The sequence below is a fragment of the Crinia signifera genome, chromosome 11 (assembly GCF_055691185.1).
Source record: "Crinia signifera chromosome 11, ASM5569118v1, whole genome shotgun sequence".
NCBI classification, from domain to species: domain Eukaryota; kingdom Metazoa; phylum Chordata; class Amphibia; order Anura; family Myobatrachidae; genus Crinia; species Crinia signifera.
The window spans coordinates 105,676,837-105,748,925 of NC_139227.1; the positions used below are offsets into that span (position 1 = coordinate 105,676,837).

Genomic DNA, 72,089 nt, shown 5'->3' on the forward strand with positions numbered 1-72,089 from the left:
ATATATATATATATATTGTCTCTTTCTGTGACTATGTTATCGTATGCCAGTTTTGTCTCCTTGTAGTTGGATCTATTCGAAGTGGAGGTGTTGGCTAGCATTCTAGAATAGGCTAGTGAGGCCTCAGATGATGTTTTGATTAGTAAGGCTTGATGTTTCTTCTTTTGAGATGCAGTATAGGCCATTACATATCCCTGCATCACCGGCTTGGAGGCTTGCCAAAATAGATTTATATCCTCCTCATGTATCCTATTAGCTGCCGAATAATTATGATACATTTGTATTAGATATTTCTTAAATTCTAATGAATTATTTAGGATATTCTGGGAATCCCCAGTTAAATGATTGTTTAATATTTCTATCTAAACACACTTTTATTAAGATCAGGGCATGGTCAGATATTAATATATCCAGTATTTCTGTTTTTTTCTATCTTGTGGATCATGGTGTCTTCCACCAACCAGTAGTCTAGCCTGGAGAGCGACCCATGTGGGTGAGAGAAAAACCTATACTCTATGGCATCAGGGTTTTCGAACCACCAAGGGTCCATTAGGTGTAGTGTCTCTAGGAGCATAACCAGGGTTATAGGTGTCTGACTCCCGCCCATGTTCCTTTTCCCTGCTGCTTTCACATCTAGTTGATTGTCCAATATAGCATTGAAATCTCCTCCGATGATCAATGCACCCTCCTTCCACCCCTGGAGCTTCGTATACAGATCTGAGAAGAATTGTGCATTGCTTCCCGGAGGGGCATAAATACTTGCCAAGGTGTATAATGTATTTTCTATATTAACCTTTAGAAACAGAAACCTCCCTTCTGGTTCTGCCCATTCTGACCTTATTGTATAATTTAAATCTTTCCTAAAAGTTATCATTATTCCCCGCGATTTAGTCATATAGGCTGCAGACCTACTTTCCCCCACCCAGGTGTCTCTCAAAACATTTGAATCTGATGCGCGCCAATGGGACTCTTGGGAGGAACATAACATCTGGTTTATATTTTAAGTGGGTTAGCACTTTTTTCTTTTGAGAGGTGTATTTACGTTCCAGGATATCAGGGTGATATTGTTCCTCACCCGGGTATTCTGTATCCTGGGGGTTTTAGGTGTCATGCCCTTCTGATATCTGGGGGGTTTTAATTGCATTTCCCCTATTTTCTCCTCCTATCTCCCTATACATGATGGCTGCCGGCCTTGTTGTTAATATCCTCTCAGATTTTCACTCTAGCAGGGAGATACTTTCCATCACATAAATTCATGTCTTCCCAAACAACAATAAAGAAAAAAAGGAAAAAAAAGGAAGAGAAAAAAAAAGAAAAGAAAACAAGCAACATAAATATTATTTTATATTGGACTCTCTGTTGTAGTGTCCTGTTCCTTTTCCTAAGTTGTAGAATACCAGTTTTTGTATATTGTATTACATATTTAGCCTTTTGCCTATCATTATTCCCATATCTACTTAACCTATGCGTTTTTATCATCCCAGGTAAGTCCTCCTTTTTCCTATCTTTCTGTTTTTTTTTATTATACCCACTAAACCTTTTGGGCCTTTTGGATATTTTGACCCTTTCAAGTGTGACATTCAGGTTCATTTTTCATAATTTGTCGCATTTTTCTTGTTGAATATCCTTCGGATTATTTAGTGTTGTTCATCTCTCTTGGTCCGTGGGCATTGGTTTTCAGCGAATATAGGAAGTTCTTGGCCGCTTCTGGAGTCTCCAGAAAAAGTACCTTTCCGTCATAATTCACTCGTAATTTTGCTGGGAAAAGAAGTGCAAATCGGATATTATTTGCGAAGAGCTCTTTACATATTTCTGAGTATTCCCGTCTTTTGATGGACACTTGGTACGAAAAATCCTGGAACAGGAGCAGCCGATAGGACTCATATTTTATTACTTATGGTATGCGTTTTAATTTTATCCAGGTAATTAAGCAGTTTGAAGATCAATGGTCTAGGTCGTTGTGCGTTTTGACGTTCCGGGCCTATTCTGTGTATTCGTTCGATCACGATAGTTTCGTTGTTTGGCAGTCCAAGTTTGTCCAATAGCCATTCTGAGGCAAACGCCATTAGATCTCGATTTTTGCAACCCCACCTTTGTATGTTCAATGTTATTTTCTTTTTAATATTTTCGCAGCCTTTTAGAATGTATTAATAAAGGTTACATTTTATTTATTTCTTCTGAGGTGCACCCACATTAGGACACTCCTTTCCTTTCTCTTTTTCTGTGCTCAAATTGCCGTGTCCTGTGGTAGCACACCCCTGTTCCTACAATTTATAAGACATAAAGGATTTATTTAGGGGTCCATTTACAAACCAATTGAGTCTTGTGCGACTGACAAAAACCTCCCCCTTTCCCTGCAGCATCCATTCACCTCCCGGATGAGCGCTGGGGGGATGGTCACCGGGCCAACAGGTCAGACACCCTAGGGGCCGAAGCAATTGCCTACAGGATAACTTTTCCAGGTAAGCCAACAAAGGTCCACGACCTTAACAGGGGAGCCAACAAAGGTCCACGACCTTAACATCCTTCTCTCTGGGCTACCTCTCACCCGCCTCGCACCTCTCCAAACCATTCTTAATGCTGCTGCTAGGCTCATCTTCCTCTCCCGCCGCTCTACCTCTGCCTCCCCCCTCTGTCTATCTCTTCACTGGCTCCCCATTCCTTTCCGAGTTCTCTTTAAACTCCTCACCACCACCTACAAGGCTCTCTCCTCCTCCACCGCTCCTTACCTCTCTTCACTGATCTCTATCCACACTCCCTCCCGTCCTCTCACCTAATCACCTCCCCCCACTCCCGTGTCCAAGACTTCTCTCGCGCTGCCCCCCTGCACTGGAACAACCTCCCGCCACCCATCAGGCTTTCTGATTCCCTTACCTCCTTCAAGCGCTCCCTCAAAACCCACTTTTTTCGACTAGCCTATCCCTCCTCCTAACCTCTTTTGATCCTCCTATCCTGCCTCCGTTCCCCTCCATTCCTACTTATCCGGTTGTTTTTCGTTCGTCCACCCACCTATTTTTAGTATGTTAACTCTTATGAGTAGGGTCCTCCTGCCTCACGTACTCACCCTACCTCTTTACCTCACCTGTCCTCCTGTCCTGTTCTTCCCTTCCTCTACTTCATCTTCAGTCTCCTCGACAATTTTGACACCTACTTCTGAACTGATGCTGATTTTATTTCTACCAGCTATACCCCTATTTATACTGTATATTTTAACACACCCTGTACGTTACCTTGTCATTTGTTTTTTGTTTGCTATGTACGGCGCTGCGGACACTTTGCGGCGCCTTATAAATAAACGTACTACTACTACTACTACTACTACTACTAGGGGGGGGGGGGGGGGGTGTTTCCTCTGAAGAGCCCAGAGAACCAGGGAAAGATCCCATGGAGAAACCGGGGGAACAAAGGGAGGTTGGATACAAAGGACACCCTGCATGAAAGTGCAGACTTCCTACAATAATGCCAACCTCCTGCGAAACAGAAATGACAGAAACCTGGGCAAACGGTAAATCCTGGGATTGAAACGGCGAGTGTGACTCCAGGAAAAGTAAGCCCTACAGATGTGATAAGCACCAGCCAAAGAAGGCTTGTGGGTCTAGAGCAGTGGTAGCCAACCCTAGCCCTCGAGAGCTACCAACAGTTCACATTTTCCAGACAACCTAGCTGCTGCACAGCTGCACTCATTAATCACTGACACATTTTAAAAGATCCACAGGTGGAGCTAATTAGCTCACTTGTGATTCTGTGAGGAGACCTGCAAAACATGTACTGTTGGTAGCTCTCGAGGACTAGGGTTGGCTACCCCAGGTCTAGAGCATAGTTGAGATGACCCTTGAGTTAAAGCTTTTGGCTTTTAACAAGGAGGTCTCAACAGCCACCCCGTCAAAGCCAGATGCTGCAAGGTATGTAGACATGGACCTTGAGTGAGAGGCAGACGGATCAGAGGGACCATTGATGGCGCCTGCAGATCCCAGAACCAGATATGTCTGGGCCAATGTGGAGCCACCAGGATCAAGGGGAACCCCCCCCCCTTCTGCCTTCAACCTGCAGATTACTCTTAGAAGAGAGATCAGGGGAAAGGCATATATCAGAGCAAATGGCCACAAGGCTGACAGGGCATCTACCATGCAAGCCCCTGGGTCGCGAGACCTGGACCTGTATAGGGTGACCTTGTGGTTGTGGTTGTGGTTGTGGTGTGATGCCATCAGGTGCACCTTGGGTCTGCCCAAATGTCTGGAACACCTCCGGATGGAGGGCCCATTCGCTGGCATCCAGAGTCTGAAGGCTCAGAAAGTCCTCCTCCCAATTGAGCCCCCCCCTCCCCCCCCTCCCCCCCTCCCCCCCCGGGATAAAGAACGCTGAGATAGCAGGGATCTTCCCCTCTGACCATTGAAAGATGTGGGAGGTCGCTGCCATAGCCGTCCAACTCAGAGTGCCCCCTGGTGGTTGATATAAGCCATTGTCCGACTGGACCTGGACAGGGAGATCTGAACGGCTGGTGACAAGACAGGGTGGGACAGAATATTGGAGTAGGATCCTGATCACTTGGTGAGGATCTCCCGTTGTAGAGGGCGCGAATGGAACTGTGCATACTGCGCCATGTCGAAGGCCGATACCACTGAGCCCAAGACACTCATGCAGGCATGAATGAATATCCGCCTGAGGGAGAGGAGACGCCGGGCACGGGACTGCAGAGTCTTGCAACATTCCTATGGCAGATATATTCGCTGACGAACAGTATCCAGCTGGGCCCCCAGATGGATCATGGATTGTGCTGGAAGCATGGAGGACGTTCCAGGACTGTCACCACCATGGCCAAATGAGCCTAGAGAACCTCCGGCGATTGAGCCAGGATCAACAGGTCTTCCTGATACGGCAGTATCCGGATACCCTGATTTCGCAGTCTGCTGTCCATCACTGCCATGACCCTCATAAACACCTGAGGTGCTTTGGACATGCCAAAGGGCAGAGCCTGAAACTGGTAATGGCGGTCCTGCAGTGCAAACTGCAGAATCCGTCGATGTTCCAGTTTGAAGGGGATTCCATGTAGTCTCCTGGTTGTAAGGCCAGAATTATGGATCACAAGGTCTCCATCCTGATCTTTGGGACTCGGATGAATTTGTGGAATAGTTTTAAATTAAGGATAGGGTCAGAATGACCCGTTGGGCTTCCGGACCAAGGAGAGGCAAGTGTAGAAACCTGTGCCTCTCTGAGGCGCAGGGACTGGAGCTATGAACCCGGACAACAGGAGCTTCTGGATGGCCTGCTCCAGAGCTCTGCACTTTTCCAAGTCTTGGAGAACTTATGGAAAAGAACAAGCTTGGTGGATGCCACCAAAAGGTTATGGAGTACCTCAGGAGACCACGTCCTGAACCCATGTGTCTGTTGTGGGTTCCATCTAAATGTCTGAAAACCGCAGCAGGCGACTCCCCACCCTGGGATTCCCCCAGATGGAGCGCCACCCTGTCATACTGAGGGCTTATCCTCTGGCTTAGAGTCAGGTCACCTGGTGGCCCAGGAGCCCTTGGCGGGCTGGGTTCTTGTAAAAGAATGTCCCCTACCCCGGAAGTGAAAGAATTGGAAGGCCACACAGGGTCGTGGAGTAGGAATGGATGGTGGGAACCTGCCTTGGATGCAGCCACTGTAGCCACAATTTTGTCTATTTCCAACCCAAAGAAGAGGGAACCCTCAAAGGGAAGTGCTTCTAGGGTTTTCTTAGAGTCAGAGTCCGCCTTCCAGGAATGTAGCCACAGAGACCGCTGTGCTGCCACAGCTGAAGCGGACACGTGGGAGGTTAGGGTAGCTGCATCAAGTGCAGCTTCTCCCAAATAGAGTGCGGCCTGATGCATGTCAATAGTAGGCAACAGGTCATCTGCACTCCCCCCCCCCCTTCTGCATCTGTAGCCACGAGGGTGGTAGTCCAGTTCACCATGGCCTTAGCTACCCAAGCCGAAGCCAGGGCAGGCCTAGCCACTGCCCAGGAAGTGGTACAAATGAGTTTTAAGAAGTTCTCAAACTTCCAATCCGGTGAGTCCTTAAGGGACACGGTTGGAATGGGGAAAGTAGAGGATCACACAATCTTAGCTACATGTACATCCACCATGGGGGCTGTTTCCCAGCAAACCCTGTCTTACTGGGGGAGGCAAACTGTATTGGAAGTGTAAACTTCCTATTGGGTATCCTCAACCAGCCCCTGGAGGAGGAGTCATCATCATCATCCGCCTTGTCATCTACCAGTTGCCCCTCCTCCTCCGCATCAGTATCCTGATAGAGGAGGGGCAAAAAGGAAGGGGCAGCCCTGACTGGAGCCTTCAGTCTTACCCTGTAAGGTTTTCTGGATACCTTGGACAAAGGGAGATAAAGCCAGCACCCAAGGGAGCTCCACCACATGGGGGCCAATGCCAGGGATGAGAATGGCCTCCCAGGCTGCAGGGACGGTGTAGAGGAGAGCTTATCTACTAGCTGCGCCATCATCTGAGTAAGGGACTTTGCCCAAGTACAGTAGGCTCATTAATCGGATGCCATAGCTGTGGGCTGTGCCTAAGTACATAGTCAAGTGGCAATAGGCCCGCATTACAGGATATACAAGATATCAATACAGGTGCCCCAGTTTCACTAATACTGCTATCCCTAAAAGACATCTAAGCCTTTTTGCTGAGACAGGCAGCTTAATTGGAGACAGTGATAGTGTTAAAACTGTGCACAATATAGAGAAAGCACACAAGGCAAACAATACAAAGAAAAAAATGGCACTCCACTCCTTTTCCAGCTATGGCTGACCAGAGCATAAAACTCTAGCCTGTGTCCTTGGAGGAGAGGTACAGGGGAGACATGCCCGTGTCCTGGAAGTGAAGGAGTAGAACCCCGGATGGCTGTGAGCTCTCCATGTCCCTCCACACGTGCAGCAGGTAGGCAGGGATCAGTGGTGAGAACCTACTGTCTTCGGGGGGAGGGGTTGTGTGAGGGGAGCCCACTCCCCCTGCTAACAGATGGCCACCAGGGAAGATGACCTCATGCAGTGCCGGTAAAGTGGCCGAAGATCCAGCTCGCGCCAGGAGGGCATTTACCGGCGCCGCTGCCCACACACTATCCCGGTGTTCCAACAGGAGCGGGTGTTGTACCAGCCGTCTGCTTGGTAGCGCATCCCGGCGGTCCAAGGACGCAGCATGTTACCTGATCTTTGGTGCCCCGTTGCAGCTGGTGCCGTGAAACTACACAAGTACCAAAATAAAAAAATAGAGAAAGCAAGGATTATACTCACGATAATACTTTTTCTTCGGAATACTTCATGGCAGCCATTACATTGGGTTCATCCCTCTCTCCTCTCCAATTAGACAGGTAGTTTTTTCCCCAGGATCCAGCCCCTCCTCTATATAATCTGGCACCTCCCCATAGACCATAGTCTTTGACTGTCTCCGTCCTGATCCTAGGGAAAAACACAAATAGGGAGGACCAACAAATTTTTGGGCTGCCATGAAGTATTCCGAAGAAAAGGTATTATCGTGAGTATAATCCTTGCTTTCTCCTTCATACTTCATGGCAGCCATTACATTGGGATGTACCAAAGCAGTAGGGTGGGTTTATACTATACCTCAAGCCAAGACTTGCTTAAGAATTTCACTACCGAAATTAGGACTTGCGACATCCAACGCATAATGCCTGGAGAAGGTATGCAAGGAAGACCAGGTGGCTGCTTGACAAATCTCTTTAGCCGAAACTTTGGCCTCTCTTGCCCATGAAACCGCCATTGCCCTTGTTGAGTGAGCCTTAATACCCTCTGGAACTTCACGACCAACTTTCTTGTAAGTGAATGCAATTACTTCTTTTAGCCACCTTGACATTGATTGCTTTGATGGAGCCAATCCTTTCTTCGCCCCCTGGGGAATCACGAATAATGCTTCTGACTTCCTGAACCCCGTCGTCCTGTGCAGATATATCTTGATAGCCCTCAAGACATCTAATGTATGCAACTTTTCCTCTTTCTTCGTCAGAGGATTTTGGAAAAAACACGGCAAAATAATTTCTTGACTTAAATTAAATGAGGAAACCACCTTGGGTAGGAAGGACGGTCTGGTCCTCAGTACTACCCGATCTGGAAAAATCTTCAAATACTGTTCTTTGATACACAGTGCATGAATCTCTCCCACTCTCTTCGCTGACGTTATCGCTACTAAAAACAACATTTTCCACGTCAGGAATTTTAACTTAGCTCTGTCCAATGGCTCAAACGGAGCCTCCATAAGTCCATTCAGGACTAAATTAAGATCCCACTGGGGGACTATTGACCTAACCCTAGGTCGAATTTTCTTAATAGCTTGACAAAATCTTTTAATCAAACTATGCTCTGCCAGTTTCTTGTCCAGTAGAACACTCAGTGCCGAGATCTGAACCTTGAGTGTAGACACCGAAAGCCCTTTATTAAGACCGTCACAAAGAAACTGTAACACTTGGGGTATGCTCGCTTTAGGGATATCGAATTTGCCTCCTGACCATGCTGCGAATACCCGCCATATTCTATAGTAAACTTCTGATGACACCTTCTTCCTTGCTTGGAGAAGTACCTCGATAACCTCTGAAGATACATTTTTGTCTTTCAACTGTCGCCTCTCAATTTCCAGGCCGCTAAATTCAATTTGTGAGGTTCTTGACAATTGACTGGGCCCTGCCTGAGCAAATCCTGAGTCACCGGAAGAAATACTGGGCCTGCAATCGCCATGCTTTCTAACATGGGGAACCAAGCCCTCCTCGGCCAGTAGGGCAGTACTGCTATGACTTGGACCCCCTCCGTTCTAATCTTCCATAATGTCCTGTGAATGAGAGAAATTGGAGGAAACACGTACCCCAGGTGAAACTCCCATCTCTGAGACAGGGCATCCACTCCACTTGACCCCCAAGTCGGGTACCGAGAGTAAAATTGTGGAAGCTTCTTGTTGACTGCTAAAGCCATGAGATCCACTTCTGGCTGGCCGAACTGCTCCACTATCTCCTGGAAAACTGAATCCTTCAGTTCCCATTCGCCTGGAACCACGCTTGTGCGACTCAGATAGTCCGCAAGCTGATTGTCCTCCCCCAGTACATGCAACGCTGACACTGACAGCAGATTTTCCTCGGCCCAACACATGATATTTCGCACTTCTTCTAAGAGCACATGACTCCGTGTACCTCCTTGTCTGTTGACGTAAGAGACGGTTGTAGCGTTGTCCGAAAAAATGCGCAGGTGCGCACCCTTGATATCTTCGCTGAAGAATCTCATTGCTTTCCACACAGCTCTTAGTTCTTTGTGATTGGAGGAAAACTCTGACTCGCGGGGAGACCATAGACCCTGACACGTTTTGCCCAGACCGTGAGCCCCCCAACCCACAGCACTGGCGTCTGTGGTGATCACCTTGTATAGGGGACTTGCCAGTGAAGACTTTCTTGGTCTTAGCTGATTGGCTTCCCACCAAACTAGGGAGTCTTTCACTGAATCTGAAATTTTTATTCTTCTTTCCAGAGGCACTAGCCTTTTTGTGTAACCCAGAAGAAACCACTGCAGAGGCCTCATCCTCCATCTGGCCCATGGGACTATGTCCACCGTCGAGGCCATCATACCCAAAAGGCTCATTGCTGACCTTAGTGGTATGCGATCTTCCTCGTATATCATAGAGATTAGTTGCTGGATCTTTTCGCACCTCTTTATGGACAGGGACATTTGAAACTGAACTGTGTCCACCAGTACCCCCAAAAACTGAAGATTTTGTGTTGGCTTCAAACAGCTTTTCTCCCAATTCACCAGCCACCCGTGCTCTTGGAGAAACTGAATGGTGTAATCTCTTGCTGTTATAACCTCTTCCTCTGATGGTGCCACAATCAAAAGATCGTCGAGATATGCCCATATCATGACCTTCTTTCTCAGTTCTTCTACCAATACCACTAGCACCTTGGTAAAGACTCGCGGTGACGAGGTGAGGCCGAAGGGCAGGCAAGTGAACTGGTAATGATCGTGACCTATGCAGAATCTCAGATATTTTCTGTCGTCTGGAAATATGGGAATATGGAAGTAGGCGTCTCTTAAATCGATGGAGACCATATAATCGTTCCTTCTTATTCCCATCAGAATAGACCTTGTGGTCTCCATATGAAACTTTTCTCTTTTTTATGCGTAAATTTAATTTTCTTAAATCTAATATAGTTCTGTAACCTCCAGAACTTTTGCTGACGATGAAGAGACGGGAATAAAAACCGGACCTTCTTTCTCCGTCTGGGACTTTCACTACTGCTCCTGATGTGATGAGTCCTTTTAAACTTAAATTTAGAGCTTCCCTTTCTATCCTCGAAACTGGGAGCTCTGAAACACAAAATTTTGCTTCTCTTGGCTTTGACATGAATTCCAGATGATAGCCCGTCTTGACCACCTCCAGAACCCATCTGTCTCGGACGGTTTGTTCCCAGATGCGAGCAAAACCCAACAGCCTTCCTGCTACCGGGGCTTGCTCCACCACGGGACCACCGTCACTGCTTCTGTGTGGTTCCAGAGTTTTCACCTTTTTTCTTGATGTACTGTCGAAAAAAGGCTCTGGATGTCCCTTGGGCGTATCTGTCCCAGACCGATCTGCCTGGTCTATATGACTTGGCCTGTCTATAAGCCTGTCTAGAAGAAAACGAGGAAAACCTCCCTCTTCTATCCTGTGGTAATCTTACCGATTTACCACCTGACATTCTTTGAATCATCTGATCCAAGCGACTGCCGAAAAGGAAGGCACCCTCATAAGGCAACGTCGCCAGTTTGTTCTTTGAATGGGAATCTGCCGCCCATGATTTAAGCCATAAGGCCCTACGGGCCACCACCCCTGAAGACAGAGATTTCGCTGCAAAATCTAGACCATCTAGAGAGGCCTCACACATGTAGTCCACCGCAAGCTGAATCTGGGTAAGACTTTTACAGATTTGATCACGGGAAACCTTTTCCTGTAGGTCTTCCTGTAAGGCAGAACACCAGATCCTGAGTGCCCGGGAGAGCGAGGCCAAGGCCACTCCTGATTTTAGCGAAACTGAGGAGGAAATATGCAATCTCTTCAAAGCACTTACCATTTTTTTATCCATTGCGTCCTTTACTGACGCTCCATCCTCAAGGGGAATAGTAGTACGGGTCGTCACTTCCGACACTGCCGCGTCAACTTTAGGTATATTACACCATTTAATAAATTCTTCATCCTCAATAGGAAACATTTTTTGAATTCTCTTTGTCGACCCTACTCTTTTATCGACACCCTGCCATTCTTTGGTTAGGATGTCCTTCACCACTTTATGCACCGGAAACGACCTCCCCTTTTTTGATCGATCCTCAAATAATGCATCAAACTCAGACTTTACAGGTTGCTTATAATTAAGTGTCCTATAAAGATTTTTCAGAACTGCCTCTACTAGTTCCACATTAAACAGGCGTTAGTCCTCCAACACTTCGCCTGATTCTGCTGACGATCCACCGGACGCCTCCTTGTCCACATCATCATGCACAGACACATCCTCATCATCTTTATCAAGGCTAGTCTGTGACCTGGACCTCTTATTCCCTGTATATTCCTCTTTAGAAATAAAATTCTTCTTCATCCAATCTCTCATTTCTGCCAACTGTGCTGATATATTCATTCCAACATCTTTTTTTGAAGGACATTCCAAACAAAGAACTGTCTCTCCAACAAAAGCTCTATCACATCCTGGACAGACTTTAGTATTCTTAGTTTTAGCCACTTTCTTTCTGGGCACTGAAGGCACACTACAAAGAAAGAGAGAGATGCTAACTATCTGGCTAAAAGGTAAATAAAAACCTGTCCTCAAAAAGAGGACTTACCTGGGAGGCGGTGTAACATTTTTTTGAGAGGCATCCTCCATGTTTAAACCCCTGGTAAGTAACAGCCCAGCGCCTGTAACACCGACCAGGCGCTTTTAAATGGTTGCCGCACGAGCAGACCGGCGTCTCCCCTCCCTGCCGGAAGTATCAATAGCCGGCGCGTACTTCCGGCTATCTGGAACGCACGCGGCCGTGACCCGCACGCCGCGTGCATCCGCCGGAAGTGACACCAACTATCATGCGCAGCCTGAGTGCCGGAGCCGCCGGGGGAGCCTGAAACAGCGTGACTCTAAGGCACACGCCGACGCCACCACCTACCGGACCACCGGGAGCCAGCAGTAACATGACGCCCAGGTAAAGAATACATAACGCACGCGCCGACCACCATAGCGGGAGGGGAGGAGGCCGTGGGCTACCAGGTTTCGAGTCCTTGCCACCGGCCCTGGACATATAAGGCTAAGGCACCGCCAGCCTGGCCACCCAGGTCCCCGGCAGCATAACCAGCCTACCGGGCCTAGCTAAAAATAAAGATAAAACTGACTAACTACCTGTCACAGACAGAAGGAGACAGGAAAAAGACTATGGTCTATGGGGAGGTGCCAGATTATATAGAGGAGGGGCTGGATCCTGGGGAAAAAAACTACCTGTCTAATTGGAGAGGAGAGAGGGATGAACCCAATGTAATGGCTGCCATGAAGTATGAAGGAGAAAATAAAGATTTGAAAAGAAGTAAGGCTGCATAATGCCCTCTCTAAGGAGCATGTTGGCTCCTGCCAGCACGGAAAAAAACTGAGTTGCCTGGCCTGGAGGCGGGGTAGGGAAGGGGAGGAGTCTGGCTGCCTGGGAGGCAGCAAGAAGTTTAACCTTTCTGGTGCTGGAATGCACTCACACCACTCCAACTACCAGCGTAAGCACTGTGGCCCCGGAAGCATCCGAAGAATAAATTACCGCCTGTCGGTACAAGTCAGCAAATAAAAAACATGTTAAAATCTCATGTCGACCCTTTGACTGTAGACCTTCCCATTGTCAACCTAATGCTTGTGTCGACCTTACCAACCTAAAAAGGCACACACACTGGGCGAAAATACAGCAGATTTAAACGGCTTTCAGCTCAAAGCCACCCAGTGCACTGCTGCGTGCTCGCGCAACATCACCGGGAAAGCCGTTCATCTGCTGGTTATACCAGCAGATGAGCGGCTTTCAGGACGGCTTTGCATAGCACTGCGCTATGCAACACCACGTCTCCCCCCCCCCCCCCCCTCCATCGGCGCCAGGCAGGGGGAAAGCCGATCAGTGTGTATGCAAGGTTCTATTGCCATATAGAGTTAAATTCTTGTTACCTATACCCATTGGTGTACTGGGGAAGACAAAGCCTGATCCTATTACATAAACCTTAGGACTAGAATGGTTGGTACATACATATTGCACACATCATTTATTTTAAATGGCCAATAAGATTACAGTCCACAGCTGCTTTTTGCTAAAGCTATTATTTTCTACCATTTACAGGTCTATGGGGGTATTCAATATGTGATTCCTACTGTTGGAACAGGCCGACAGTTGGAATCCCGGGCAGTTATTGTCTGATCCATCCGTAACTCTAAAGTCGAAATTCGATTTTCTGGCTGTTGAATGTCCATGGATCGGCAAAAACGGCCATTGATTGTCGAAAAACAACCATGAATTCAACAATCTGCATTAGTTTCTGAGAAAACTAATCCGATAGCAGCATTGAATAGGTGAATGTCGATATTTCCCCTGTCGGGAAAACATATTGCAGCCGTTTCGGAAACACATTTAAAACGATTGGTCGTGATATCAATAAACTACATATCCCAGAATGCCCTGCCAACCACAGTTGTATGCATCTATTCATAATAAAATATCCTTTGATTAGAATACACATTTATAAACAAAACTAATTTTCAGACTATATTTATTACATGAAAAGCAGACATTTGCACAATCGTACAGAAATCATACGGTTCTCCCTGTAAGTTCCTGGACAGACAGAACGGTCAGTGTCTGCTGTGTCCAGAGTTGGAAATACAAGCGGAACACTGGAAAGAAAAATACATAAGTAGGATCTGATCCAAAGTAGTCTGTTTTCAAAAAAAAAAATTAAATGAAAAGTCACCGTTTAACTAGGTGAATTATGCAGAGTACTTTAATAGTTTTGTATACTTGCTCAGAAAACATATCTCTTATAAAAAATAAAAAAAAAAAAGGACAGAAACAGCATCTTCAGATTGCAGATGACATCTCTACAAACAATCCATGTGCCTATTGTAGTGTTCACCAAAACTGGGGGCAGATGTATTAAGCCTGGTGAACTGATAAAGTGGAAAGTGAAGTGATAAAGTTGCATAGCCTGTAACTTGAGTTAGGAGCTGATTGGCTGGTGCTTGATCACCCTGATCCTCATAGCTCACTTACAGTCCAGGTTTAAAAGGATAACCAGGCTTCAGTACATATGTTTAATAAGTAGCCAAATCATTAGATTCAGTCACATACGCTCAAATGTGGATAGCCTTACAACCAGTAAGGGGGCTAAGCAGAACAGCAGCCATATGTAATACAGCTATAGTTGCGGGATGCCGGACAATTTTTTTTTGTAAAGAGTCAATCATTTAAAAACAAAAATCCCAGTGTACAGCCGGCATCCCGCACCTCTTGCAAATTCTGACAATTACACGCCGCCGCATGTTTGGTATATTCAAGCCTATTGTATTTTACACATGGTGATCTAGGAGGCAGTAACACTGGCCTATTGTACAGCTCTGTTATAGCAGAATACAAAACCTGTATGTTTCAATAAAATCATAAGCAAATGAAAATCTCTGACAAAGTACCAAAATGCACAGCCCTCTCTAGCCAAATTCGCACATGTACTATTGGGATCTTGATGAAGCGTGACATCCGGCTATGCCTAAATGCCTGGGGATACTAAAAAGCAGTTCTATCATCCTGCAGGAAAACATTTCTAGGAACAAAGATAATAAAATTCCATTTGTTCTCCCAAAAGAAATAAATATTTACAATAAATTACACCCGTATGCGAGATTCCCATCTAATCAGAATCATCCGATCCACGGTCCGACTTGTCATTGGCAGATGCTTCCTGCTCCGAATCATTCCCGGAGCCCCTGGCAGAAGCCTCGTTGCCAGATCCCCGGTCAGATTCAGGACTGCGTGACGCAGCTCGGGACTCATTGTCTGACCCTCCGGAAACACTTTTCCTTGACTGGGCAGATCCATTGTCAGATCCAGAGACAGATCTCTGCCTCTTTCTTGCCCGAACCCAAGTGTTCTCATCGGATTCATCCCCAGACTGCTGCACGGATCTCTGCGGGCTTCCGCCATCACTTCCAGACTTGTTTGCATTATCAGAGTCGCTATCGGACATAATGCGCTTCTTAGCTGGTCTGGCATCTTCATCAGAGTCGCTGTTGCTGTTCCTGGCATTGCTACATATGAGAAAATATAGGTTTATTGTTATGTGAACGGAATATACAGGTCTGTTACTCAATATTTATACTCAATAAAACAGGAGCACCATAGAAACCTGTATGTATATAGGATATGATCGCATTAGGACACAATATACATAGCTTGTTTATTTTGCTACACCCTGATGAAGTCGGGTTGGTTCATTAGACAAAACGCGGCATGCATGGTTGGAATCAGTGTTACATTATGCAGTGGAGGACCGGAAGACATCACATCATATCCTAATTGAAGGGGACCGTGATGAATATCACAGCTTGGAAGAGTTATAAAGTTTACTGTAGATAGAATATTTATTTTCTATAATAAAATATATTGAGGTATTTTTGACCCCCAATTACAGCTGGGCCACAGCCTAACGTAGTCTGGGGGAGATATCACAAGGGGCCTATTCCGCGTCGACTGATTGCCATGATTCTCTATTATGCTATGGTTAGATTAGAGAATCTGACTAATCGTGCTAGATTTACAGGGCTCATTGAATCTAAACCCCCAAAAATATAGTTGGAAGTTTTGATCGCCTGTTGGAGTCAAGGAATTTTACATGTTCTATTTCTACTTAGCAGTTTTGATCACAGAATGCCTACCCTACAAGGTCTGAATGTCAACATTCAAAATAATGAAGTTTATGTCTTACCGGTTAAATCTTTCTTAATCAGTGGCCACAGGAATAACAGTGGATAAAGAGTGGGTAAAGAGTGGGTAAAGAGTGGGTCATGAACCAATTCCAGCACTAGAAAGGTTAAACTTCTGGCTTCTCCCCTCCTCTACCTCACCTCCTAGGCTAGCTACTCAGTTTTTACCAAGCCAGGCAGTAGACAAGGAGGAGGAGAAACCCATCCAGAAACACATCCAACAAATGTGTGTGGTTCCTCAGCAGAGAAACCTTAACTGTAACATGTATAAGTAACCTCAAAAGAGGAACTATTAACGAAGTTCACTTAACGGAGGAACTATGAACGTCAATACCAATGAAGCAGGCGCGGCAGAGAGGGATGCCTGTGGCCCCTGACGTCCTCGAAGAAAGATTTAACAGGCAAGACATAAATCTTGTTTTCTTCTGTGGCAGACATTAGAGGCCACAACGATAACAGTGGAACGTCCTAAAGCAGCCACCTAAGGGTGGGGACGTGTCTGGGCCACAGCCAGTACTCTGGCCAAATGCCGAGTCCTGTGAGGCAAACGTGTCAAACGCATAGAAGCGTAAGAAAGTATTAGCAGGTGACCAAGTTATCGCCTTGCAAAGTTGCTCGCCAGCATCCAGAGTCTGATGGCTCAAAGTCCACTTCCCAATTGAGGACCCCCAGAATAAAGATTGCAGACAAGGCTCTGATCCAGAAACCACCAGGACAAAGAGATCCGTACTGCCGGTGACAAGACAATCTGGAGTGATCGTAGAATGGAGTACAACCCCGACTATTTCTTGAGGATTTCCCGTTGTAGGGGGCGAGAGTGGAAGTGTGCATACTCCATCATGTCGAAGGCCGACATCATGGAGCCCAGGACCCTCATGCAGCCATGGATTGAGACACACCTGAGGGAGAGGAAACCCAAACACAGGACTGCAGAGCCCTGCGGCATACCTCTGGCAAGTAGATCCACTGATGGATTGGGCGGGAAGCATGGAAGACTTGGGCCAATTGATAACCCAGCCGTGGCATTCCAGGACCTCTACCAACTTGGTCAAGTGTGCCTGGAGAACCTCGGGCAACTGTGCCAGGATCAACAGGTCATCCAGATATGGAAGAATCTGGATACCCTGGTTGTGAAGTGTACTGCCCATTACCGCCATGACCTTCGTAAACATCCTGGGTGCCGTGGAGAGGCCGAAAGGCAGAGCCTGAAACTGAAAATGATGGTCCTGCAGTGCAAACCGCTGGTGTTCCTATTTGTTCAGGATATGCAGATATGCATCCTGGATGTCTAGGGATGCCATGTAGTCCCCCGGTTGTATCGATAGAACAATGGACCGCAAGGTTTCCATCCTAAACTTTGGGACCCTGACAAATTTGTTGAGTCGATTTAGAATGTGACGGAAAGATCTGTTGAGCTTCCGAACCAAGAAGAGGCTGGCGGAAAAACCTTAGCCTCGCTAAGACTCAGGAACGGGAGATGTGACCCCTGCCGAAAGTAGCTTCCAGATGGCCTGCTCCAGAGCTCTGCGCTTTTCCGAGTCCCTGTTAGAACTTTTGGAAAAAAACGAGCTTGGTGGACGATGGCGAAAGGTTATGGCGTAGCCTTGTGAGACCACATCCCAAACCCCCTGTTGTGGATTCCAGTCAAATGCCTGAAAGGCATAGAAGACGACCACCCAACCTGGGATCCCTCAAGTGGAGCACCACCCCGTCATGCTGAGGGCTTATCCTCTGGGCTTGGAGTCAGGGCATCTGATGGCCCAGGGACATTTTCCCTTTGCGGGCTGAGGCTGAGCTCTTGTGAACGACTACGCCCTACCCCTGCCCTGAAAACGAAAGGACTGGAACACAGGGCGGGGACGTGGAGTAGGAGTGGATGGCAGAAAAGCTGCCTTGGGAGCAGCCACCATGGCAACGATTTTGTCTAATTCCGATCCAGACAAGAGGAAACCCGTAAAAGGGGAGAGCCTCAAGTGTTTGCTTGGTATCTGAATCCGCTTTCCAGGAGCGTAGCCACAGGGACCATCGCGCTGCCACAGCCAAGACAGACACTCGGGAGGTAAGGGTGGCTGCCTCTAATGCAGCATCCCCCAAATAGAGTGCAGAGTGATGCATGGTGTGAATAATAAGCAACATGTCATCTGCACTACTCCCCTCTGCAATGACATTGGCGAGGGCAGAAGTCCGTTCCACCATGGCCTTAGCCACTCAGGCAGACTCCAGGGTAGGCTGCGCAACCGCCCTGGAGATTGTAAAGATGAGCTTAACAAAGTTTTCCGTCTCTCTGTCAGCAGGATCCTTAAGGGAGGTGTGGTTGGAATGGGGAGAGTAGAGTGCACAATCTTAGCGATGTGTGGGTCAACCTTGGGAGCTGTCTCCCAGCGGACCCTATCCTCTGGAGGGTAAAAAGTAGTAAACCGCTTGGGGAGCCTCACTGAGGATGTCCTCTAGGTCAGTAGAGTTAGTTAAAACAGTCAGAGTTCGTTTGGGACCCTTGAAGGATGGGCCTGAGGACTGAGTGGGTTCAGAGGTGTTATGTAAATTTAAGAAGTCTCTGAAAGCAGTTACCAGTGCCCCCACATCGATGCGTGCTGTGGTGTTGCCCTTTGGGGTTTCATCAGCATCATCATCATCCCTGTCATCAATCAGTCTTCCCTCCTTCTCATCAGTGTCATCTGTATCAGTGTCCTGATGGAGGAGGGGTTTGGGGGAAGGAGAAATATCCTAAAAATCTGGCACCGGGCTCTGCAAAGAATTAGGCCCGCAGGAGCGTAAATTACTGTAACCTGTTATCCTTATAAGAGAGGTACAGGGGGGAATTGGAAAGATGGCCCAGCAGTGAAAAGATGGAGATCCCCCTCGCCAGGCTGTTCAGCTGCCAGTCGTGTGCGCGAGTTACCTTGTGTCCCGGTGCACGGCTGCGGTCCCCTAGTGCCCGGTGCCAGCCGGATACACCTCCATCTGTGGTCAGCCAACTTGAGTGGTGTGCGGCTGCCGGGCCTCGGTGATGGGGCGGCAGCGCAGGGGTCTAACAGATCCCCAGCGTTGCTTCCCGGTCACTGACACCTGTCAGTGTAAAAATCAGGAATGAAAAAAAAAGTTTAAAAATAAGGAGTAAGGCTACATAAGGAAGCCCTTCTACAGTGCGTGTTTACTCCTGCCAGCACAACTAAAACTGGGTAGCTAGCCTAGGATGCTGGTAGAGCAAAACCTTTTTGGTGCCGGAATGGTTCGTGGCCCACTCTCTACCCACTGTATCCCTGGGGCCCCTGACGTATGCCGCAGAAGAAAAAATATCGACATGCACACAGTGTCAAGAGTGGGATTGTGAACGCTGGCAGGTAGAATGTTGACAAGGGTTTTAGGGTTAGGCTAGTGTTAGAGCAAATGGGGAAAAAAAAATAAAAATCGATTGTTGACATGTCAACTATAGACATTCTGTACATGCTGACCTCAGGGTTAGCAATTTACTTCGAAGAGGAAGAAATAGATCCTGTTTCTAAGTTACAATTTAATGGAGCATTGTAACCCTCAATCTTAATTCCTCACCCTTCATCGGCGATCTTCAGTTTATCTTCATCCGAGGAGTCATCGCTGGAGGAGATTGTGGCTTTCGATTTGATTTTACCTCTCATGGAAGCCGGAGTTCGCTCAACTTTAACCGGCTAAAAATAAAAACAGACAATTAATTTTTTCAGAGTTTAAAAAAACAAACAAATCAGATTATGACGTTCAAATAACAGATTATTCAACAATAACAGCTAAGTAAAAGTAGCAGCCAATCTGTATAACTCAGGCAGTCACCTGATCTTTTGCTTTATGAGATTTGCAGGTACAAAAATGGCAAACACTTGTAGTGCTTGAAGGTTTTCACACAAAAAAAAAATACAGTATAGCGAATGTGTGTACTGATCATGAATACTTCCAGCACATTTTCACCAGAGTACAGATAAAAAAACAGCAACTTTAATACAATTGCATTACAACTAAAAACCTGCAAAAGATCAAAAACCTCAAAACGCGCCAAATGGATGTTGGGACAACCACTCTACACTATGGGGTCTGATCAGATAAGGAACAACCGAACCGCTCTCCATTTTTGGGCTATGTACTCACAGTTCTCAGTAGACGAGCCCAGAATGTTGTCTTTCCATGTTATTGATATTTTATCATGTTTTTAGAGAGATACTTGGCATTGGTATTGCCCGGTTATTGCTAAAAGTTTACATCTTGGTTATAGCTTGCTATAGATTAAGGAACTAAAGCAATAAATGCAATTCAGAAGAGGGAAGAAGGTAGAACAACATATATACCTTCTTCGGTGGTCTCTTCTTAGGTCGTGGACGTTGGTCATCGTCGTCATCTGATCCAGCGCCAGTACTTTGCGGTCTAACAAAATACAGTGTTACAGATACCTGGTTCCTGCACCCCAATATAGCTCAGTGTATAATATACACACATTCCCTACACCAAGGCGTGTTACCCACAGACGATCACCTGATCCCTGCACCCCAATACAGCTCAGTGTATAATATGCACACATTCACTGCACCCCCTACACCCCGAATGGTTACCTCGACACTAACCTAGCCCTGCACCCCAATACAGCCCATTATATAATACACACACATTCCCCGCACACCAGAGTGTTACCCACAGACAATCGCCTGATCCATGCACCCCATAACAGCTCATTGTATAATATACACATATTCACTGCACCCCTTACACCCTGAAGTGTTACCCTCTGAAACTAAACTGGTCCCTGCACCCCAATACAGCTCAGTGTATTATTACTACTAGTAATATAGATCTTGTGAAAGTAAGGGGAATGGGTGGCTACCTCCTTCTCCTCTTTTGCTTCTTCTTCTTTTCTCCGTCATTGCCGCCTTCTCCCCCGTCTTGCTCTCCGCCACTGCTGCTCCCAGCTTTCCTCCTCCTCTTCTTCTTGGGAGCTAAGTCGTCATCAGAGTCGTCATTCACAAACTCCTCAAACTCCCCAGTTTTCTTTGATCTCTGTAGGAATCAGAAGATATCCAGTTACTCCCAAGTTTTGGGACAACTTATGAAAAGGCGTCTTAGACCGTCCGTCTCCAGTGATGCCCCACACCTGACTCGCTCATTCAGACATTGCACAGCTGCTAATGATCGGCACCTACCCGGCCACCACCGCCTGATCTCTTCTTCTCTTTGGTGACCTCTTTTTCCCCAGTGAACTGCAGGATGTTCTTGGTTTTCTCCACATACTGAGCTCTCTGCTCCAGGAGTTTCTTCTGCTCCTCAATTTCCTTAAGCCGTTTATCTGCCTGGAAGGAAGATGGCTCAATTACTAACCAGGTACACACGGACCGCGTATTGTTCATTCATAGAAACATAGAATTTGACGGCAGATAAGAACCACTTGGCCCATCTACATATTTGATCCTTATTTTTATGTAAGGATATCAATATGCCTATCCCAAGCATGTTTAAATTGTTCTACTGTATTTGCCTCTACCACCTCTGATGGGAGGCTATTCCACTTATCTACTACTCTTTCTGTGAAGTAATTCTTCCTCAGATTTCCCCTGAATCTTCCTCCCTAGTGTCAGTGCATGTCCTCGTGTTCTGTTGCTCCTCTTCCTGTGAAGAATGCCTCCCACCTGTACCTTGTTAAAACCCTTGAAATATTTGAAAGTTTCTATCACGTCCCCCCTTTCCCTTCTCTGCTCTAAACTATACATATTAAGATCTTTTAGTCTTTCCTGGTACGTTTTGTGATGTAGGCCATGCACCATTTTAGTTGCTCTTCTTTGTACAGTCTCTAATGTATTTATATCCTTCTGGAGATATGGCCTCCAGAACTGAACACAATACTCTAGGTGAGGTCGTACCAATGACCTATACAGTGGCATTATTACTTCTTTCTTTCTACTGCTGATACCTCTCCCTATGCAACCAAGCATCTGACTTGCGTTCTTCATTGCTTTGTTACATAACTACCTGCCTTTAAGTCACCTGAAATAGTGACACCTAGATCCCGCTCTTCCTCAGTAGTTTCCATTATAGTGCCATTTATACTATATTTAGTCTTTGGATTTCTGAGACCCAAGTGCATGATTTTGCATTTTTTGTCATTAAACTGTAGTTGCCATGCTCTTGACCATTCCTCTAATCTACCTAGATCATCAATCATTTGTTTTACCCCTCCTGGTGTGTCTACCCTGTTGCATACCTTTGTGTCATCTGCAAAAAGGCACATTTTACCCTTAATTCCATTTGCAATATCACCAATAAAGACGGAAGAGAAGAACCATTTGGCCCATCTAGCCTGGTCCGTTTTTTTTTTACCATATTGTTACCTCAAACCCTTATTTCTGTGTAAGGGTGTTCTTATGTATATCCCATGCATGGATACATTATTCTACTGTCTTAGCCTCTACCACCTCTGATGGGAGGCTATTCCACTACCCCTTTTGAGGTATAATTTCCTCAGATTTCCCCTGAGCCTTCCCCAGTGTCAGTGCATGTCCTCGTGTTCTAATACTTCTCATCAGATGAAGAATGTTTCCCTCCTGGACCTTGTTATATGTGACAGTCTATCATGTCCCCCCTTTCCTGTCTCTGCTCCAAACTATACATATTGAGATTTTTTTTTTTTGTCTTTCCGGCTAAGTTATGTGATATAGGACATGTAACCTTTCAGTTGCCCTTCTTTGTACCGTCTCTGTAATGTATTTGGTACTTATGTATTTTGATGGCACCCCCAAATTGCAGTGCGATGTGATTTCCTTAGTTAATTTTTAGTTCACCCCTGCCCGCGGATCGCATGCAATTTGAGATGCTTCATTTTCTAAGCACCCATGTGATGAGATATGATCCTAGTTCATTGTAAAAGCACCCATGCAATGTTATTCGATGCTATGCGATTTTGCACACCCCCACTATCCACGTCACCCCGAATCATTGCAAGCGCATTGAGCCCCGCGAGGGGACGCGATTACGCGTCCTGCCGACCTTTTCATACCCCCAGTATCCACGGCGGCATTGATTTTATAAAGTGTGGCGACCGCAGCGAGCCCAAAGCGTGGTGAGCGCAGCGAGGGGCCGCGGAATACAGGTCAAGTAATCCGCGGGGCTTGCTGCACTCACCACGCTTCAGGCTCGTTTCACGCGGCCGCTCGCCACACTTAATAAAATCAACTCCAAGCCGACGTGGATAGTGGGGGTATGAAAAGGTCGGGAGGATGCGTAACCGCGTGCACTCGCCATGCTTCGGGGTGACGTGGATAGTGGGAGTGTGCAGAATTGCATAGCATTGAACAACATCACATGGGTGCTTTTTAAATGTACTAGGATCACATCTCATCGCATGGGTGCTTAGAAAATGAAGCATCACATCGTAAAGTGCATGCTATGAGCGGGCAGGGGTGCACTAAAAATGAACTAAGGAAATCGCATCGCACCGCAAATTTCATGCAATGCGATTTCAGTACACTGGCATACGTATGCTAATTGGACGCCGTGAAACTACACAAGTACCATGTATTTATATCCTTCTGGAGATATGGCCTCAGTAACTGAACACAGTACTCTAGATAAGGCCGCACCAATGACCTATAGAGAACTGGGTGCAGTATCTAGATAAGGTCGTACCAATGACCTATACAGTGACATTATTACTTCTTTCTTATTGATTTCCCTCCCTATGCACCCAAGCATCTGACTTGCCTCCTCATTGCTTTGTTACATTGCGTACCTGTCTTTAAGTCACCTGAAATTGTGACTCCTTGATCTCTCTTCCTCAGTAGTTTCCATTATAGTTCAGTTAATGCTATATTTAAATCTTTGCTTTTAAGACCCAAGCTCATTCTGCAACCTCATCTTCATGCTGGAGAATTGTAGCACTACTAGTTTGGGATTTTAAAGTTCTAAAGGGCTCCACCATGAACCCTGGTCTGGTTAGTGAATGATCTACAATGAATCACCATCCAGGTTCTAGTTTTGTGGTACATGTACTATTAGTCGTTATTGGGGCACAATAACGAGTCAGTGGTCACAATCGCACCTGTTCTTTCTGGAGTTTCTCGCGTAACAGTTCCTTCTCTTGTTCTTGCTTTGCGCGCAGTTCCTTCTCCTCCTCGTCCTGCTTGCGTGCGCGAGCCACGTGATACTGTGCCTGACTCAGGAGATCAGTGCACTGCCTGGAATGTGGGAAATTGGTTGGATTTACAAGTGGGCAGTGTAGCGGCTGCTCGTTCCAAATGTGCACCGGAACAGCCAGAACATTTGCATAGGTAGTCACGCTCATCATAGCTGCGCCTGCGACTCATTTGGTGTATTTTTGCAACTGTGCATGTGCATTCGTGATGAACAAAAACACAATCTCCAAATGATGACTTATACAAATAATGACATTTAATCACCTTTACACTTAGGGCTCAATAACCAGTGCTGCATAATTAACTTTGAGCCCGATTCAGAGCTGCAAGCCGAGCTCCCTTCCCCCGCCCCTGTGGAACAATCGCTCACCAACTAATGATTTTCCCCCTGCTAAAAGCGCTAAGTACGTCTAGACTTACGCAGCACTCTGAAGGCCGTGGGGTGGGGGAGAAGGCGGCTGCTGATGTCAGGGGCCCTCCCTCCTAACGGCCAGGGAAAACCTGCGTTTTCGGGACACTACCCAAAAATGCTGGAATTACACCAATGCCCAGCACCTGTCAATCAACTTGCGAATGGCTAGCGACGGCTAACTGTCACATGATTCGTTCGCAAGGGGACTCTGCGCATGGCAATAGCGTACCGTGCGCCTGAACAGTCTTTTGATAAAACGCCAGCGCTGTGAATTTGCAGCCCTGCGAATGGGTCTGAATCGGACCCCATGCGCTTAACAAAGGAGATAATGACTTACCTGGCTTCCGAAGCAGCGAGGGCCAAATCAAACCTCATCTTGTCGCCAACTTTGCTTAAGTAATTGAAATATCTACAAAATAAAGTGATGATATACACAATGAGATCCATTGGCAGCGATCGTCATTTCTCTTAGTTCTAATTAAGCACATTGCTCACAAGTCCATGACTAACGGGGGTTTGCTAAACTTAACACATCAAACTGCAATATACTCTACTAGCCTGTAGGTGGCGATATGTGCTTCAACATAGACTGCATTCGGTCATCACTGTTTCTGTGTAAGGCGTCATAATCGCACACAGATAAGACAAGTACAGGTTTGAATGACAAAGGAGGTCGAAATCTAAGGAGAGCATTTATCCAATGTTATTCGCTACCTACAGGCTGCTGTAAACTGGGAAATGATGCAATAGTTCATCAATGGCGATATGCAGCTGTATGTGTATGCAGACCCTTCTTACCGGTGGGCCAGTTCCAGTTCTTTCACAGCGTTAAGTACTTCCTTCAGGTTACTCTTCTCATCCTTCAGCACGGATGTGGCAAGTCTCTGCAGCACGAGGGCCACATTGAACATCAGAACGGTGTCATTGGGAGCCACGTGCCGAGCCTGCAAGTTATGATACTAGAGGTAAGACTGTACTAGGTGTACGACTCCCAAAGAGTGGAGATTATCCCATTAACCCCCCCCCCCTCCCCCCCCGGAACATTGCACCTGGCACCAGCAGCCCAATCACCAACGCCTGAAAGCATACTCGATAGAGTCCTAGAGAATAAAAAGTCAACAATCTCATGAACATTCCACAAAAGGGTGCCTTCTCCACTAAGATTTCATGTTACTTCACCCTATCAGTCATTGGTGCGTTATTCTTATTACATCTTACTACATTATTCTTATTGCATTTCTATTTAGAAAGATAAAGAGATGAATGGTGACTTACCTTCAGTAAAATCTGTTTGCATTCGTGCAGTTTCCCACATTTGAAGAGCGCGCGAGCCAAGAACAGAAGGACCTCGGTGTTCTGGTGTTTGTAGAACTTACGCAGACAGTTCTCATACTAAAGAGGGAGAAGATGATCACACCAATGGCTGTGGGGCTATGCTTTGTACATCATATGCAATAACGCCATAGTTACCAACAGTCACCGCCACATAGGAGGAACGAGTTGATGTGGTTCGGCTTATTGCAGTGATTACTAAATGTTTTTGGACCGATGCACCATAGAGAACCAGACTTTTTCTCAGCACCCCTAGACCCAAAAAGTTTTTCACTGGGAAATTTCGTAAAAATATTAAGTAAATTGTGTTCATATCCTTAAATCCAATTATGTGGCGGGAGACTGGATTCGGTTCTGTTTGAACACATTTTATGATTGGCACTGATTTTGTGTATCACATCGACCACAAATGATTTGAATAGATCTTGAACCACCAACCTAGGGCACCCCATGGCACAAAGTTTGGGAAACACTGTCTTATGGTGCAATAAAGCTTTGCCTTTGTAGAGAACGTTTATTTTTACAATTATGTGGATTTTGGCTGAATTTTCAATAAATTCTAAGACGTTCTCTTGTCTGAAGAGGTTAGAGAACAGTTGATGAGATTCTGAGCGAAGCATACAACAAAAATATCTTCTAGTAATAGGGTATGTGTGCACAAGCCCAGGCAGTCCGCTGTATATTCATGAAAATTTCAGATGTTGCCCATTTTGCTTGCTTTTCAACTCTTCCTTCATTTGTATGATGTAAATATTAAGGATTAACCCTTTGAGTGCCTATGGACTTTGTCAAAATAGGTGCGATAATTGCCAATCAAACATTTTTTATTCATCATTAGGACCAGTATAGAAACTTTATTTACAGAACATGTTTTATTTTAATTTATATAACAAATAAGAGCAACACTGGCATTTTTAGAAGATATTTCGCGCATCTCTCACAGAGGTTGTCACTCAAAGGGTTAAGGGACTATCTAGATTCTAGACATTGTGCTAGACAGATTGGAGAGCTCACCGTTCAGTACAGTGCCATGATTTGCATTCTCTTTCCTACATAAGGTAAGACTCATGAGACAACATGGAAGTGTAACTGTGGGGTAGGTTTATGAAGCAGTGACAAGGGAGGAGAAGTGATAAAGTGCCTGGTACTTCATTACTGGCCAATCAGCTCCTAACTCTCCCTTTTAAAACCCAGCCTGTAACTTAACTGTCAGGAGCTGATTGGTCGGTGATAAAGTACCAGACACTTTATCACTGCTCTACACATCTACCCCTGAATTAAGGGCCCCATACATCAGCAATTAATTGTGACAATTTTCAGATATGGAGATGATTGCCACAATTAATTTTAGATGTGTGGGCTCCCCCTTTTGGCAATCCCAATCACAATCGCCAATCGATTGCTTAATCAGGTTTTTAAACATGTTTAATAATCTGGTATTATCTGCAGATCTTTTTTAGATGTGTGGGCATTCCCAATTAGTTTTCTTCATCTATTTACATTATGAACAGCTGAAATGACAATCGATTGGGGCAATTTCCAGATATGAAGATGCAATCTTTAGATGGAAAAATCTGCCGATCACTGAAAAAATCTGTAATGTGTGGGCAAAGTCGGATAGATCTGAAAATCCATTTATCTGGCCAAAATATCCCAATATCTGAAAATCCATAAATTGTGATTGCTGATGTATGGGGCCCATTACAAGTGAGATCTGTGCTATCACTGCAGGGGCCTGGGCCAGACATGAGCAGGTGAGAGGTGTTGGACATAACTGCCAGTAACTGCCGACACAGGTGGTCAAAATAATACGATGACTCAGTTACGTTTCCCTCCACGTTAGCCACAATCAGCATTTATGTAACGGTTCCTGCATTTCCCTTCATTCATACCATCTGCACAGCGCTAATGTACTGTTTCTGCTCCACGTAGATATGAGCCAGGTTCAGCCAGACATCGCTGATTTCAGCAGTCGCCTCTCTGACCTGGGCAAAGACGTCACGGGCCTCCCGGACATACCCCTTGTGCGCCAACACAGCCCCTTGGGTAGCAGAAAGGAGAAAACACTAAATAAAGGCTCACACAGAATACATCCTTGTAATGTACCCGGTTATTATGCTTACCGATGCCGTTGGCTGCATACAGATTCTTGGAGTCGTTTCTCAGCACCTGTTTGTAAATTGCCAGCGCTCGATCCTGATGCCGTTTTTCCTGCGGGAAGACAAATGTTCACCAAGTGCCAACATCACTAAAGATGAGAACTGTCACATAGCACAAAGAAATCTGCTTATGAATTTACCTTCTCCCGGTCACGGGTCGGTTGGTGGAGAGTCTGCAGCCACACATTGCCCAGTGCCAACATAGAGTACGTGTCGTTCTGGGTGGATGGCTGCTTCAAGATTCTCTCAAATTTCTTTTGCCCAGGTCCCCATTCCTGCTTTGCCAAATGAAGGTTCCCGATCAATGACCAGGCATCTGGGTGATCCTGATTTGAAGAACATGGTTATGTTAGAGGTCAAGCATGGTTCTCTACATGGCAGGGAGAATTGGGGACATATCAGCCAACCTGGTTAATCTGAAGCGCTTCCTTAAACCAATCGGAGGCCTCGTAGAAATTGCCTTTGTCTCTTGCCATGGCTCCCAGACGTAGGTAGCCTGAATAGCAGTAAAGGATCAAAATTAGCAATCAAATAAGGAAATTTTAATATCTGATTGACCAACCATCTACACACAAATACCGAGATAGCAAGAGGCACCGGATATAACTGAGCACCGCCATCTACCTGTGAGGAGAGGAATCAGTCAGTCATCAGGAACTTACAGTCCACGTAGTTTGGATGTTCCCTCAGAATGTTCTTGTAGAGTTTCTCTGACTCGTGGAATTCGCAGAGTGCCTCGTACAGCCTGGCCAGGTTGTAGGTGGTGGTGACGGAGATGGCACTGTAGTAATGTTCATCGTGCTCAGCTTCAGCCTTAGCACGGTCCAGAGACGCCAAGAAATACTTCTGCAATGGACACAGAGGCGTGGTTAGGAGATGGCGAAAGTCACAGGCAGGAAATAGAATAAGAGAACATGGACCTGTAATCGGATGATCAATGAATAGGTCAACGTTTTATGTTAGACATACATTAGGTTTTCAGGTACAAAAAAAACGATAGATGAAAGGTCAATAGTGCTCAAGGTCAATGGATTCAAAAAGTTGACACTTAACAATTGACACATGTATTTTGTTTGTTTTTTTACATGATTTTTACTATCCATGCCAACTACGGTAAGGAATAGTAATCTGTTGCGAGTGCAGCTGAATGAGCCACCGTGACTGAACCATGGAAAGCGGAGCTAGCCTGTGACAGTATACACTTTTTATGCCGGTTATATATTAATATTAAAGATTTGACCCCCAAAAAAGCTGCATTGACCATTGTCGTGTCCATTATTTGAAACCATCAACCTTAGCCACGGTTGACCTTTCTACCACTTGACCTAGATACTTTAGATCATCTATACCATCTATCAGAGGGCCTATGGCACTTTACCCAGGCCCGGAGTGCTCTGTTCCTTACTCAACACTGAAGTCAGGGAATGAGGAGATACAGGTTGGGCAAGACTTGGTCTTGACAAGTGAAACGTCTAACAGGAGTGTCATCTTCAAAAACATATGCAGCCAATTGAAGAGTGTAAATCAGTTCAATAAGTACCACTGACATTGTGGAAGCACAAAGGTGACAATGAATTGTGTCATGGTTGGAAAAATAACTTTTTAAAAATGTTTTGTATTAACACTAATGAAAAAAAAAAATCCTTTTTATTATGAGAATACTGTGAAACATTGCTTTGTTTTAGAAACCTTGATCAACCTCCATTTTTAATGCTTTCTAACATTAACAATCCAAAGTTATTATTAGGCTTTCATATGTTTTAAAAATATTTCAATAAAACCAATTTTAGACTAAACAGAATTAAATGCAAAATTAACATTAACATGCAAAAGTAATTTTCAGAGAAATGCACAAACAAACAAAGGAGTTCAGCATTAGCACTGGACTAGTTAGATGCCTTTTCAGATCCCAGTCTGTTTTGAAGAGTCAAATAAACTAAACCAAAAGAAGAAAAAAATTTATAAAAAATCTTTCTACACTAGCTGAAAGTGACTGAACAGTCAGGTGTTCAATAATTGGAAAAACATTAGGATTCATTTTATCAATTGTGCTTTTTTGGCTTGTCCACCATTCTAATGCTGGCCACACATCAGACCAACTTTCCTCCAACCATCCAACTAGCTGCTTGGATGGAATAAAAATATGGTACTTCAATGTAATATTTACTTCAGAAATTTGCTCTCAAAATCTGGAAAAGGACAAAAACTGTCGCTCAAACACGGTACTGTAGTTGAACCTGATTGATTTAAACAATTTTAATGTTTTTGGCCATTTTCCTGGGTTTGTGAGCACATTTCTGATTGTCCTTTGCTCCCATCCAGTACCATATTTTTATTCCATCCAAGCAACTAGTTGGATGGTTGGAGGAAAGTTGGTCGATGTGTGCCAGCATAAGGAGGATATTCAATCTCCTGCCGATATTCCCGACAAGGGAAATAGCGACGGGGCCCTATTCAATGCTGTCTTCCCTGACAGCACTGAACAGGGATCTTGGCAGAACGTGCCTGACTTCACAAGCAGTCGGGCATGTTCTACCGAGAACGGCTGGGAATTGACAAGCTCCCGGCTGCAGCTCGACAATTCCGATTGCTTCTCGCGGCCATGCCCCCTTATCACCGTTCGGCAGGTGGGACATTGAATCCCGCCTGCCAAATCTGTGTCGAGCCGGCCTAGAATGGTACAGGGTCATAGTTGTCGGGCCAGCCCGACCGTCGCTACCCTGCATTGAATATCCCACCATAAAGATGATACTTGTGACACCAGAGTCATTGAAAAATGATTCCTGAAATGGGGCAGCTTTTGCCTGGAACTTTACTATTACTGTTAGAAGAAAACGTGACTAACTTTTAGATTGCAAAATCAAGACCCGGTTTCTTCTAATCTTCATTTAGTTGGAGTTGAATAGGACTGAATGTTTTGATTTGAAGTAAACATGAAGATTAAACCAGGAGATGTTTCTCTGTGTATTGCCTGTTTTATGCATTGGTGTTGTCTACGCTTTAAGATTGTGAGTGTTAACTGTATTTTTCCTGTCCTATAGGAATGTTGGGGAAGCAGCTTGATGCTAGGCAGATTTAGCACCTCTCAGATTTAGCACCTCTGGAAAGCAGCTGATCGGATAATGTTTGTTCCTGAAGAAAAAACTACCCAGGTACCAGAGAATAAGACAAAACTATACCTTGGCTTCTCCAAGGTTTCCCAGACGGAAGTGGAGAGCGCCCACATTATTCAGGATCTCTGGGGGAACATCTGCCTGTACCTTCTCCTGCAGAATCCGGGTGGCTGTGCCATAGGCAGACAGGGCGTTCTGTGGGTACAATATAAGGTGAACACCAAGTCCACAGCAATGGATAGGAGCCAAAGAAATATTTCTGTCTCCATACCTGGATATCAGTCTGCTCCAAGATCTGGGCCAGCTCTATCCAGGCTTCCACATCATCGGGGTACTGCTCAGTGACCTTCTTCAGGTGGCTCTATGGGAAATACAAGGGGGTGCCAGGCAGGAGACATGAATATGGACAATATCACATCTATTTCTTCAAACGAATCAAAGCATTCTGAGCAGTGATCACAAACAGGTGAAAAATAAGGAGAGCTGGGTTGGGAGGATTTGGCAGAGATCATGGTAAGAGTAGGAGGTTGTAGCCTACAGCCAAAATGAGACTCACCTTTGCGATGTCCCTTTTCTCCTGGTCATCGGAGGTGGCGTACAGAGATCCGAGGATTTTCATGGTCTCGTAGTTATTGGGATAGGCTTTGAGCACCTTCTCAAAGCACTGAGCTGCATTTTCCTTGTCTCCTCTGTAAATGTACATCTGTCCCAAGCCAAAAAACGGCAGCACAAAGGAGGCAGCAGCAAACTGTGTGGCCTGATAGTAGTACTGAAACGCCTGGTCGTAGTCCTCCTGAGAAATGAAACCAGTACAGTGAGGACCAATGAGTCTCCTGTCACTCCCCAGATGCTATGAGCCATCCCAGCAGCATCGTACCTGCACATGGAACGACCGGGCCAGCTGGTAGCAGCTCTCTGCCTGCATAGCCTCAACTTCTGTGTTGTGAAACGCGTGGAGAGCCAGATGCTGAACTTTGCTGTAATCCTGCAGAGAAACGGGTATTAGAGAATTGACTGAACAGGATTAAAGTGGGCAGGTTGTGCAGCATTTATTTTGCGACAATCCTCAGTGTACAAAAAGGCTAAAAAGTGCTTCTTAGAGCTTAAATTGGTGACGTTGAAGGATAACTATATAATGAATGATTCTCACCTTTTTGAAAAAGAAGTGGTTGGCTAGGTGATTGAGGACCATGGGGTTACTGGCATCTATCGTGTACGCTTTGGACAGCAGTTGGACACCATTTTTTATGGAATCTGCCTGCAGAAATGCAACAGTTATTAGCATTCAATACATTATAAACCAAGCAAGAAAGAATAATATTTTGTTGATAAATCTTGGGGCGACTGAAGGAAAAAATGAGATGTTTGGTACTTATCGACGGATTCAACGAGCGATAATCTTGTCATCACTCATTACTAATCTTAATTGGTGCTTCAGCCAATCATATACGGTCAGGCGTTTAAAACAATGGCACTAGTGGATTGGCTGGAGCACCCCTTAAGATTAGCAACAAGAATATAAATTGTTAATAAAGTCTCTTAATATAAATTTAGTCCTACTCTATGGTGGACAGTAAGTGTTTTATAGGCTCCCAGACCCCTCACACCAAAGGCTTTAACTGGGGCTCCCCCGACTATAGCCCAGCTGACTTATTCTCTATTCAGTTTAACAAAGACTAATAACGTGTACACACGGTACAATCCAGCATGAGATTTTGACTATATAGTCAAAATAGCATGCAGATCGCAAAGGTTTTTTAACTTGCGGTCCCGATGCATGCTCCCGGGACAGCACAAATCGAAACCCGGAGAGACAGGGCAGCAATGACTATATACAGTAGTGCACATCCAATGTAATAGCATGAATTGTATGTAAATAGTACAGAGATAGCAAATATTGCATAGCACTCAAATGTTAAGTCGAACAGCAAGGGAATCTCACTGTGTGTACACACCATAATGGCCAGAGGAGAGAATGTACTGCCCCAGAACCAAACAGAAATGGGAGTATAAGGGGGGGCCGTCTTGCAGCTCCATGGAATCAGGGAAAGGGATTACAGCTATTATCTGTGGGGAACACTTGAATAATGGGTATGCCCCCAAATTTTCCCCAAGTCCTGGAGCACCACACCAAAACAGGGATTTTGTACTTACCGTAAATCCTTTTCTCCGAGTCCACAGGTGTCACTGGAGTTACACTGGGGAATAGAAGGCAACCACAGCGAGCATGGGTACTTTAAATATAAATTAGTGTGACCAACTGCGAGAGACATAGATGCGCAGGGTCCTGACCACATCCAAAGACGTTGCTTCTGGCGAGGCTTCAGAGAAAGCTGGAACCACAATGGGTTGGTTTACGTGGAACAAGGAAACTACCTTTGGAAGAAAGGATAGACTAGTGTGTAGCTCTGCTCTGTCCGGATGAAATTGAAGGAAGGGAGAACAAAAAGAGTTTGGACTTGTGGGATGAAGGCCAACCTTTTTTGGTCAAAGATGGAGAGGGCAGAGACCTGAACCTTCAGAGAATTCAGCTTCAAATAAGAAACTAAACTGGCCTGTAGAAACAGGAGAAGTCTAGCCTTCTTGAACAGGGTGGTGGAGACCCCATGCCCCTCGCACCAAGACACATAAGATCTCCAAATATGGTGGTAGGGACTTCTTTTCTGACCCGCATCTTGGTAGGTATAACTGCTCTTGGGATACCTGCTCGCCTTAAGATGGACCTTTCAGCAGCCACACCATCAAATGAAGACGTCCTAAATCTGGGAAGATGAAGGGTCCTTAACTGAGAAAGTCTTCTTGAAGAGGCAATGGTCACGGCTCGTCGACCAAGAGCGACGAGGCCAGTCCGGCGCTATTAGAAGGGCCGTGACTCCCTCTCTCCGTATGCATTGTAATACTCAAGGTATCAATGGGAATGGAGCAAAAAGGTACACGAACTGAAAAGGCCAAGGCGCGACCAGCACGTCCACCCCCTCTGCCTGTGGGTTTCGAGTGTTTGCAAAATACGTTGGAAGCTGAAAATTGTGTGGGGACGCCCTCAGGTCCACCTGAGGTCGGCCCCAACGACGCACCAAGGTCTGAAACACCTGTGGTTGGAGACACTATTCTCCTTGATGGACATCCTGCCGACTTAGGAAGTTGGCCTCCCAGTTTTGTACTCCAGGTATGAAGATGGCAAGGCCTTAACATGGGCCCATGCCCACAGTATTATCCTGCTCACCTCCTTCATGGCTGCCCTGCTGTGAGTGAGTCCCTGTTTGTTGATATAGGTGACGGCCGTGGAGTTGACGGACTGGACTCAGATGGCCCTGCCCTGCAGAAGGGCATAATATACCGCTCTGAGCTCCAGCACGTTTATGGAGAGCAGGCTCTCTTGCTTTGTCCATAACCCATGGAACTGGTGGTCCAGAGTGACAGCTTCCCAACCCCGAAGACTGGCATCTGTGGTGAGGAGTGTCCAATCCCAGATTCCAAATCTTTTGCCTTCCTGTAGATTTTCGAAGTTGAGCCACCAGAGTAGAGACAGTCGCGCTCAAGGAGATAGTCACCCTCTGCTGAAGATGCAGGTGTAAACCCGACCACCGATGGAGGAGGGACAACTGAAACGGTTGCAAATGGAAGCGACCGTATTGAATTACTGCGAAGGTGGCCACCATTTTCCCTAGGAGTCTGGTACAAAGATGTACAGACACGGTCGACGTCGCAGTACCAGCCGGAATAGGGCCTGCAAGGACTGAATCTTGTCAGATGGAAGGAAAACCCTCATCTGGACAGTGTCCAGAGTCATCCCTAGAAAAAGGAGATGCTTAGAGGGTTGGAGTTGGGACTTTGCAAAGTTCAGGAACCACCCGTGAGAAATGAGAGTTTTCTGCGTGAGAAGGACATTGGACAACAGGGTTTCCCTTGAGAGGCTCTTCAGCAGAAGCTGGTCCAAATACGGGATAATCGTCACACCCTGGGTGTGGAGAATCTCCATCATCACTGCCATCACCTTGGTGAAGATCTGGGGTGCCGATGAAAGACCGAACGGCAGGGCCTGGAACTGCCAGTGATGATTTTGTACCGCAAATCGAAGGAAAGCCTGGTGAGGAGGCCAAATAGGGATGTGTAGGTACGCATCCCTGATAGAGAGGTACCAGGAATTCTCCCTGTTCCAAACAGTGTATTAATGACTGCAGGAGACTCCATGCCCCTCTTACCAAGACACATAAGATTTCCAAATACGGTGGTAGGGACTTCTTTTCTGGCCCGCATCATGGTAGGTAGAACTGCTCTTGGGATACCTGCTCGCCTTAAGAAGGAGCCTCCAGCAGTGTGTTCAGCGGCACCAAGTACAAAGAAAATGGCCACTGTAGACATGCAGTAATCTAGAGGAAAGCCAGGGCTGCTGGGAGCACCACGCAGTGACTCCGCCCCCCTGCCCGGCAGCTCTGTCTCCAATGGCGCCAGATATAAAAAAAATATATCTGCTGCTACACCGCCGCTTGTGTGCTCTGACCTACGCTTTAACAGGGAGGCAGGGTATACTTACAGAGCTGCGGCACTGTTGTCAGCAGTGGGGCTGGGGGAGGATCGCGGCATGTGCCTCGTTGAGCGGTGCCCGTTACAACTCCAGAGACGGTGGTCTCTTCAGCAAGGGAGCCGGGCGCAAACAATAGCAGCAGCAGGCTCCCATGTCACAGGCAGATAGCAGCAGCAACTATCTGCCTGTCCTCAGAGGCAAATCTTGCTGCTTTAGCCTATCATTTACAAAAATACCCAGTAGTGAGCCAAAGTGTGACCTGCTTCATTTCGGGCACAATCTAAGACTGCCTGGGAGGGGAAGTAGAAGGAGAGGAGTTGGTCACACTAATTTATATTTAAAGTGCCCATGCTTCCTGAGGTCACCTTCTATTTCTCAGTGTAACTCCAGTGATACCTAGTGGATGAAGGAGACAGTCATTGTTAGGTGCGGATATCGATACGTATCTATAGAATGTTGTTGATATACACACAGAAGACCAGGTAGGGGACTGCGCTTAGTAAGAGCCCTGCGCCTAGTCACACTGACAGGACAGGCCCCAGGCATGTTCTAAAAATGGCTCGCCTGATCCAATCCAAGCCTGGCAGGTGACTTTGTACCACGCAAGGAGATGTGTTCGCTAACACCTCCCCTCGCAACTGACCGCTAGCAGAATGATTTTTCCTGCCTTCGGCAATAAAAGACAGTCTGTATGCAAAAATCGATGAAGACCGGCTCGGCGATAATGTCCTGTGGCATTGGCCTGCCTGCCTTCCCATGGTCGAGCCCCATTTCTGCACCCAGCCCTCCCTCCCCACAATGAACAGCCCGGCTAGTATGTAACTTGCTGAAGCAATTCGGTGCCGCGGTCTGCACATGCGCAATTACACACGTAGGCAGACCCCACAGCATCGGAACGGGTCTTAATTGGAGGCGGCATTATGGAGGGATTGCAACTGCCTAAGGACCCAGCAAAACTGCAGCTTAGGCTAGTTCCCTGAACCTCCATCTACGTATAGCAATTCTAAATATGACTGGTGGCCAAACCTGGCCCATGACCAGCCATGGGATTAACTATTCCTTTTACCTACAGATTTCCAGTCCCACAGCCAACCTTATGCCCAACCTATGGAGCCCAGATGGTGCTGGAGGCTCGGGGATCCTGGCACATGTGGTTTGGGCCGTCTTCAGACACTTAGTTGTCCCAGGTTTTACACACTGCTTACTTTACATCAATGTTCCAGGATACCCCAAGGATCGAGCAGAAATAGAATATGGAATTATCACCCAGAACTATTTCCTGTCTGTAACACTACCATAGCTGGGAACTAACTGCTTGTTGTGTGCTACACTATGACCATTAGTTGCTTTTTGCATGCTTGTAGCTGCAGACAACACATTCTCCAAGTAATTCACTTACCTCCTTATTGTTAAGCTCAAGGACTGCCAAACCCACCAGGGCACCAACACATTTGGGGTTCAGGTCCAGTGCCCGTCCAAAGGCAAGGCGTGCTTTATCCAGCTTGTTCAGCTTCACAAAACAGTGGCCCATTCCTAAGCGCACACCGGCTGCAGGAAGAACACTCAGCTCAGACACCACAACACAGTGAGTTAGAGACCATCCCAGCGAGCCCAGCAGTCTGTGTGCATTAGGTTACGCTGCCTCCCTTCCTGACAAAGACGCACACTGGTGTACCGGGTGCTTATACTTTATGTGAGGATTGTAAGAGTAACCCACACGTCAGCCAGCCAGCCAGCCAGCCACTGTCCAAGAGTAACCCACGCGCCAGCCACTGTCCAAGAGTAACCCATGCGCCAGCCACTGTCCAAGAGTAACCCACGCGCCAGCCAGCCAGCTACTGTCCAAGAGTAACCCACGCGCCAGCCACTGTCCAAGAGTAACCCACGTGCCAGCCAGCCACTGTCCAAGAGTAACCCACGTGCCAGTCACTGCCCCCCGGTGTCTAGGTGTCAGTGTTCAGGAAATGTAAGTGTCAGTAGGTGACAGGTACCATCTCAGTATAGCCATAGACTATGGGACTTACCTGGGCAGGCAGGATTGGTACGTAGAGCTTTCTTATAGTAGGCCAGGGCCCCTCTGTAGTCCTTCTTGTTGAATGAGATACAGGCCTTTCCTGCAAGACACAGATGAGTGGAGAGTGGCCACAATAAAAGACTCCCGCACACACAGCTTACACCAGACCCTGTACTCACCGAGCAGAGCTGGGATGTTATTCGGAGACTGATTCAGCACAAAGTGAAACTGGGCATCTGCTTGGTCCATCTTGTCCCCTTCCAGCAGACAGAAGCAGGCTCTCCCCAGCAAATGGTTCTGGGTAACACAGCCATATTAGTGCAAGTCCCATGACCGCAGCAGCCCAGTGCGGGGGCACGGGAAGTACGGCTTACCTGATCGTACATGATGATCTTGTCGGCCATGGTATACAGCAGGGTGGCCTGGGTAATCAGCTCCTTCTTGTTGTCCTTGTTTTTCTCTTTGCGAGCCTGCTGCACATAATAGGCAGCAAGTGTGTCCAGACATGTCATCTGGTCTTTCTCGTGGTCCCGATAGTCTAAATTGCCATCTATCCGAGCTGCCTCCAGTAGCTTCACAAAGTCCTCCGTCTTCTCCTGCTTGAAATACTCCAACTGGAGAGAGCAGAACAACAATCATCATCATGCCAAGAGTGGAGACGCTTCCCTGGGGCAGTTGTCGGATTGTGGCAAGAGGTCACAGAGAATATATATATATATATATATATATATATATATATATATATATATATATATATATATATATATATATATATATATATATATATATATATATATATATATAATGCTACCTTGGGGGGACGTGTTTTGGGCTGCACATACCCAAGCTGGACTAAAAGTGGTGTGTTATGTAGTGTTTATTCTAGAACCCTGCACCTGTGGGTATTGTATGGCGGGCTGACAATCAGTATACCGGCATCAGAACCCTGAAGCCGGTACTCCAACAGGGGGGCAAGCACAACAGGAAGCCCCTTGCAGGCCTGCTGCGAGCTTGGTGGCTCACTGCGGTCACCACAAGTTCTATTCTCCCACTATAGGGGTCATGGACCCCCACCAGGGAAAACAGCACCTGTCAGTTGGGATATCATCTGTCGGGCCATCACCCAGCACACGCACCTTTCACAACCTGTGCAGAACCTCTTTCCTGCCTGGGGTGTCACACTCTAGTCTGTATCTCAGTTGAGATACAGACCAAAGTGTGCTAGAAACACCAGAGCAGGAAGCAACACTCGGAAGTACACAGGTTCTGGCAGAGTACTAGTGTTATATTTGGAAGAAAATGAACACCTTCATCCATTTTGCCTCTTCAATAATTCTAATTTTGTTTCCTTACAAGTTAATTAAACATATTAAATAGCATTATCTTCAGGCTATGTATATAAGATATTAAACAAATACATTATGTATTTAGACTTGGGTTCAATCCCCATAATATCCCATTTTGGTATGTAAATATTCCAAACAACGGTAACATCCAGTATCCAAACTACTTCTTGTCCCAAGCATTTTGAATATTGGAGACTCATCCTGTATTGTGCAAGAGTGTTTAAAGCAGTTATTACAGTGTGGTCATATTCCTGGTGAAACGTGTTTTTGAAATTTTGTAATCGCACTAATATTGTCTCAATCAATTGATTAATGAGACACTGAAAAGAACAAAATTGCAAAACGCGTTTCTCCAGAAATATGACAACCATGCAATGTAAGGTGGAAGAGACAATATCCATTATCTGGCCTCTAACTTCTGACTATGACGACCACGGCTACTGGAAGGTCCGTGGATATTATTTATGCACCTTGAGCCCTATGGGAGAAAGAGCGCTATGTAAATAAAATTATTATTAACTGTATAGTCAGATAAGGACTTTTATTTCACCATTGGTTCTCAGTACATGGATAGTACTTAACACCGGAGGACGTAGGTCCTGTACTTACAGCCAATGCGATCCATATGTGCAGCTGAGTGTGTTCCTGCTTCAAGATACTGATAACTTCATCCCCTTCTGGTAACTGATCGAAGTCAAGCTCGATAACCTGATGAAAATAAAGGAACCAGAGATCAGTACCTGGGTAACAGAACCCGCTCCCTTGACTACAAGATGCACATTTCTCAGCTTCTGCAGTATATACAATAGCATTCATCACCCAAAAACAAGTACAGATGGGAGGCAGCATAGTGGTAACAGAAACTGAGAAGGAAGGGGGGAGGGGGTGTTAGTATTGTGAAAGGCTAACTGGCAATATGTTTAAATACATGTATGTATAGAATTAGAATGCTAAATTGTGCATACATACACATTTCAGAGCCCCATACATATATGGGGTGCCAGACACAGATGGGGGGGGGGGGGGGGGGGTAGTACTGAGGAGACAGGTTCAGAATCAGGTATTGAGATGTGAAGCCAGGATGAGGGGTTACAAGGCAGGGATGAGGGGTTACAAGGCAGGGATGGGGAGTATCAGTGAGTTATGAAGACAGGGTGGGGGTATAAGGCAGTGATGGGGCACTAGTGTGGGGTATATGGTGGTTATGGGGCATTGGGGTGTAAAGCACAGGTGGGGGTATATGGCTGTGATGAGGGGCACTGGGTCATATCAGTGGGCCGCTGGGGCGTAGCAGTGGGGAGTGAAGCACAGGTGGGGGGGTATATGGTAGTGATGAGGGGCACTGGTTCATATCAGTGGGGCGCTGGGGCGTATCAGTGGGGAGTGAAGCACAGGTGGGGGGAGTATATGGCAGTGATATGGCACTGGGTGTAAAGCACAGGTGTGGGGTGTATGGTGGTTACAGGGCATTGGGGTGTAAAGCAAAGGTGGGGGTATATGGCTGTGATAAGGGGCACTGGGTCATATCAGTGGGGAGTGAAGCACAGGTGGGGGGTATATGGCAGTGATGGGGGGCACTGGGCTGGGAAGCACAGGTGGGGGTATATGTCAATGATGGCGACCACTGGAGTATATCAGTGGGGAGTGAAGGACAGGGTGGGGGGTATATGGCAGTGATGGGAGGCACGGCAGTGAAGCACAGGTAGTAGTATATGGCAGTGATGGGGAGCACTGGGGTGTATCAGTGGGGAGCAAAGCCCAGGTGGGCAGTATATTGCAGTGATGGGGTCACTGGGGTGTGAAGCACCCGTTGAGGGGTGTATAAGGCAGTCATGGGGCAATGGGGTGTATCAGTGGGGAGTGAAGGACAGGGTCGGAGGTATAAGGCAGTGATGGGGGTCACTGCCCTGTGAAGCACAGGTGAGGGGGTATAAAGCAATGATGGGGGCACTGGGGTGTATCAGTGGGGAGTGAAGGACAAGGTTGGGGGGTATAAGGCAGTGATGGGGGTCACTGGGCTGTGAAGCACAGATGGGGGGGTATAAGGCAGTAATAGGTGCACTGGGGTGTATCAGTGGGGAGTGAAGGACAGGGTTGGGGTTATAAGGCAGTGATGGGGTCACTGGGGTGTATCAGCATGGAATGAAGGACAGGGTTGGGGGTATAAGGCAGTGATGGGTGTCACTGGGCTGTGAAGCACATGTGGAGGGGGTATAAGACAGGGATGGGGGCACTGGGGTGTATCATTGGGAAGTGAAGCACAGGGGTACATGACAGTGATGGGGGTCACTGAGGTATATCAGTGTGGAATGAAGGACAGGGTTGGGGGTATAAGGCAGTGATTGGGGTGACTGGGCTGTGAAGAACAGGGTCGTGGGTATATAAGGCAGTGATGGGGGCACTGGGGTGTATCAGTGGGGAGTGAAGGACAGAGTTTAGGGTATAGGGCAGAGGGGGGGGGGGGTGACAAGACAGAGGATCAGTTTTGAGGTATCAAGTGCCTCTTACCTCGTCCGTATCCCGGAGCGGGATCTCTATGGAGCCGCGAGACATGTTCCCGGCCGCGCAGACAGCTCGGACTCAGACCGAGCAGCGAGTGTGAACACAACGTAACACTCGGCTCCTGGCCGGAAGTCGCGCCGTAACGTCACAGCAAGAAGTTCCGTCCCACGGGGCCCGCAGGAAGTGTCGCCGCCGCGGGTGCTGTTGCTCCTGTTCGCCGCCATCTTGTCGGTGGGTTAGAAGCCTTCTGTAGTGTGGGAGTCAGTGGGGGCTACGGGTCGGGTGTTATTAGTGAGCACAGTATGCTACACAAAACAGTGCTGCTCACTGCCATGTAATAGACTCCGCTTTATAACTCTCCCAGGTTTAGTACATAGACCCCGGCATACCTCCCAACATGACCCTCTCCAGGAGGGACACTATGCTCTGTTTCTGGACATCCCTCTTAATTTATGATATAAATAAGTAAATGGATGGAATAAAAAACGTGGTACTGGATGGGAGCAAAGGACGATCAGAAATGTGCTCACAAACCCATACACTCCAACTGTACCAAATTTGCCGGTACACGGGTACAGTACCGTTGTTTTTACGGTACTGGCAAATGAAGATTGTACTGATTGTACCGATTATTTTGGCTTGGCTCCCCCGGCTCCTGTCAGTCACTGGTGCCCTGACTCCATCCGCCTCCTGGCTCCGGCCTCCTCCGCTCGGTGTGATACTGTGGTGCACCGCTCTCCCCTGGCCCAGAGCACCTGTTCCCAAGAGTGCATTGCGGGTCCCATGCCAGCGTCATGATGTCACACGCTGGCACCGCGGACCCGGCGCACTCAGGGGAAACGACTGTCTCAGCCCTCTCCACATGCGCAGTGGTTCTGGCCGCAAAGCTGCTGCCTGAGGCTGAGCTGCTGTGCTCTGCGTGGGATGCGGTAACCAGCGCGTGACTCTGGGGGATCGGATCGTCGGAGCCTGCCTGAAGGAGCATGAAGCAGCACTGACTCACTACACTGCAGCAACTAGCAAGTTGTAATGGTGAGCATGATATTGCAGCCGTGTGTCACATGTAATTCCGATAGCTGGGTCACTAGCTGGTTTGTCATATGCTGGGTCACCATTGATGATTGCCACATACAATTGTCATATATGGAACTGACTGTACCATTGAAAGTATAGGAAAGGGGGCTTGACCACTCCCCATTTCCCACTGGTCACACCCCCTTTATGATTGTGTACCGATTTCTTCCCCTCAGATGTTGGAGGGTATGCAAACCCAGGAAAATGGACAAAAACTTTCAGTCAAATTGTTTAAATGGGTTCAACTACAGTACCGTGTCTGAGTGACAGTTTTTGTTCTTTTTCAGATTTGGGGAGCAAATTTCTAAAGTAAATATTACATTTGCTCACATCCAGTACCATATTTTTATTCCATCCAAGCAACTAGTAGGATGGTTGGAGGAAAGTTGGTCTGATGTGTGGCCAGCATTACAGGGGCTATTCACCTTCATTGGGGCCCACCAAGCCCACAATTGGCTTTAATGCGCTCACCCCCCCCCCCCCCCCCCGCCTTCGGGATTCCGATGTCAGTATACTGACCTTTGGAATTCTAACAGTTGGGGTGCTATACCACACCGGCCGGGCTACAATTCTGAGTATGGTTAGACTTATTCAGGCTGCAGAGGGACACCGCGACTGGTTGTCATGCTGTTCCTCTAAACTGTGATCACAAATGCAGGCAGGCGGTGGTCTGCACTTTCTCCTGCATTTGTACTCCTTAACCCTTTGAGTGCCAACGTTGCTGTGGGACATGTGCAAAATATTCGCTAAAAATGCCAGCACCGCTCACAGCGACAGATCGTTTTTTTGGCGCATCGTTTAATGAAAACTTCAATAAATTGACTTCAGATCATTTAAAGCAGGCATGTCCAACGTTGGCCCTCCGGATGTTTTGAAACTACACCTCCCAGCATGCTTTGCAATAGTTTTAGTATTCTCTAATAGCAAAACTGTGGCAAAGCATGCTGGGATGTGTAGTTTCACAACATCTGGAGGGCCAACGTTGGACATGCCTGATTTAAAGTGTCTCATATTCCTCGACTTCGAGCCTGTCATTTTTAGCGGCTATTTTGCACATCTCTCACAGCAATGTTAGCACTCAAAGAGTTAAGGACTGCATCTGATAAGCTGCTGCGAGCTGAATCAGGCCCAGACTGCAGAAGAAGATATATCTGCCATCAAAAGAGATAGAGTGAGAGTGTGCACTACAAATCCCACAGTTTTGCTGCCCTGTATTCTGTATAACACATACATTATTCCTCTATTCCCAAAGGCCGGGTGGCTACATGATTATAACCCTCTTCCTTGATACATTCTGACTGCAGAATGTATAATTTTCTCCCTACAAACATTGATGTAAACTTTTAAAACAAGTTAAAATCAGCACAGTTGTGAAGATGCCTTTACACCGTCAATGAAACAGTATGCACAATAACGACGTTATCGCACATATTGTCTAGTGTGTACGCACCTTTATGGTATACCATAAAGGTGCGTACATACTTGTTGAGATATATTGAACGATATTGCAAAGTTTGGCCCTTCTGAGCGATATTGTTCATAATATCGCCCAGTGTGTATGCAGCTCATTTTATCACCCAGTGCCTAGGCTGCATCTAGCGGCCAATGAATGCTCCTGCGGGTTGTTAACGACCCCTTCTGTCATGCACAGATGATGAAGTGAATCGTTAATGAGGGCCATGAGGCAGCAGCATGGCTCCCACTCCCCCCCCCCCCCCGTTGTTTTTCGCCAGACGGCATTAGCAAAGTGTGCATGCACTTACCAACACTGGCACTCTTCCGGGTCCCACAGCCGCTGAAAGCAGCTGCCGGGCTCTCTAGGTGTGTATGCACCTTTAACCCCTTGAGTGGAATATCCGGACATTTTCCGGGCTCAGGTGCGCTGCCACAGCGGGCTGTCCCAGAAAATTTCCGGGCATACCACAAATATAAAATAGGTGCGCACCAGTGGTGTCCAGGTGTGCACCACTGGCGCAGCACCTCTAGAGCCCCCCCCCCAGTCAGTCTCCCAACTCTCCCATCACCTGTGCTCCGGAGATCGCACGCCTGAGCTCTTCTAACCCTGCTCCCCCAGCAGCCTGCCGCCATACTTTTAGTAGCAATGACGTAGGCGTAACCAATATGAATGGTTGGGAAGGATCTGGCTGAATAAGGATAGGAGCTTCAGTAAAGACTTGTTTGAGCCAGTAGAAAGCAGCAATGGCTTCAGGCGACCACTGGGACGAATTGACCCCTTTATGGGTGAGAACAGTAATAGGACTGATAATAGAAGAAAAGTCTTTGATAAACCTTCGGTAGTAGTTAGAGAATCCAATAAAGCGTTGAATGGATCTTAGGGTAGTAGAACGGGGCCAATCAAGGACTGCTTTTACTTTAGAAGGATCCATACGGAGATCAGAACCGGATATAATGTATCCCAGAAATGCAACTGAAGATTTTTCAAATTCACATTTGGACAATTTGCAGTAGAGTTGATTTTTCCGCAAACACTGGAGTACCTCCTTGACATGTAGACGGTGTTCTTGAAGATTCTGAGAAAAAATAAAGATGTCATCCAGATAAACTACAACTAACTAATACAGAAGGTCACAGAATATTTCATTCATAAATTCTTGAAAAACAGCAGGTGCATTACTTAACCCGAACGGCATTATTAAGTATTCATAATGACCGTCCCTTGTGTTGAATGCGGTCTTCCATTTGTCACCAGCACAAATACGCATTCATTTATAGGCCCCCCTGAGGTCAAGTTTAGAAAAGACTGTAGCCCCTTTGATCCGGTCAAACAATTCTGTGACTAAGGGAAGAGGGTACCGATTCTTAACGGTGATGTCGTTTAAGGCTCTATAATCAATGCAGGGTCTAAGGCCGCCGTCTTTCTTTTTTACAAAAAAACCCCCGCCCCAGCCGTAGAGGAAGATGGTCGGATAAACCCCTTCTCAAGATTTTCCTTGATATATGATGCCATGGCTTCAGTCTCTGAAGAGAAAGGGGGTATGTCCTACCTCTGGGAGGAGTCTTTCCAGGAATCAAGTCAATCGGGCAGTCCCATCGGCGATGAGGAGGTAGTTTATCTGCCGATTTTTCACAAAAGACGTCCGCAAATGCTTGATAGGCAGAAGGCAAGAGTGGAGGTCCAGCGGCACGATTTTTTGAAGACAGGATTGGTGACAGTCAGGACCCCAGGATATGATTTGCATGGTTCCCCAATACAGATGAGGGGAGTGTCTCTGGAGCCAAGGAAATCCTAAAACAATTGGGTGAGTGGCTTTTGGAATTACTAAGAATTGAAGAAACTCATGATGCAGCAGGCCGACATGAACTGAGAGCGGGACAGTACGGTGGGTAACTGACCCCTGAGGAAGGAAGCTACCATCCACAGCAGAAAGACGATAGGCTTGATCCAACAAGACAGTTCCAAGACGATGCTGCTTGACAAATTGTAAGGACATAAAATTTTCTGCTGCTCCAGAGTCCAAAAGAACTTGTACTTTAGTTGGTCCCCGAGAGAAAAGAGAATCGGACTTGAGTGGAGAAATATCTGCTTGTCCTAGCCTGGCTTCTCCAGGACCAGCTAGGACCGACGGTTTAACAGACGGCGTGGACAGGAGACAACCAGATGCCCCGGCTCCCCACAATAAAGACAAAGATTTTGGCGTTGCCTCTGCTGTTGTTCTTCAGGAGACAAGTGGGCCCTATTCACTTGCATGGGCTCTTCAGGAGCGGGGGATGGAACTGAGGATGCTAATCTGGGAGTGATCACAGATCGAGTCCTTTCTTGCCGGGATTTCTCAACTTGTCTCTCACGAAAACGGAGGTCTAATTTATTGCAGAGGGAAATGATGGCAGTGAGGGTACTACGAAGGTCACGTGTTGCCAACTCGTCTTTGAGACGATCAGAAAGTCCCGCCAGGAAGGTTGACACCAAGGCTTCCTCATTCCAGGATAATTCAGAGGCTAAAGTCTGGAAATGTATAACATACTGAGCAACAGACCTGGTACCTTGGCGTACTCGCAGAATCTCATTGGCAGCTGAAGTCACCCTGCCGGGTTCATCGAAAGTTTTTCGAAAGTCAGCAATGAAGTTCGTGTAGTTGGTGAGCAAAGGATCTGACCATTCCCATAAGGGAGACACCCAATCCAGGACCTACCCAGACAGCAGCGAGACTATGTAGGCAACACGGGTTAAATCTGTAGGAAAGTTTGTGGGCTGGAGTGAGAAATGTTCTTCGCACTGGTTGATAAATCCCCTGCAGGCCCGAGGGGTACCGTCAAATTTAGCCGGGATTGGCAGATGCAGGACAGAGGTACCCGGGGGTCGAACAGGATTACTAGCTTGAGCCATCACAGGAGGAGTCAGCGAAGCTTGAGGCAATGATGCTTGGAGAGTGTCCTGACGCTGGGAAATTCCCTGCAGGGCCTGAGCCACTTGCCGCTGACCCTCCTCGAAGGCTTGCAAGTGACCAATTAATTCCTGACCTAAGGCCGAGTCTATCTGGCCAGTTCTTTCTGTCAGTATCTGGGAATTCTGTGGACCCAGGTGACGACCAGGAACCGGAGTAGCTTGCAGGGTAGCAGGGCGAATATAAGTCCTTCTCATACGGGACCTGGGAGGAGGAGCCCGGAGTCTGAGGACACTGACGTGTAGAAGTTAGCCACGGGGTGGATGATGAAGGAACAGGTGGCAGACAGGAAACAGGAAACAGTTGTAGCCAAACCGGAGTACACAGGTGACTGCAGTAGGTAGCACCCAGGCAGGGATGCACAGGAGACTGTGGCAGGCTGCAGCCAAGCAGAAGGTACACTGGAGACTGGTATAGGTTGTACCCAAACGGAAGGTGCACAGGAGGTTGCTTGCAGAATGCACCCGGACTGAAGGTACACAGGTGATAGCAGGACTGATTGCACCTTGGAGCAGAATGCTAGAGGTGCACAGATGATCAAAGTCTGATTGCACTTGGAGCCAGACGCTGGAAGTGCACAGGTGATCTGGACTGATTGCACTTGGAGCAAGACGCTGAAAGGAGAGCTCAGGACGCTGGTGTTCCCTAAGGATTGACAAGCGAAGAACTGGCGCCAGCTTGGTTAAAACATGAGTCTTTTATCCCCCTTGAGAGTCTCTGATAGGCTGCTGATTCAGCCCGGATTGCATTGGCTGGCTTCACCAAGATGGCGCCTGCTGCACTGTAGTGTGCCTTGTGTCAGTGAAGTCCCCACAGGCAGGCCGGAAGCACTGCAGCTGCGGCTCCGCCGGTGCCCGCATCCAGAGTGAGGGGACAGAGCTGGGAACCAGGCCAGGACACTCCGCGCCAGCACAAGGCAACCAGTTTGCCAGAATAGGGGGGGGGGGGGGGGTTGGTGTCTGCATGCGACTGATTATTATCACTAAAATCTTTCCAGTCCTCCTTTAATTTCTTTTTGAAGACCTCTGACATCAAGAGATGATTAGGGAATCTCCAAATGTCTTTGGAAGAAAGTTCATCATTTACCAGCAATTGGAACTTACAGCGTCTTGCTCCAAGTGCAATCAAGTCCTGATCGCCTGTGCACTTCCAGCATCTTGCTCTGAGTGCAATCAGCCCTGATCATCTGTGCACCTCCAGCGTCTTGCTTCAAGGTGCAATCAGCCCTGCTCATCTGTGTACCTTCAGTCTGGGTGCAATCTACAAGCAACCTCCTGTGCACCTTCCGTTTGGGTACAATTCTCTGCTATTACCTGTGTACCTTCAGTCTGGGTGCAATCTACAAGCAACCTCCTGTGCACCTTCCGTTTGGGTACAATCCTCTGCTATCACCTGTGTACCTTCAGTCTGGGTGCAATCTACAAGCAACCTCCTGTGCACCTTCCGTTTGGGTACAATTCTCTGCTATTACCTGTGTACCTTCAGTCTGGGTGCAATCTACAAGCAACCTCCTGTGCACCTTCCGTTTGGGTACAATCCTCTGCTATCACCTGTGTACCTTCAGTCTGGGTGCAATCTACAAGCAACCTCCTGTGCACCTTCCGTTTTGGTACAATCCTCTGCTATCACCTGTGTACCTTCGGTCTGGGTGCAATCTACAAGCAACCTCCTGTGCACCTTCCGTTTTGGTACAACCTACATTAGTCTCCAGTGTCCCTTCCGATAGGCTACAGCTTGTCACAGTCTCCTGCGCACCCCCTGCCCTGGTGCTACCCACTGCAGTCACCTGTGTACTCCCAGCCTGGCTACAACTGGTTCCTGATTCCCGTCTGTCACCTGCTCTTTCATTATCAACCTCATAGCTAACTTCTGATATTCATCCTACACGTCAGTGTCCACAAGCTCCGGGCTCCTCCCAGGTCCCGTATGTGAAGGACCTATATACGCCCTGCTACCCTGCAAGCTATACCTGTTCCTGGTCGTCACCCGGGTCCACAGAGTTCCCAGGTACTGGCAGAAAGCACTGGCCCAAAGGACTCGGCCTCAGGTCAGGAACCTTTGCAGGAATTGATTGGCCACTTGCAAGCCCTTGAGGAGGGTCAGCAGCAAGTGGCTCAGGCCCTGCAGTGAATTTCCCAGTGTCAGGACACTCTTCAAGCATCATTGTCTCAAGCTTCGCCGACTCCTCCTGTGATGACTCAAGCAAGTAACCCTGTCCGACCCGCGGGTACCCCTGTCTTGCATCTGCCAACCCTGGCTAAATTTGATGGTACCGCTCGGGCCTGCAGGGGGTTTATCAACCAGTGTGAAGTACATTTCTCACTCCAGCTCATGAACTTTCCTACAGATTTAACCCGTGTTGCCTACATAGTCGCACTGCTGTCTTGGTTAGCCCTGGATTGGGTGTCTCCCCTATGGGAACGTTCAGATCCTCTGCTTACTAACTATGCTAATTTCATTGCTGACTTTCAGAAAATATTCGATGAAACCGGCAGGGTGACTTCAGCTGAAAATGAGATTCTGCGGGTACGCCAAGGTACCAGGTCTGTTGCTCAGTATGTTATACATTTTCAGACTCTGGCCTCTGAATTATCCTGGAACGAGGAAGCCTTGGTGTCAACATTCCTGGCAGGACTTTCTGATCGTCTCAGAGATGAGTTGGCAACACGTGACCTTCCCAGAACCTTCACTGACACTATTTCCTTCTGCAATAAATTAGACCTCCGCTTCCCAGAGAGACAAGTTGAAAAGTCCCGGCAAGAACGGAGTCGATCTGTAATCACTCCCAGCTTAGCATCTTCAGTTCCATCCTCTGCTCCTGAAGAGCCCATGCAAGTTAATAGGGCCCACTTGTCTCCTGAAGAACGACAATGAAGGCAACGCCAAAATCTTTGTCTCTACTGTGGGAAGCCAGGGCATCTTGTTGTCTCTTGTCCACGCCGTCCGTTAAACCATCAGTCCTAGCTGGTCCTGGAGAAGCCAGGCTAGGACAAGCAGATATTTCTCCACTCAAGTCTGATTCTCTTTTGTCTTTACAACTCTTGTTACCACGGGGACCAGCTAAAGTACAAGTTCTTTTGGACTCTGGAGCAGCAGAAAATTGTATTTATTTACAATTTGTCAATCAGCATTGTCTTGGAACTGTCTTATTGGGTCAAGCCTATAGTCTTTCTGCTGTGGATGGCAGCTTCCTTCCTCAAGGGTCAGTTACCCACCGTACTGTCCCACTCTCAGTTCAAGTCGGCCTGCTGCACCATGAGCTGCTTCAATTCTTAGTGATTCCAAAAGCCAGTCACCCAATTGTTTTAGGATTTCCTTGGCTCGAGAAACATACTCCTCATCTGGATTGGGGAACCATGCAAATCATATCCTGCGGTCCTAACTGCCATCAATCTTGTCTTCAAAAAATCATGCCAATCCAGACTGCAGCTACCGCTGAAGCCATACTCTTGCCTTCTGCCTACCAAGCATTCTCAGACGTCTTTTGTGAAAAACCGGCAGATAAACTACCTCCTCACCGCCGATGGGACTGTCCGCTTGATTTGATTCCTGGAAAGACTCCTCCCAGAGGTAAGACATACCCCCTTTCTCTTCCAGAGACTGAAGCCATGGCATCATATGTCAAGGAAAATCTTGAAAAGGAGTTTATTCGACCATCCTCCTCTTCAGCTGGGGCGGGTTTTTTTTGTAAAAAAGAAAGAAAAGAAAGACGGTGGACTCAGACCCTGCATCGATTATAGAGCCATTAAAAATCGGTACCCTCTTTCCCTAGTTACAGAATTATTTGACCGGATCAAAGGGGCTACAGTTTTTTCCAAGCTCGACCTCAGGGTCAACACGTCCCAGTGGTCACCTGAAGCCATTGCTGCTTTTCACTGGCTCAAACAAGTCTTTACTGAAGCTCCTATCCTTATTCAGCCAGATCCTTCCCAACCATTCATATTGGAAGTGGACGCCTCGTCCTTGGGAGTAGGTGCTTTCACAGAAAACTTCTGATGGTAAAGTTCATCCCTATGGGTTCTTTTCCAAAAAAATCTTACCACCTGAAAGAAATTATCCCATTGGGGAGCAGGAACTTTTGGCCATCAAGCTCGCCCTAGAAGAATGGTGCTATCTTTTAGAAGGAGCTAAATTCCCAGTATCCATCATCACGGATCACAAAAATCTTCTTTACCTGCTAAATGTGCAATGCCTGAACCCTAGATTAGCCCGTTGGGCTTTGTTATTTACAAGATTCAACTTCTCTTTGACCTTTCGACCTGGATCTCAAAATGGAAAGCTGATGCCTTGTCCCGATCTTTTTCTTCTTCAATCGAGGACCAGGCACCTGGTCCAGTGCTCCCAGCTACTAGATTCGCCAAGACCAAAGTAATTTCTATTCCTCTAGGGAAAACATTTGTGACTACAAAGTTGCGTCCCGCCTTGCTTCTTTGGGAACATGCTTCATGTTTTGCAGGCCACTCTGGAATCAAGAAAACCCTCGAGTTAATTAAAAGGTCCTATTGGTGGCACTCTATGAAAGCCGATGTCACATCTTTTATTTCCTCCTGTCCTGAGTGTGCTCGCCATAAAACATCTCGTCAAAAGCCGTCCGGCCTTCTTCAGCCCTTGTCCATTCCAGAGCAACCCTGGACTCATCTTTCAATGGATTTCATTACTGACTTGCCCGTTTCCCAAGGATTCAATACCATCTGGGTCGTGGTAGACCGTTTTTCCAAAATGGCACACTTTGTCCCCCTCAGCTCCTAAGTTAGCTCAGCTCTTTATTAAAGAGATATTCCGCCTTCACGGTCTGCCTGCAGAAATAATCTCTGATAGAGGGGTACAATTCGTGGCAAGATTTTGGAGGTCTCTGTGCTCAGCATTTCGAATTAAACTCAAGTTCTTCACAGCATATCACCCCCAGACCAATGGGCAAACTGAGAGAGTGAACCAAGATCTAGAGACATTATTATGACTTTATCTGTCCTCTTCTCAAGACAACTGGTTAGAACTCCTCCCATGGGCTGAATTCGTACACAATAACTCATATCATTCCGCTACAGACAAGTCTCCATTCTCTATTGTGTATGGCAAGCATCTTCTTGTTCCTGAATTCCGAAAACTCCCAGAGTGCAATGTTCCTGCAGTTAAGTCTTCTCTTCAATTTTTTTCTCATATTTGGAAGAATGTTCATGTCTCTCTGTGCAAGGCCTCCCAGCGCTATAAAAAAATTTGCAGATTGTCACCGGAAAGCAGTTCCTAAACTTCAAATTGGAGATAGAGTCTGACTTTCAACAAAAAACATCAGATTGCGAGTACCATCGATGAAATTTGCGCCCAGATTTATAGGTCCTTATCCGATAATCTTTGTCATTTCTACGAATTCTGAACACATGCCACATTTCGTTATTAAGGCCATTGGTCCTCAATCGCTTCCAAAACAAAGTACCTCGACTACAGCAGCTTCAAACCGATCGTGGAGTATCCTTTGATGTGAAAAGAATTCTAGACTCCAGAAAACGATACGGCCGGATTCAATATTTGCTGGACTGGAAGGATTATGGACCAGAAGGAAGAACATGGGTAGATGCCACAGCCATTGATGCTCCCGCCTTACTAAGAAAGTTCCATCAAAACAATCCTGGTAAGCCTGGTAAGTGTCCAGAGTCCACTCCCAAGGGGGGGTACTGTCACGGTCCGCGTGTGTCGCTTACCAGTCCGTTGGGCAGTCACCATTGTGCGTGGGTGACGCTGCCCGCTCTGACTGGTCGCCTTGTGCTGGTGCGGAGTGTCCTGGCCTGGTTCCCGGCTCTGTCCCCTCGCCCTGGATGCGGGTAGCGGTGGAGCGACATCTGCAGTGCTTCCGGCTGCCTGTGGGGACTTCACTGACACAAGGCATACTACCTCTGCCGCAGCGTCTGCGCAACAGGCGCCATCTTGTTGAAGCCCTCCAATGACAATCCGGGCTGAGGTCAGCAGCCTATCAGAGACTCTCAAGGGGATAAAGGACTCATGTTTGAAACAAGCTGGCGCCAGTGCTTCGCTTGTCAATCCTTTGGAAACACCAGCAACCTGTCTATCTGTGCACTTCCAGTGTCTTGCTCCAAGTGCAATCTAGTCCTGATCATCGGTGCACTTCCAGCATCTTGCTCCAAGTGCAATCAAGTCCTGATCGCCTGTGCACTTCCAGCATCTTGCTCTGAGTGCAATCAGCCCTGATCATCTGTGCACCTCCAGCGTCTTGCTTCAAGGTGCAATCAGCCCTGCTCATCTGTGTACCTTCAGTCTGGGTGCAATCTACAAGCAACCTCCTGTGCACCTTCCGTTTGGGTACAATCCTCTGCTATCACCTGTGTACCTTCAGTCTGGGTGCAATCTACAAGCAACCTCCTGTGCACCTTCCATTTGGGTACAATCCTCTGCTATCACCTGTGTACCTTCAGTCTGGGTGCAATCTACAAGCAACCTCCTGTGCACCTTTTTATTTGGGTACAACCTACATCAGTCTCCGGTGTGCCTTCCATTGGCTACAGCTTGTCACAGTCTCCTGCGCACCCCCTGCCTGGGTGCTACCCACTGCAGTCACCTGTGTACTCCCAGCCTGGCTACAACTGGTTCCGGATTCCCGTCTGTCACCTGCTCTTTCATTATCTACCTCGTGGCTAACTTCTGAGATTCATCCTACACGTCAGTGTCCACAAGCTCCGGGCTCCTCCCAGGTCCCGTATGAGAAGGACCTATATACGCCCTGCTACCCTGCAAGCTACACCTGTTCCTGGTCGTCACCTGGGTCCACAGAATTCCCAGGTACTGACACTTTTTTTCCTTCCTTCAGAAACTCTAATGCATCAGCCGGTGAGGTGAAATCATGCTGGGAGTCCCTGAGAAAGATTTTCAACTTAGGGCCTAGGCGGTGTACTCTTTCCACTACTAAGGAGGCACATTCATCTTTAACCCCAAGCAGGAGTGGCAAAGTGAGGCTCACAAATGCTTCCAGAGCCTGCCCTTTTATAGCTTCTGGTAACCCAACTAATCTGAGATTATTTCTCCTGGATCTATTTTCAATCTCTTCCAGCCTGTTAATGATGGTATAGTTTTCCTTTTCCAATCACTTTATCTCACACTGAGCATTTGCTAGGTTGTGAGCTAGTGTGCCTATGCTGTTTTCAGAAGAGTCCACCCTCTGTGTCAGGCATCGCAATTGTGTGGTTATGTCACTCACCACCTTAGAAAGAAGAGGGGCCATGGTGAAGGTGATGGCATCGACCATGTCATCATATGTCAGCGGGATGCCATGCTGGGGAGAGCAGGTATCTCCATCCTCACAGAAAGTATCAGCCATTGCCTTCTTAGAGGCCGGAAGGAGAGAAGGAATCTCGCCGTCTGGTGCCATTGCTGGGGCCTGTCCTCTCTTCACCTGCCGCCCGCTCTGCTGCTGTGAGCGCGGCGGCTGTGTTGCCATCATAAAGCGATCCATCAACGGGTGCGGGGAGGGGGGGGGGACACTCGGGGACCGGGTCCAGAGGTTCTGATGGTGAAATCGCCGTGTAAAAATAGTTGCCGGGGCACAGAGGGGAGCTGTGAGAGCCGCGTCCTCTTTTGTTGATGCACATCTCCAACCACGGTTAGCACGGCTACATTCTCACATTAAAGACACCACACTTTTTTTATATTTGATTTCAAATATAAAATGGCAAGAGACCTATGCATTTCTCACTCTTGATGATTACTAAGGATTATTTCTATTGCGATATTCATATAATGTGAGAAAATGTATTTCATACCTCGACATTATGTACTAAGTTGATTGCATGTTTAGTTTTTGTCTTATGACACCAATAAAAAAGTAATGAATAAAAAAAAAAAAGAAATGCTAGTTTCACTAAAAGTGTGCTGTGCATGTCCAGGGGCGGATTGGCCCACTGGGAAACCGGGCCGTTTCACGGTGGGCCGGCACATTTTAGAACAGAAGTGGCCGCTCACCGTCATTATCTACGTGCTCTGGGCCGCGGCCGCAGCACTATGCCCTAATTAAAGATGGCCGCGGCCATCCTCGGCGGCTCCCAAAGTTTAAATGGCTGCAGGAGGGCTGGTGCGCATGCGTGAGCGCACACAGCCGCTCCAGCGGTCTGGAAGAACCATGGCAGCAGCTCCCCAGCAGCAGCAGCGTGCAGGAATGTTTTGTGCGCTGGGCTGGGGAGCCGGATCTGATGGGCAGCGGCGGCAGCAGCAGGCAGCCAGCACCAGACTGACTCTGAGGGGCAGCCACAGGTGGCAGGTAAAGTGCCACAACTAATAATAATAAGTAATACAGCCTTCCCCAGTCTATATATATATACAGTACACTTACCCCCCCCACTGCGGAAGGAGTCCAAACCGGCACACGAGTAGTGAAGAAAAAAAGGGCACCTGATGAAGACTGGTAGGACCCAGTTGAAACAGCTGTCGGGACCGCTGTTATAACTCTTGTACTTATGGAATAAACCACATCTTTTTTCTTCACTACTCGTGTGTCGGTTTGGACTCCTTCTGCAGTGGGGGGGTAAGTGTACTGTATTACTATTATGGACCAGGCACCGAATTCTACTGTTTAAATGATTGGAGTGCCGCCCTGTTACCCAATCCCTTATATATATATATATATATATATATGTGTATAAATATATATATTTATGTGTATATATATATATATATATATATATATATATATATATTTCATCAGGACAACCAGAAACATAGAAAATACACAATTTATACTTACATGTCAGAAGAACAAACAAACACATGATCCCCGGCCAGCTCCCACGCCGCCGTGTCCTCCAGGCCGCCTTAAGATGACGTCACATAGTGACTGGGGTGTGCATCACTGGCATGCGCCAGGACGCTGCCTCATTGCTGGGCTGCACGTCAAGCTCAGGCATAGACTATGGTAACACCGGCTGACAGTAGCAGGAGGCAGAAATGTAAATGCCGTAACTTCACTGCGGAGTATAGTGCATAATGTTAAGTCTGCCGTGGCAGAGATAGTCAAGGCGAAGGGGGAAATCGCCAGGGGCGGATTGGCCTACCGGGAACCCGGGCCATTTCCCGGTGGGCCGGTCTCCCCCCTGGCTGGTCTCCCCGCTGGCTGAGCCGCAGACCGCGCTACCACATCGGTTAGCGGCCGCGGCATCCCTCTCCTGCCCAAAACAAAAATGGCCAAGCCTACAGGCTGCAGCGTGTGAAGACAGGCTGAGCGGCGGCGGGGGAAGGCTGAGCGGCGTCGGGCAGCAGACTCTTGAAGTAGGGGAAGCAGCATGAAAATGTAAGATTCCTGGCAAGATTTTTTTTTTTTGTGTTCAATTGAAATGGAGGTGTAAGGGGATCTCTTCATAAGTGTAAGTGCATAAGTTGCTGCCTGGGATGGAGTTTTGTGCCCCCCTCCCCCATAAGTAAATATATTTTTTAAGGGTGCACAAAACTCCATCACAGGCAATTACACTTGTGAAGAGATCCCTTTCCATGTAGGGTTAACACCAGTCCGGTAATTTATACCGGAGTCCGGACGGGTGGCTTCCCTGGACTATACATAGTCCGGGAATGAGCCCCCTCTCAGCATGCCCCGGCCGCCCAGCCCGACACCGCTGTCCGCCGTCCCAACTGAGCTCCCTCCCTGAGTCCCTCCGCTTGTTATGTGCGCTGAGCCGGGCGGCCATGATTTGATTTGTCACTTCCAATCCACACACAGGATTGGAAGGACGCAGGCGGGGGGCGGTGGCGCGGGCCTGATTATTAACTCAGTCTCCCAACTGGACACCCATGGGTGCTACCACCACAATCTTGTTGCACTGGTTGGATCGGACACCTCACGTCAGCATAATATGCCCATAATACGCCCATTGACCTCTGTAACCTTAATAATTTGCAATGACCCTGTCTATGAATCAACCAATCTACATACGTCCATTCTGTTACCTTTGAGACTGTAAGCCATTCTCGCAAGTTCTGCTCCACCTAAGCTCAACCCATAAGGTGCAAATGTCTTGGCTGAGGAGCTGATATACAACCTATTAATTACTGCACATAGCAAAGCAGTGACATCACCTAGGCATGACGTTCTTTGTTTTATCTTATTGGTCAGTGTAATACCGTATAATGTTGTTTGGCCAGTGCCCGCAGCCAGCTGGGAGGTGACCTGGGAACATGCTGGCAGTAATATGGGGCAAGGGTGAGACTTGTTGACGTTATATAACCACGGGGTGCTATGAAGGGTGACCTCGCCCTGGTATGCTGACCACTGCGGAACGCATATCGTGTAATGGGCATTGCGGTATATAGCGTAACATGTAATAGGCATAACGTGTTATGGGCATTATGGCATGTGGTATACTATGCAATGGGTGTGTGATGTGTAATCGGCATTACGGTGTCTGTGTTGTCCCTATCTTAGAAACAATGTGGTATACTATGGCATTTTGTATACAATGTAATGGGTGTGTGAAGAGTAATCGGCATTATGTTGAAAAGTTTTGCCGCACACCTACGCTGCGCACTGTCTGTATTGTTCCTCTTTTGCAAAAAACATTTTCAGTCCTGGCATATCGTGTAATAGGCATTGCAGTGTATGGAGTAACATGTAATGGGCATCATGGTGTGTGGCATATGTATAATGGACATCACGGTGTGTGTCATATGTATAATGGAGCATCACGGTGTGTGGCATATGTATAATGAGCATCACAGTGTTTGGCATATATATATTGGGCATCACGGTGTGCGGCATATGTATAATGGCATCACGGTGTGCGGCATATGTATACTGGGCATCACGGTGTGTGGCATATGTATAATGGGCATCACTGTCTCACCTCCCTGCATCCTCCACCACTTTTTGACTCCCCTCCCTGCATCCCCTGCCACTCTGCATTCCCCCTCCTACCCTGCATCCTCTGCCACCATGCCCCCCTCACACTCTGCGTCCTGTGCCACCCTGGGTAAGTCCTCACTCCCTTCGTTCTCAGCCACTCTGCATCTCCCCTTCCAGCATTCTACGCCACCCTCCGTCCCCCCCTCCCTCCCTGCATCCTCTCCACCCTGCCACTCTACTGTGGATAACAATAGGATAAGTAGGAACAGATGGGAATGGAGGCAGGATCAAAAGAGGTTAGGAGGAGGGATAGGCTAGTCGATAAAAAGTGGGTTTTGAGGGAGCATTTGAAGGAGGTAAGGGAATCAGAAAGCCTGATGGGTGGCGGGAGGTTGTTCCAGTGCAGGGGGCAGCGCGAGAGAAGTCTTGGACACGGGAGCGGGAAGAGGTTATAAGGTGAGAGGTCAGTCGGCGTTCAGCAATGGAGCGAAGAGGATGGGAGGGAGTATGGATAGAGATCAGTGAAGAGAGGTAAGGAGCGGTGGAGGAGAGAGCCTTGTAGGTGGTGGTGAGGAGTTTAAAGAGAACTCTGAAAGGAATGGGGAGCTAATGAAGAGATAGACAGAGTGGGGAGGTGGAGGTAGAGCGGCGGGAGAGGAAGATGAGCCTAGCAGCAGTGTTAAGAATGGATTGGAGAGGTGCAAGGCGGGTGAGAGGTAGCCCAGAGAGATGGATGTTGCAGCAGTCAAGGTGGGAGATGACAAGAGAGTGAATGAGAATTTTGGTCGCGTCAGTAGAGAGGTATGGTCTGATGCGTGAGATGTTGCGTAGGTGAAAGCGGCAAGACTGTGAGAGAGCACTAATGTGGGGGTGAAAGAGAGGGAAGAGTCAATGATCACACCGAAGCATCGTGTTTGGCGGTGGAGGTGATCTCGGTTTCACCAATGCTGATGGAGATAGTGGGAGAAGAGGGGATGTTCGGGGGATGGAAGATGAGAAGTTCAGTTTTAGCCATGTTTAGTTTCAGGAAGCGTTGGGTCATCCAGGCTGAGATAGCCGTGAGGCATTCGGAGACCTTGGACAGGAGTGATAGGGATAGGTCGGGGGAGGAGAGATAGATTAGGGTATCATCAGCGTAAAGGTGGTAATGGAAACCATAGAAGCTGATGAGGGTGCCCAGAGAGGTGGTGTAGAGGGAGAAGAGGAGAGGGCCAAGGACTGACCCTTGGGGAACACCGACTGGCTGCGGGGTAGTACGAGAGGAGGAGCTCGGAGTGGAGACGGAGAAGGAGCGATCAGAGAGGTATGAGATGAACAAGGAGAAGACCGTGCCAGTGATGCCAAAGGAGCGGAGGATGTTGAGCAGGAGAGGGTGGTCAACAGTGTCAAAGGCAGCCGACAGATCAAGCTGGATGAGGATAGAGAAGAGGCCTTTGGATTTAGCCGATAGTAGATCATTAGTGACTTTGGTCAGGGCAGTTTCAGTGGAATGTAAAGGGCGGAACCCAGATTGGAGGTGGTCTAGAATGGAGTTAGCAGTAAGGTGGCTTAGGAGACGATAAGAGGTCAGACGTTCTAGGAGCTTGGAGGCAAAAGGGAGGAGGGAGATGTAGTTGGATGGAGAGTTGTGGTCCAGATTTGTTTTTTTGAGAATTGGGGAGAAAAGAGCGTGTTTGAAGGAGGAAGGGAAGATCCCAGAGGATAGGGAAAGATTAAAGAGGTGAGCCAGGTGAGAGCAGACTGAGACGACGGATAATATTGGAGGGGATAGGATCAAGCTGGCAGGTGGAGGGAGAAGCGGATTGAAGGATAGAGTGGACTTCAGCAGCAGTGGTGGATAAAATGAGGACAGGGGTTGGAAGGAGGGGAGCGGAGATGTAGGAGGGGAGGAGGGAGAGGGTGAGGTCATGGCAGCAGTGATCGCAGTCGTGAGAGAGGAGATTTTGGTTGAAAAGTAGGTAGCAAAATCAGCGGCTACCATGGAGGACGGAAGAGCTGGAGGAGGGGGGAGAGCAAGGAGTTGAAGGTGGCGAAGAGCCTGCAGGGGTTGGATGATTGGAAAAGGATGAGGGACTTAAAGTAGGATTCCTTGGCCAGAGCAAGGGCAGAGCTGAAGGAGGAAAGAATGAATTTGAAATGGAGATAATCCGCGAGGGAGTGCGATTTCTTCCAGAAGCGCTCAGCAGTGCGAGAGCACTTTTTAAGGAATCGGGTGATAGGCGAGTGCCACGGTTGGGGGTTGGAGCATCGAAGGGGGATAGAGGAGGGAGAGCAGGCAGAGTCCAATGCCAAAGATAGGGTGTCATTATAGAGGGAGGCGGCGAGGTTCGGGCAGCACATGACAGCGATTGGGGCGAGAAGAGGACACAGCATGTTTGAGAAGGCAGCAAGATCAAGTCTGTTGACGTTATGCCGTGAGACAATGCGCTTGGGAGGGGGTGGGAGAGGGGGAAGCAGTGAGGGAGAAGGAGATGAGGTGATGGTCAGAAAGAGGAAAAGCCGAGATAGTGTAGTCAGTAAGGGAACAAGAGCGAGAGAAGACGAGATCGAGGGAGTGTCCTTGGATGTGGGTGGGAGAGGTAGTCCACTGAGATAGGCCAAGAGAGGAGCAGAGAGAGGAGTTTGGAGGTGCCAGGATCAGCGGGGTTATCCAAGGGGATGTTAAAGTCACCAAGAATGACAGATGGCAGGTCAGAGGAGAGGAAGTATGGAAGCCAGGCGGCAAAGTTGTCAAGAAATTGGGAGATAGGGCCATGGGGCGGTAGATTGCAGTGACACGGAGGTGGTAGGGGTAGTACAGATGGATGGAGTGAGACTCAAAGGAGGAGAAAAGGAGAGAGGGTTCAGGGTAAATGACACTTTGGGTGCATGAGGCTGAGAGGAGAAAACCCATGACGCCACTTTGGCGACCGTCAGTCCTGGGGGTGTGAGAGAAAGAGAGGCCACCGTGGGAGAGAGCAGCTCGAGAGACAGAATTAGAGGTGGAGAGCCAGGTCTCGGTGATAGGAAGGAGGTGGAATGCGCTAGAGATGAATAGGTCATGGATGGCAGGGAGTTTGTTGCAGATGGATCTGGCGTTCCATAGTGCACAGGAAAGAGGGGGGTGGGTTGCGAATTAATGTGGATAAGGTTTTTGGGATTGCAGAAGCGAGGGGGGGTCGTTGGGAGGGTGGGGGTGTGGGGGCGAGTGGTCAGGATAGGTATGGGATGGGAGGGGGGAGGAGCGGTAGGAGAAAGTGAAGTTGAGAGATTAACAGCCATGAGGACCAGAGGTGAGAGGGTAGGTTAGTGAAAGCAGACCGAGAGCAGGGATTTGGGAGGACAGACAGTGTCTGTAGTAGATTTGCAAGGATGTGGTAGAAAACAGAGTGAGAGAGCTTAGGGTATGAAAGAGGAGAGAAGGTAACAGGCAAGGAACAACTGTCAGAGGGGAGACAAGTGGGTAAAATCAGGTTGATTGAGTAATCCAATTAAGTATGAAACAACAACAAGCGAGAGGATGAAGGGAACAGAGAAGGAAAGGAGCGAAGCAGAAGTGAGCAGGCGTGAAAAGGGAAACAGAGTGCAATAAATGTGTGGCAAAGATTAGAGAAAATAATAGTTAATGAGTAAAATGAAATACAATGTTGGAAAAAATATAGATAAAATGAATTAAATGTCAAAATTGAGCAACAGTTTACAATAGGATAGAAAGAAAATGAATATATCACAATAAAATAGAATACGAAAATTTAGACTGTGTTCAAACTCACCTTTCATCATCACTATCAGCAGCCCATATAAGTTTAACAAATACCTAGAAAATGTCCTAGACTTTATTTACTAAATAATAACTGATTTTGTAAAATAAAAACACTTTGAGATCCAATTGCAAGACAGAGTATCATGTTCATGATCTTGAAATAGAATTCTTGATTAGACTGGTATATTTTTTACATTTTTGTGTTAGCTTTACATGGCATCTTGTTTATAATCTTGACTTTATTGGTCTAGTTCTTGCTATTTTTGTGTAAGCTTCAAACGGCATTGTGTTTGTGATCCTGAAGTAGATTTCTTGATTTAAAGCAGTGGTTCCCAAACTGTTTGCCGTGGCTCCCTGGGGTGCCTCAAGACACTTGCAGGGGTGCCCCCGGTTGGTGGTCCAGGACCAATTCAAACAATTTATAGTTTATTATTTATGGGCAAAGCGAGTGCTGGTGGCTGTCAATCATAAAATGTATACAAACAGAATGCCCTTTACCACTTATCTGACCCTAAGACTCACATATAAACCCAATCTACTTAATGTTATATTTATTCTGCATTTTGTTTTGTTTTTGGCCTAGGGGTGCCGTGAAAACATTCTGATAATCTAGGGTGCCGTGGTTCAAAAAAGATCTAAAGTATTAAAGTATTTTTGTTTACATTGGTGTGTCAGCTCCAAGTGTTGGCTTATAAAGCATTCTTCGCAAAAGTGCCAGGTCCAAATAAAGTACATTAAATCAATGAAGATGGGATTTGAACCAATGCGTGCAGAGCATAATGGATTAGCAGTCCAATGCCTTAACCTCTTGACCACCTCGTCTTCCTGATATCGCCTCATCCCGGCTTTCTGACATAACTTCTCCTATTTTAAAGTAAATTATTTCTAGCATTTGGACTGTGTTCTCATCACTATCAAAGGCTTGATGGCAAGTCACATGTGGCCAATATTATGACTTCTACTGTTAAAGCAATGCTAGAGTTACACTAAAAGTTAGCTGTGTATGTCTCTCATTTAAAGAAAGACTTTATAACATGATCGACAGGAATTTAAGATCTTGACAAAAATACCAGCTCCAAAAACAGAACATCAAGCCGACGAGGATGGGATTTGGACACATTCGTACAGATCACAATAGATTAGCAGTGCAATGTCTTAACCACTCGGCCACCTCGTCCTTCCTGGTATAAACAATTTGTTATTCAGAAGAATATTTTTTATCCTATCAAATAACATTAAAGGGTATTTGGGAGTGTGGGCATATCTACGTGATGTCATGAAGTCACGCGTTAGTTGCACATGCTCCTGTGGGACCATTTTGGATGACCAGGATATCTTTATTTATTTATTAACAGTTTCTTATATATTTATGGGGCCCCTTGGGACCTGATGGGCCCTAGGCTGTGATATATCTGATTTTAAGGTTGCCATGTAGACTTCATCTTGTGATGGCAAACATGTATCTAAGTAAAACACTTTTAAGAGAATATATTATTCAGAACCCAAAGTCATTATCTAAAAGTAATTAAAAAAACTGTTTTCATTAGCTACATAGCATGGGAATATAGACACACACACACACACACACACACACACACACACACACACACACACACACACACACACACACACACACACACACACACACACACACACACACACACACACAAACAATAAGACTAACTAAAGGAGTACCTCGCCAGGTGCAGAATGCTGGACTTCCATGTACAGCTCTCATCTTAGACATAACTATAAGATTAGAATGTTTCTACTTGTATCCAATTAATTGCATACACCTCTTTGTTGTAAAATGTATTTTGTATGAGTATGAACTTCAATCAACAATAAATGTATAGCTTTGGACATATGAAGAATTAATTTGTCAGTTATACAGTAAATTAACCAATTATTGTAATTGTCAGTTTTGTAAATATTGTCCTATCATCAATAAACAAGAATAACAATTGAAACCATAGTGTTTCTTTTTGGAATGTCCAGTTTTTTTTTTACCAAAGCAGACATCCACAGAAATTGCACACTTGACCCGGTTAAACTGCAGCAGATATAAGTCATAAAGAGCAAAAAGCTTGTAATAAAATGTATCAATTGGATAAAGGTATCTGAACATCTCCTGTTAGAAAAGGAATCACATGAAATAGACGAGGATCTGGATAATGGATAGCACATCCAGCAATGATTTTTCCAAAAGTTCATCCATAAGGACAGTAGGTCAAAGTTTTTCAATGGTCAATGCAAGTGGAAAGGGAAGGAGATGTCCCAATAGTGATTGTCAATGATCCTCATGATCAGATTTGTTATAATTGTGGTGCTCACTGATCTGAAGAATGTAAACCTTGTAAGTTTGGGGTATGATACACGGCACCCAGGAAATATACTAGAAGCTTGGATGGGGAAAAGGCATGGGTTGATCACTATAACCAAAATTTATGGAATTGTGAATGTCCTCCGATTAAGTTGTGGAAAGAGTTAAATTGTAATGATTTTAATAGCAAGAAGGAAGAAACAGACAGGCAAAATAAAAAGAACCCCCAAATTCTGCAGCCTGTGGTTTTTTTTTTCCAAATATTTTTATAGAACCTCACATAGTAGAGTAAAAGAACAGCACATCCAATCCTGGATGACGGCATTACAGTATCAATATTGAGGATCAAACTATTTTTAAAATTTTTTAGAAAACAATTCACTATATTAATATTGGACTGAGCCCTTCTCAATTACACATAAGACAATTTTACTCTGAATATTTTGTAGAGAGTGATTGAGGGATATAACTGGGTTGAGTTCTCCAATTATTAAATTGGACATAACACTGAAGTGGTATAGTGATCTACACAACTCACTGCTTGTAATATTACTGAAAATAATAAAGAAAAAGAGAAGAGAAAAAAAAATAAACATATACTCAAGTCTATAAGTATTTAAACTTAAACAGTCTGGTCTTACCCTAACCTGGCGGGTGACCAGAAATGACATCAAAGTGCCTGCCCAGCGGCTGTCCCGGACCACCGACCCATCCATGGAGAGATCCAGCAAGTTCGCAAGTGGCGAGGAGAAGAATGGTCAAAGATATGAAATAGATGGAGAATTAAGGTAGTAGAGGAATAGATTTGGATTATATGTCGGCTGGCGTCCATAGTTCAATTTAAGGTGATAGGTGGGGCATTCTGCAAGAGTTGGAGGGAGTACCAAGATGTGGTTTGGAAGCAACCTTGGAAGGCCTGTTTGGTGCGAGAGGGGAGGGTATCAATGAATTTGCTCCAACAGGCAAATAGTTTTGGGGTTAAGAGTTCTTTATGGAGTGATGTTTCAAGCCAGTCCATTGTAAATAAGAAAAGGAGTCATGATGTTGCCATGTCTAGTGTAGGGGGCGAGGGTTGTATCCATTGATTACTATTGTAAAGCGCAACGGAATCTGCTGCGCTATATAAGAACCTGTAAATAAATAAATAAATAAATTGTTGTAGAAGCGCCTTTTTCCCTACTGCCGAGAGTAGCACAATTAGTTTTTTGTCATTTTTGGATATGGTAGATTGGTCAGCTATATGTCCAAATAGAGCCCAAGAATCCGTGCATCTGAACGATACTTTAAGTGTGGATGTAGCATAGTTATGCACCTGGTGCCAGAAGGTTTGTGTGTATGGGCATTGCCATAAACAATGATATATGTCAGCCTCTGGGGCACGACATTTGAAGCAGTTCGAGCTTTCAGCTGTGCCCATCAGGTAACAGCGTTTGGGTGAAAGGTAAGCTCTGTGAAAGATTTTATAAAGCATTTCCTGATATGAGCTGGCTGGGATTAGTTTAAGGTTAGTCAAGAATGTGTCTAGTATGGTTTCTGCATCGAGAGAAGTGAATTGTGAGGCCCATTTGGTGAGTGCTGGTAGGTCTGTGTCGGGGTCTAATTCCGGGCGGATATGTCCATATACAGATGTATCAGGATTCATCTTTGCAGGTGATGGCGATGGCGTCGCCATCACCTGCATCCCTGCCATCTGTATGCCGGAGGGGGACGCGCACGCACGAGGTGCGCACGCGTCCCCTTCCGACGGTGCTGCCCTCGGTCACCCGGTGCCCACACCGGGCGACCGCACCCCCCCCCCCCTGCAGCCTCCTCGGGTCCCCCCCAGCACTATCGAGCGGGAGGCGGACAGTATTGCGTCCGCCTCACCGCCCCGCCGACCGGATACTGAGACGCGCGTGCGTGGGGGACGCACGCGCGTCTCAGTCAGATGGAGCGCCGTGTTGCTGGCGGATCGCCAGCAAAGATAAAACCGGCCCCATCTGTATAGTGGAAATGGAGTGCGTTTGGGTGCGAATCACTGAGTCTAGTGGATTTGTAATGTCTTTGGGCTTAAGTTTAGTCAAGACCGATTTGAGGTAATGGATTGCTTGAGTGAATGAGAAAGCATGACTTGGCAAGAGGTTGAAGCGTTGTGACGCTTCTTCAAATGTGAGGGGGGCATTAGATGTGTTTAGTAGGTGTCGCAGAGTAGAAATTCCCTGTGACCTCCAGGTTACAAAGGGGGACCTAGCTTTTCCCTCCTGAAATTCCAGATTGCCCACTAGGGGAAGGGACAGTGAGTGGAAATGTTGTAAGCCTAAAGACTTTCTCGCATTTCTCCAAGCATATATCGTGGAGGATAGCAAAGGGTTGTCGAATTGAGGGCCCTTTAGTTGTGATTGGCGCGCATGGAGGAGGAAACGGAGCGAGAGAGGTGCACATAACTGTGCGTCTAGGGCTGCATCAGTGAAAATGGCCGTGCCATTTACCCAGTCTACTGCAAAACGAAGGATGCATGCTAGGTTATAATACTTTATGTTAGGCAGATTGAGGCCTCCTCTTTGAGTCGTCTGCATTAGCTTATAAAGGTTGATTCTAGGTCTTTTGGGATTCCAGATAAATTTGGTAAGCATGGAATGCAGCAAAGATATATCTGATTTGGATAGAAGCACTGGTGTCATCTGCATGACATAAAGTAATTTCGGGAAGCTGGCCATCTTGAATAAGTTACATCTGCCTAGCAGATTTAATGGTAGATTTTGCCATAGGTTAAGTTCTGTTTGAATTTATTGGATTACTGGAGTGACATTGTATATATATAGATTATGGGGATGTGGAGGTAGGGCTATGCCTAGGTATGTGATATATGTGGGGGCCCATTTAAAAGGAAAGGGAGTGGTCCAGTCCGATCTTGCTTGGCCAAATATGGCCAATGCTTCCGACTTAATGAAATTGATAGAGAACCTAGCAAATGAAGAGAAACGTGTGATGATATCTATTATGTGAGGTACTGATTTTTTGGGATTGGATAAAAAGAGAAGGATGTCGTCCGCAAAAGCGACTACTCTCAACTCTCTATTGCCTGAGAGGTTAGTAGAGGAGGCAATATGTCGAATGAGCGGTTCTAGTGCGAGGTTAAAAAGTAAAGGTGAAAGGGGGCACCCCTGTCTTGTTCCCCGTTCCAGGCAGAAGGACGAGGAGGCTATGCCATTCACCATCACCCGAGTTGTTGGGGTTGTGTACATCGCCTGAACCAGCCTCTTAAAGGGTTCTCCAAAAAGTTGTCTGGAAAGTATATTGTGTAGGTGTGACCAAGAAATCTTATCGAAAGCCTTCTCGGCGTCTAGATTGATAAGAATATTATCTTGGAGGTTATGAAGTCGTGTGTGTGTTATTGCTGCTATGGCAGCATGTATTCCCATAACTGATTGTCTGCCTTTTACGAATAGTAATTGTGCTGGCGAGATCAGGCGAGGTAGACATTTTTGTAAGAGGTTGGCCATTAATTTAGTCAGAATTTTAAAGTCTTGATTCAAAAGAGATATTGGGCGATATGAGCCCATCAATGTGGGGTCCTTGTCTGGTTTTAATAAGACTATGATTCTAGCTTCGTTGAATCGGAGCGGCATTTCCCCCGTTGTTATTAACCGATTATAGAGCAGTGTAAGGGTGGGTGCTATGTCACCTTTTAGTAATTTATAGAATTCTGCCCCATATCCATCCGGGCCTGGGCTTTTTTTTTAAATATGTTTTTTTTTATTGAAGCGTCAAGTGCAACAAATACAGAATAAGAAAATACAATCAATTATAAGAGTGACAAATGATGTGGAATACATCGGACATTTTCCTGCAATTTAAGAATGTGTTGTAGAATGTCTTGTACAGTTTCAGGATATATTAACAGTAACCATCATGCATACTTTTTATCCAGTTATCTCCCCCCTTTTTTTTTTGTCTTTATTAGCAAAATCATTTGTTAGAAGTGATAAAGTACAATCAAATTTAAAAGTATCAGATGATGTGAGATACAACAGGAATTTTCTTACACTTGAGAAGGTCTTTATACATTATCAGGGGGGTACTAACAATATCCAGTATGCATTTTTTGTTTGCAGGTTTTATTAACAAGATCATTTGTTAGAAATCATAATAAACCAAAGGAGAAATAGGGAAAAATTAAAGAAAAATTAAAGAAAAACTGTGGCTCCCTGCTCCCCCCCCCGACCAAGGACAGTGTCCCTATGTGTTGTCATTGTCTAATGTTACAGGCGGATCCCCACCTATCAGTCACAAAAGGTACCATGATGTGCTTTTGAGACCTAAATGAACCTGATTTCTCATGTCTAAGGAGAGGGTTGCGATATAAGTTTCCCACATGGCAAAGAACTTTTCCACCTTTATTTCCTTCTCTAAAGAAACTTCCACCCAATCCATACGAAATAAGTTGAAGAGTTTGGATTTAAACAAAGATAGGGAGGGTATTGTAGTAGAAATCCATTCATGGAGAATAGTTTTTTTTTGCAGCAGCGCTTATGGCTGCTAATAGGCATTTGCACCCCTTTGTGATCTTAACTTCTGCAGGGATAATTCCAAAAATCGCCCAAGCAGCATTAAAAGGTAGGTAGTTGACTAAATGAGTTTTGGTGTAATGTTTTATTTGGAGCCAGAAACCCCTGACCACCAGGCATGACCATAAACAGTGATATAGAGTTGCTGATTCCTCACCGCATCTATAGCACGCATGTGAAGTAGATCTTCCCAGCAGGAAGCTTCGGTGGGGTGATAGGTAGGTTCTATGCAGGATATTGAGAAACATCTCTCTATACATAGATGAGGTGATCAACCCACAGGAGACATTATAAGCCCGTAGAAGGTCTTCAACCGTCAGATTGGGGAAGTCTTTAATCCAATGAATCATACCACTGTTGGCGGACTCATGGTTCAAATTAGTTCTAAAGCAGTTGTAGTAGTATGAAATAGCTTTTCTAATGACTGGTGGCTTTGCTAGTAATGAATCAATTTGGTTGCTCCAATCCTTCTCTGAGAAGGAGTTGACTACCGCCAAGATATAGTGTTTTGCTTGCAGGAAGGCCAGAGGGGAACCCGAAATGGAGGCATACTTATCTTGAGCTTGCTCAAATGTCAAGGGTGTATTTCTATTTTTATCCACCAGACACCCTATGTGTGTGATGCCAGTTGCGCGCCAGATATTGAATGGGTATCTGGCTTTACCATGTTGGCAGTTTGGATTGTTTAAAAACGGTAGAAATAAAGTTTTGTGCGGGTTTGCGCCTACTTGTTTTCTGGCAATGTGCCAGATTTTCCTTGTATTCCACATTAGTGGATTATCTTTTATACGATCTGAGTGTTCACAGTCTTGCGAATGAAGAAAATAAATCAAGTCCCCATTATCGAGGAATCCTCGTTCTAATGAGGTGTTAGTGTAGGTTTCGCTATCGTGTATCCAGTCCGACAGGTATTGAAACATCGATGCTCTGTTATATAGTTGTATGTTTGGGAAGCCTAATCCCCCATTCGTCTTAATTTGTTGTAATTTAAGCAAGCTGATTTTATATCTTTTTTTTTCCAAATAAATTGTCTGAAAAGAGTATTGATATTTTGCAAGTCTTTTGTCGTGATAAATAAGGGGAGGGCCTGGATTAGATACATGAGCCTGGAAAAAGATATCATTTTAATTAGAGCGGCTCTACCTGAATAGGATAGGGGCAGGTTTTTCCAATCTTCTAGCTCATCTGTAATCTTTTTTATTGCAGGTGTGTAATTTAATCCATAAAGATTTGTCAATTGGCGTGGAATGTGTACGCCTAGGTACAAGAAGTGCTCCCCTGCCCAAGTTATATTTAGGTTTGTTAAAATGTGGGGGAACATATGTCTGGGACCCAGATAGAGTCCTGTCGATTTAGTTTTGTTGACTGTGAATCCTGATATTTCTGCAAATTGATTTAAGATTTTAAAAAATATGAGGGAGGGATTCTACAGGGTTAGCTGTATATATTAATATGTCGTCAGCAAATGCAGTTAATTTGATGGAGCTCCTGCCTATTTGGATGCCTTTAAATTTGGCATCCATCTCCAGTTTCCAGAGTAGAGGGTCCAAGGCTATATTAAATAGTAGGGGGGACAAAGGGCAGCCCTGCCTTGTACCCCTGTACATTTGGATCGATGCGCTTTTGTTCCCATTGATAATTAGATTAGTTTGAGGGGCAGTGTATATATATCTTATGAAATTAATAAAGAAAGGTTCAAAGCCTCTAATTCTTAGAACTGTAAATAGGTGGGGCCATAAAACTGTATCGAAGGCACGGGTTGTATCCAGGCTTAAAAGAGTGTTAGCAGTGGAGTGTGAGGAAGCTGCCACCGCCGCAATTGCTGCTCGTATTCCTTTCACTGAATGCCGTCCCCTAACGAAGCCCAGTTGGTGCGGGGTAAGGATGTCTGGTAAAATGTTTTGGAGACGGTCAGCGAGGATTTTGGCAAATAACTTCACGTCTGTGTTGAGAAGACTGATTGGTCTGTATGATTCTAGCTTTTGCAAATCTTTATGGGGTTTGGGAATTAAAATCGTGGACGTTTGAGTGAAATAGGGGAATGGAGTGTGGTTTTTAATAATATCATTAAATAGTTCAGTCAATGCTGGGGCGAGCTGCTGCTGAAGTAGCTTGTAATATTTGTTGGACAAGCCATCGGGCCCTGGTGACTTGCCCAACTGTAGTTGTTTAATAGCGTTTAAGACCTAAGTTACAGTAATCTCACCGCGCAGCTTTTCTTTTTGGTCTAGTGTCAATTTTGGGAGTGTGATATTTTGTAGAAATTCAGAATGTTTCTCTGCATCGAATGGGGGTTCTGCATATAGATCTGTGTAATAAGTTTCAAAAGTTTTTACTATATCCTCGGTGGCCGTGACTATAGAATTGTCCGAAGGGTGTTTTATGGCTGTGATATAATGTTTTTTGTGTCTAGGTTTCGACATGTTGGCTAGTAGCTTTCCTGCCTTATTTCCCCATCTATAGTATTTGTGTTTAGCGAATAGGTCTTTTTTTGATTGTGACAGTAGGTGGGTATCTAGCAATTGTTTTGATTGGAGGTAATTCTCTTGGTTCTCAGCTGTTTGATTGTTTATATAAATGCTTAATGCTGTGTTTAGGTTTCGAGAAAGGTTTTCATAAGTGGCTTTTTGTTCCTTGCGTTGTCTAGACATGTATCCCATAATGTGCCCCCTAATGACGGCTTTGGAAGTCCCCCAAAAAGTAGTTGGGGTGTCCCATGAATCTATATTGTCGTCCTGGAAATTCATCCAGTGATTTAAGAGGAATTCCCTAAATTTATCCGATTTGTAAAGGTATGCTGGAAATCTCCAGTCGCCAGGACCGTATTTTTTTTTTGTTAGTGTTATTGAGATCGAAACAGATTCATGGCCAGATATTAAAATTGGGTGAATATTGGCATTACTGATTCTGGGCACCAAAGTATCAGATATAAAGATTGTATCTATACGAGACCATGATGAGTGGACAGCAGAGTAGAATGTAAATGACTTTTCGGTTGGATTATGTAGTCTCCAAACGTCAGTTAAATGGAGTGTGGATTTGAGGGATTGAAACTGTCGCCAGATGGGTGACGTCCTAAATGGTAAGGCGGGTTGTTTATCTCGAGTAGGGTTCTCCACTGCATTAAAATCCCTGCTAATATTATTGGGTAATTTTGTCTTTGCGTTAATATATTAATTATCTGCCCCCAAAAATCTTGAGGTGCTATAATAGGTGCATAGATATTCATCAGTGTGTATCTAGAGCCCCATATTTCGACATCCACAATTAAATATCGTCCCTCGGGGTCGGCTATATAATGGAGGATCGAGTATTGTGTGCTTTTATTAAATAGCACTGCCACCCCTCTGACCTTCCTGCAGTAGTTTGCTGTCAAACAATCACCTATCCATTGGGCTTTTAAGCATGAAATCTCCCCCTCCACCCAGTGTGTCTCCTGTAAGAAAACCACGTCAGCCTTAAGTCTTTTTAGGTGGTCAGCAGTTTGTTTCCTTTTAGTGGGCGAGTTTAGTCCCCCTACATTCCATGTTACCAATTTTAAGTTATCTAAAACAGGCGGGATAGGATTATTCTCGCCATTCACAGACATTTATCCTATACCTGTCCTGGGTAGTATTTGTAGATGTGTATGCATTGTGTGATTACTCACCCATCCG

At 46.4% G+C, this 72,089-nt stretch overlaps 1 protein-coding gene across 1 annotated transcript; it reads right to left on the minus strand.

Moving 5' to 3' along the window:
• Nucleotides 1-13,749: 13,749 nt before the first annotated feature.
• CTR9 (CTR9 component of Paf1/RNA polymerase II complex) lies at nucleotides 13,750-41,677 on the minus strand. The gene is made up of 25 exons (XM_083164121.1): nucleotides 41,523-41,677; nucleotides 39,624-39,722; nucleotides 38,043-38,282; nucleotides 37,848-37,965; nucleotides 37,679-37,768; nucleotides 37,054-37,202; nucleotides 32,280-32,387; nucleotides 32,007-32,114; nucleotides 31,686-31,922; nucleotides 31,401-31,490; nucleotides 31,196-31,324; nucleotides 28,679-28,862; nucleotides 28,424-28,512; nucleotides 28,157-28,342; nucleotides 27,981-28,068; nucleotides 27,750-27,898; nucleotides 25,801-25,917; nucleotides 25,324-25,469; nucleotides 24,863-24,934; nucleotides 24,020-24,155; nucleotides 21,132-21,278; nucleotides 20,816-20,988; nucleotides 20,286-20,361; nucleotides 19,522-19,637; nucleotides 13,750-15,297 (listed from the first exon to the last, which is right to left on the minus strand). The coding sequence occupies exons 1-25, from the start codon at nucleotides 41,565-41,567 to the stop codon at nucleotides 14,901-14,903; spliced, it is 3,489 nt and encodes a 1,162-aa protein (XP_083020247.1). The 5' UTR covers nucleotides 41,568-41,677; the 3' UTR covers nucleotides 13,750-14,900.
• Nucleotides 41,678-72,089: the final 30,412 nt, after the last annotated feature.

Coding starts and splice junctions, on each gene's coding strand:
- CTR9 (XM_083164121.1), bottom strand. CDS start 41,567: ATGTCTCGCGGCTCCATAGAGATCCCGCTCCGGGATACGGACGAG. Junction 32,115..32,279: donor ACCACTTCTTTTTCAAAAAG/GTGAGAATCATT, acceptor GTTTCTCTGCAG/GATTACAGCAAAGTTCAGCA. Junction 24,156..24,862: donor CTCGCTGCTTCGGAAGCCAG/GTAAGTCATTAT, acceptor CCCACATTCCAG/GCAGTGCACTGATCTCCTGA.